The sequence below is a fragment of the Haematobia irritans genome, chromosome 2, assembly GCF_050003625.1.
Source record: "Haematobia irritans isolate KBUSLIRL chromosome 2, ASM5000362v1, whole genome shotgun sequence".
In the NCBI taxonomy this organism is placed as follows: domain Eukaryota; kingdom Metazoa; phylum Arthropoda; class Insecta; order Diptera; family Muscidae; genus Haematobia; species Haematobia irritans.
In genome coordinates this window covers 34,720,882-34,792,970 of record NC_134398.1, presented here as the reverse complement: position 1 = coordinate 34,792,970, position 72,089 = coordinate 34,720,882, and the positions used below count along the sequence as shown (strand labels likewise).

The 72,089-nt window shown below is 32.8% G+C and overlaps 1 protein-coding gene across 1 annotated transcript; it reads right to left on the bottom strand.

The window, feature by feature from the left end:
- Positions 1 to 38,184: 38,184 nt before the first annotated feature.
- On the bottom strand, positions 38,185 to 42,738 carry LOC142224521 (uncharacterized). Its single transcript, XM_075294302.1, has one exon. The coding sequence runs from the start codon at positions 42,736 to 42,738 to the stop codon at positions 38,185 to 38,187; it is 4,554 nt and encodes a 1,517-aa protein (XP_075150417.1).
- Between the last annotated feature and the right edge of the window lie 29,351 nt (positions 42,739 to 72,089).

The following is a 72,089-nucleotide window of genomic DNA, read 5'->3' as shown; positions in this document are numbered from 1 at the left end:
AAATCGGATAGAAAATACACTTTCTAGACGCCCAAGAAGCAAAGTCGGGAAATCGGTCCATATGGGGGCTATACCAAAACATGGACCGATAGGCACCATTTTCGGTACACTTTTTGATGGTCGTAGATCTAGATTTCCAATTTCGGGCAAATTGGATAAAAACTACAGTTTTTATAATCCCAAGACCCCAAATCGGGGAGTCGGTTTATATGGGGACTATATCAAAAATTGGACCGATATAGCCCATCTTCGAACTTGACCTGCCTGCAAACAAAAGACGACTCTGTGCCAAATTTCAGGACGATATCAAGAATAAACTTTATATAGTCGGAAATCGATATTTCGATGTGTTACAAACGGATTGACAAACTTATTATCATCACTCTATGGTGGTGGGTAAAAAGGTTATCCGCCCACATTCTGATCAATGCCCTATGACATCCCCCTTTACTTGCTACCAAGATATATTTGCAAAAAATGTTATAAATAAATCTCTTCTGGCATTTCACAATAAATGCCATTATAACAATAATTGAAAAAAAAAATATTTAAATGCTATCGGATATAATATCAAATCTAATGAAAAATTCATAATTTAGCATTCATAAATATAATTAATTACATGTATTTGCATTTGCATTTGATTTAACTCATTTTTATTTTATCAATTTCTAATATAATAACCACAAGCTCTTTGCCCCTATAATGGTGGCTGCCGCGTAAACAACAAATTGAGGTATTATCATAGTAAATGTCATTTGCACGTAAAGCCTTCTTTGTGACAAATAAACCATAATTATTTTTTCATGATGCAAATGTGTTTTTTTTTTCAAAATTTTAATACACTTGGAAAAATAAATCTCTTCAATACAAAAAAAAAAAGAAATAAAATAATATAAAAAATTAAAAAAAAAACAACAACAAAAAATAATTTATAATTTTATTTATAAAATTTATATTTTTCCATAAAATGCAAATATATTTTTTTTAATTTCATATAAAAAAATCCAAATTTTTCTGTGTATTCAATATGATATGGTTTATTGCTATATGAAAAACATTTCGTCACTCTTTCCTATTATTTTTAAATGCATAACTCACAAATGCTTAGTGTGTATAATCAACATTTAATCTCATTGTTTTATATATGTATATTTTCCCTTATTTATTTGTGCAAATTCCCCTTACACACTCTCTCACCATGTTTTCCATTTCCATAGATTTTTATATTAATTATTCTAATAAAATTTTGTAGCTGCCGGTTTCATACAAAGTTGTTTTTTTTTTGCTCTAATTTTTGGTTTATTTGTTGAGTTATGTTGTTGTATTTTTTTTTAATTATAAATTATATATAAAATTCAATTAGAATTAAAATAATAATAATAATAATAACAAGAGCTATTCATGAATAACACGCTTACAATCGACATCCAACATAGTCGCATAATAAATAAATAGCTTTAACATGCAAATGATTGTTACCCCTTCCTGTGCCATTGCCTGAGGCTGCCATTGACAATGTCCTGTCGTCATATCGTCCTGCTGGTTTTGGGCTAAAATAAACCATTTTTTTTTTGCAATGGTTAATGACACTCCCTGTAAAGGGTGTCTGCAGTAATTATCATTAACCTCTATATCTATAATTCCATAACCATCACCTTTGGCTCATACACGAAGCAATTGATGATCGAATTTGACAAATAAAATTAAAATGCAATATTCACTATATAAGTGCATGGTGGGCACAACTGCGGACATTGCAGAGTTGAAAAATTAGTACCACCAAGTTTGAGATATGGTAAGGCGGATACAATGACAAAATTTTCTATAGAAATAGAATTTTGACAAAATTATCAATAAAAAAAATTGGCAAACTTTTCTATAGAAAAAAAATTACAAAATTTTCTATAGAAATAAATTTTGACAAAATTTTACCAAAATTTTCTATAGAAATAAACTTTTGACAAAATTTTCTATAGCAATAAAATTTTACCAAAATTTGTTATAGAAATAAAATTTTGCAAAATTTGTCATGGAAATAAAATTTTAGCACAATTTTCAATAGTAATAAAAATTTCCCCAAATTTTTTATAGAAATAAAATTCTGACAAAATTTTCGATAGAAATAAGACTTTTGACAAAATTTTCTATAGAAATGAGATTTTGACAACATTTCATGTAGAAATAAAATTTAGACAAATTTTTTATAGAATAAAATGTCGACAACATTTTCTATAGAAAAACAAGTAAGGAAAGTCTAAAGTCGGGCGGGGCCGACTATATTATACCCTGCACCACTTTGTAGATCTAAATTTTCGATACCATATCACATCCGTCAAATGTGTTGGGTGCTATATATAAAGGTTTGTCCCAAATACATACATTTAAATATCACTCGATTTGGACAGAATTTGATAGTTTTACAAAATCTATAGACTCAAAATTTAAGTTAGGTTAGGTTAGGCTGCACTAGGGTGGAACACAATATTAGTAAAAAATATGGGAAACATTTAAATCTGAAGCAATTTTAAGGAAACTTCGCAAAAGTTTATTTATGATTTATCGCTCGATATATATGTATTAGAAATTTAGGAAAATTAGAGTCATTTTTACAACTTTTCGACTAAGCAGTGGCGATTTTACAAAGAAAATGTTGATATTTTGACCATTTTTTTCGAAATCAGAAAAACATATATATGGGAGCTATATCTAAATCTGAACCGATTTCAACCAAATTTGGCACACATATTCTACTCCCTGTGCAAAATTTCAAATAAATCGGAGTTAAAAATTGGCCTCTGTGGTCATATGAGTGTAAATCGGGCGAAAGCTATATATGGGAGATATATCTAAATCTGAACCGATTTTAACAAAATTTGGCACGCAATGCTAATTCTACTCCCTTGCAAAATTTCAACTAAATCGGAGCTAACAATTGGCCTCTGTGATCATATGAGTGTGAATCGGGCGAAAGCTATATATGGGACCTATATATAAATCTGTACCGATTTCAATCAAATTTTGCACGCATAGCTATAATGCTAATTCTACTCCCTGTGCAAAATTTCAACCAAATTGGGCCCAAAACTCTGGCTATTAGATCCATATTAGTCCATATCGGGCGAAAGATATATATGGGAGCTATATCTAAATCTGAACCGATTTCAATCAAATTTTATCACACTTAGCTACACAACTAATTGTACTGCTAGTGCAAAATTTCAAACAAATTGGGCCAAAACTCTGGCTTCTAGGACCAAATTAGTCCATATCGGGCAAAATATATATATGGGAGCTATATCTAAATCTGAACCGATTTCAACCAAATTTGGCACACTTGACTATACGCCTAAGTGTTATGTTTGTACAAAATTTCAAGCAAATCGGTATAAAACGCTGGCTGCTGGGTCCATATTAGTGCATATCGGGCGAAAGATATATATGGGAGCTATATCTAAATCTGAACCGATTTCTTCCAAAATCAATAGGGTTCTATTCTGACCCAAACTAGGAACATGTGCCAAATTTGAAGGCGATTGGACTTAAATTGCGTCCTAGACTTTGATCACAAAAATGTGTTCACAGACAGACGGACGGACGGACGGACAGACGGACATGGTTATATCGACTCAGGGACCCACCCTGAGCATTATTGCCAAAGACACCATGTGTCTATCTCGTCTCCTTCTGGGTGTTACAAACATATGCACTAACATATAATACCCTGTTCCACAGTGTGGCGCAGGGTATAAAAAAATTGACAAAATTTTCTATAGAAATAAAATGCTGACAAAATTTTCTATAGAAATAAAATTTTGACAAAATTTTCTGTGGAAATAAAATTTTGAAAAAATGTTTTAAGGAAATAAAATTTTGACAACATTTTCTAAAGAAATAAAATTTTGTCAAAATTTGCTATAGAAATAAAATTTTGTTAAAATTTGCTATAGAAATAAAATTTTGTCAAAATTTTCTAAAGAAATAAAAATTTGTCAAAATTTTCTATAGAAATAAAACTTGCTATAAACCAAAAATTTTGAGAAAAATTTCTATTGAAATAAAATTTTGACAAAAGTTTTCTAGAGAAATAAAATTTTGACAAATAACAGAAATAAAATTTTATCAAAATTATCTATAAAAAATTGATAAAAAAAATTTATTGAATTTATGGTTGGATGGATGCACGTTTCGGAATTACCACATTCCTCATCAGCATCATCTACTTGAAGCAAAACTATCAACCAATTATCAGAATAAACTCCGGTAGTTCACTAAATCCAAAGTGAACCACACCCATACATATGTATCGGGCGATTCATATATATGGGAGCTATATCAAAATCTGAATCGATTTCGATGAAATTTTGCAAATTCAGTAAGTACTATAGGGGACTGCATCTACTTTGAGTAAGATCGGTTAATAGATAAGGGTTTTATGACCAAATTTTGCAAAAATCGGGCGATACATATATATGGGAGCTATATCTAACCGATTTCAATGAAATTTTGCACATATAGTAAGTGCTATAGAAGATTAAATTTAGCGGTTGATAAATAAAACGATCGGTTGATAAATAAAGGTTTTACGGCCAAATTTGGCAAAATCGGGCGATACATATATATGACAGCTATTGCTAAATCTGAACCGATTTTGTTGATTTTTTGCACATATTGTTAGTACTACAGAAGATTAGGGTAAGCCACGTTTGAGTAAGATCGGTTGATAAATAAGGGCTTTATGGCTATATTTGGAAAAATCGGGCGATACATATGTATATATGAGAGCTATATCTAAATCTCAACCTATTTCGATGAAATTTTGCAGACTTGAAGGCTGATGAAAAATATTACTGTGTGCCCAATTTGACGACAATCGGTTAGGAAAAAAAAAAACGTAACGTGACCACATTTGTCGAAATCGGGCGATACATATATATGGGGGCTATATATAAATTTAATTTGGAAAAAATTCAATAGCGTTCGTCCTTGTGGCCACAAAACAAATTTCATTAAAATCGGTTAATAATTGTGACCGGAATCCTGCGAACAACAAATACATGGACAGACAACAAGCGCTAAATCGACTCAGGAGGTAACATAATTTTGAGTCGATCAGTATATATTTTATGGGGCCTAAAATCAATACTTCTGGAAAAAACTAAAATTTTCTAAATTATCTGAGATTTACAGAGAACATGCGGTGAGATTATGGAATTAATATGGGGTACCTGATGTGGACGGGGAGGTGGACCTCCCCCTTGCCCTAGTTTTTGAAACTTGGAACAAAATTATGCAATTTGCTTGAAATTTTCATTGAATGTTGGGGTTGGCATCTAGACAAAAATCCTCTACATTATTTTTCGATATTTGGTCGGAGAGGGGGACCACCCCTTTGCCCGACTTTTTTAAGTACAGTGAAAACAAAACTAAACTCCCCCGACTGAAATTTTACGGAACAAATGGGTGAGATTATGAAATTTATATCAGGTTCCTAATTTTTTAATAAAAATAAAAGGGCATAGGGAGACATACGATTCTCTTAAGTACATACAGAGAAACAATTAAACTTTACCGAGTTACTTAAAATTTACAGAGGACTGGGGAGAGGTTACGATATTAATAGTTGATACCTGATTTTGTGATATTTGGACGGAAGATAATCCGCCCCTTTAGGCTTATAACTTGCTTGACATTTTCTGGGACGTTTACAAAAGATACGCTACATCACATTTCGATATTTGGTCGGGGAGCAGGTCCTCCTCTAACACTGAAAAAAAAAAAAACAAAAACTCTTAAGTTTTCTTGAAATTTTCACACATTTTTACTGTAGTAATAAAATGTTGACAAAATTGTAATAAAATTTTATCAAATTTTTCTACAAAAATAAAATTTTGATAAAATTTACTATAGAAATAAAATTTTGACAACATTTTCTATAGAAATAAAATTTTGAGAAAAATTTCGTTAGAAATAATAATTTGACAAAATTTTCTATAGAAATAAAATTTTGACAAAGTTTTCTGTAGTAATAAAATTTTAACAAATTTTTTTTTATAGAAATTAAATTTTGATAACATTTAGAAGTGCAATTTTGCAGAAATGTAATTTAACAAAATGAGATTTTTCAGGTAAAATTTTCTACAAATGTCTCACACCGTGATAGAGACGTGGAACTCAGCGAGTGAATTGTCGATCGGAATATTCAAAGATCTCTGTGGGGGAACAGTTGGCCGGAAAAATCGAATATATCAGAAAAATTTGAAGAACCCGTTGCAGGAACTATAGGTGTGAAGATCTCGGTGAGAAATCTGTCGTCCAGAATATTCGAATATGTTTGTAGGGAACCGTAAACACTAAAAACTCCCTAAGTGGTTCGTTGATCCGAAAATCTCAGTGGGGGCAATATAGCTTAGAAGAACTCATTGGAAGACCCATCGATCTGTAGAACTAAGAGAGGGAACTATAGATCCGAAGAACTCATTGGGATAAATATAGAAGCGAAGATCTCAATGAGGGATCTGTCAGAATCAAATATTTCGGCTGAAAGCATCAAATATTTCAGAAGAACTCAGTAAGAAAATTTTTGATTCGGAGAACTTCGTTGGGAAACTATCCGTAGAATTTAGTGAGGGAACTATAGATCCGATGAACTATTGGGGAATCTATACATCCTAGGAACACAGTAAAGGAAATGCTGGCCTGAAGAATCCAATATCTCAGTGGGATAACTGCAGGCGCTCAATAAGAGAAACAGTGGAAGTCAGAGGAAAAACATAAAACTCAGTGAGAGAAATGCCAGCCGGAATATTCGAACATTTCTATAGAGGAATTAAAAAAAAAACAGAAGTCACTGAAAGAACTGTTGGTCGAAAGGTCTGAATATCTCATTGGCGGAATAGCAGAAGAACTCAATAAGGCAACTGTAGATCCGTAAAACTCAGTTAGGGATCTATAGATCACAGTGAGGAAGGATATCATTGGGAGAATTGCAGCAATAAACTATGTATGGAAAGTGTATATTCGCTGAACTCCGCGGGGGTTCTGTAGTTAATTACTATCAATTCTCATCCCAGGCAATTCTGTCAAGAGAATCCCTAATTTAACGAACTGAGTTTTTAATTTACAATCAATCATCTACGAAACCAATTTCCATCAACTACAGAACATCGACTAACTGAAGTTCTCACCGACAACCTATTCGCAAAGCACAGAGTTCCTAACATATGTGGGGGAACTATAGGTAATTACCATCAATTCTCATCCAACGCAATTCTGTCCAGAGAATCTCAAAATCAACGAAATGATCGAGCATCGACGAATCGAATTTCCATCAACTACAGATCATCGACAAACCGAAGTTCTAACCGATTACCGATCATCAACGAACCGAATTTCTAATCTATTACTGATCCTCAACGAACCGAAGTTCTCACCGATTACAAATCATCAACGAAGCTAGGTTCTAAACTATTACTGATCATCGACGAATAGAATTTCCATAAACTACCGATGATCAACGGATCGAATTTCTCGTCGACTACCGATCATGAACGAACCGAATTGCTCATTAACTTCCGTTCATCGATGAACAGAATTTCTCATCAACTACCGATTATCAATAAATCAAATTTCTCATTATCTTTCGTTCATCGAAGAACCGTTTTTCTCATCAACTACCGATTATCAGCGATCCAAATTTTTCATTAACTCTCGTTCATCGACGAATCGAATTTCTATCAACTATCGATGGTCAACTGAACGAACTTCTCATCGACAACCGATCATCAACGAATGGAATTTCTCATTAGCTTCCGTTTATCGACGAACAGAATTTCTCATCGACTACCGATTATCAATGAACCGAATTTCTCATCGACTACCGAACCGAGCCTCTAATCAATTACCTATCATTACGAACCGAATTCCCATCAACTTTCTATCATCAATTAACCGAATTTCTCATTAACGAACCGAATTTTTCATTATGTGATCATCCAGAAAATTTCGACCATCAATTTTCGTTTACCTTCGCCTCCGCGAAGTTATCAGTTTCCTATTTTCTACAAATAGATGATAACACGATTGCCCACTCCCATCAGATCTTGATTGTATTAGAGAGATTGCCATATAGCACACAGTTAGATTATAAAATAGTTTCAAGCAATAAAATCAAAAATTAATTAATACTTTAGGCGAGATAGTTAAAAACGTGTGCATTTATTCCGAAAGGTTTTGTGTGTTCCCTGGAAGCGACAAAGCCCGCTGACCCGAGAAAACCATGTTGCAAAACATTTTCAACTTTAACTTCCTGTCATCATTTTGTTCTACTTATGTGGGTTTATTTAGAAACCAAACTGACGTAAACTTCATGACATTATGCTAGTAGCGACATCTAGTGCTTCAGTTGTGCAATGACAAAGCAGTGAGTCATTGTGGGTGGTGGTTTCACGTAGGTCCTGCAAGAGTTGTCATGATGTTGGCAATTGAATAAAAGAGCAGTTTGTAAAAATATTGTACGGTGAAGCCTATTGCCTTCTGTATGATCCAATAAAGTGAAAATTTAAGCAATCAAATATCAAAAGAAATATATATTTTTCTAAATTCCATAACAGAGTGGGTCCAATGGTAAAAACTAGTCATTTACAGAAAAAAAGTCAGTCGTAAAACCAACTTACATTTATTGCCAAAAATTTATTTTCTTTTAGTTTATTTTTATACCCTCCACCATAGGATGAGGGTATATTAACTTTGTCATTCCGTTTGTAACACATCGAAATATTGCTCTAAGACCCCATAAAGTTTATATATATTCTGGGTCGTGGTGAAATTCTGAGTCGATCGGAGCATGTCCGTCCGTCTCTTGAAATCACGCTAACTTCCGAACGAAACAAGCTATCGACTTGAAACTTGGCACAAGTAGTTGTTATTGATGTAGGTCGGATGGTATTACAAATTGGCCATATCGGTCCACTTTTACGTATAGCCCCCATATAAACGGACAACCAAATTTGGCTTGCGATTGCTCTAAGAGAAGCAAATATCATCCGATCTGGCTGAAATTTGGTACATGATGTTAAAATATGATCTCTAACAACCATGCAAAAATTGGTCCACATCGGTCCATAATTACATATAGCCCCCATATAAACCGATCCCCCGATTTGGCTTGCGGAGCCTCTAAGAGAAGCAAATTTCATCCGATCCGGCTGAAATTTGGTATATGGTGTTAGTATATGGTCTCTAACAAGCATGTAGAAATTGGTCAACATTGTTACATAATTATATATAGCCCCCATATAAACCGATCCCCCGATTTGGCTTGCGGAGCCTCTAAGAGAAGCAAATTTCATCCGATCCGGCTGAAATTTGGTATATGGTCTCTAACAAGCATGTAGAAATTGGTCAACATCGATACATAATTATATATAGCCCCCATATAAACCGATCACCAGATTTGACATCCGGAACCTCTTGGAAGACCAAAATTCATCTGATTCAGTTGATATTATGTACGTGGTGTTTATATATGACCTCAAACACCCGTGCAAAAATTGGTCGAAATCGGTCCATAATTATATATAGCCCCCATATAAACCGATCCCCAGATTTGACCTCCGGTGCCTTTTGGAGAAGCAAAATTCATCTGATCTGGTTGATATTTGGTACGTGGTGGTATTATATGGTATCCAACAACCATGCAGGAATTGGTTCATATCAGTCCATAATTATATATAGCCCCCATGTAAACCGATCCCCAGATTTGACCTCCGGTGCCTTCTGGAGAAGCAAAATTCATCTGATCTGGTTGATATTTGGTACGTGGTGGTAGTATATGATATTTAACAACCATGCCATAAGTGGTCCATATCAGTCCATAATCATATATAGCCCAATTATAAACCGATCCCGAGATTTGGTTTTGGATCCTCTTGGAGAAGCAAATTTCATCCGAGTCAGTTGAAATTTGGTGCATTATGCTTGTATATGGCCGTTAACAACCATGCCTTACTAGGTCCATATCGGCTATAGTCTATAGCCCTCAGATAAATCGATCCCCAATCACACAAAAATTGGTCCATATCAAGTTCATAATTGTTTAAAGACCCCATATAAGCGACCCCCATGTTTCAATTCTGGCTCTATACGTATCGTGCCCATATCGATTCGTAATTATTTGTAGACTCACCTACACATACCTTTTTGGTCTGATATATACCACGTATGGACTAGCTCACAATTTAGAAAACGATGTTAAGAAGTTTTAAGATACCACAACCCAAGTAATTCGATTGTGGATGACAGTCTTTCGTAAAAGTTTCTACGCAATCCATGGTGGAGGGTACATAAGATTCGGCCTGGCCGAACTTACGGCCATATATACTTGTTTAAATTTTATACGAAATTTTCCCCAGCCCAACGATTTTTTCTTTATTCCAAGTATGTCTCAAGAAATTTTATGAACTAAATGGAAGTAAAATTTATTTTTTATATTTTAAATAAGTTCAATTCGAACTAAAATTTATATTTTATATTTTAAATAAGTCCAATTCGAACTAACCTTCTTCTGTGTTAGATTTCGTACGCTTCTCAAAAATAGTATGAATGAACTACAGCGTGTTTAAAATGAGAATGATCTGGCGCCTAAGATTTTTTCTTTATTTTTAGTTCATTTTTTTTTCTTTTCGAGAAGGAAGCATTTCGTAAATGGTAATTAAAAAACCAAAAATATCAGAATTTTTTCCTTAATTTAACGTATCTCAAAATTTGGAATATAATTTAGTTCAATTTTCGCACGAGATCGTTTCGTTTTTCCCATAATATAGTTTACTTGTTTTTTCTGTGTAGGTTTTTTTCGGTTACATTTTCTCTCTATGGACTTGTGGTATAATTGAGTCGAGCAACTTATCTTAATCGATGACAATTTTTTTTATGAACAAACCATTATGTTACAATTTCCTATAACGCCCAATGGCCCACTGTCATTTCAAAAACAATCAACCACTATGTGGTTACAGGATTTTTTTAACTGGAAATAGTCAACATTAAATTATTATAAATATTTAGTCAAAGCCTTACAACATTCGAAATAATCGCATTCATGAAAACTAAACATTAGCATATCTTTCGCTTCGACCAAACAAAAAAGGGCACATTTTGTCAAAAACAAACAAATAGAAATTATTAAATTCGAGTATTTGTTTATAAAAACCAAAAAACAACCACATACTATATATGCATCATCTAATACAATGTGAATACATTTGAATTTATGGTCTTTTTAATCATCTGGGTGTGTATGCTTGTGTGTGTGTAGAGTGTTTTGGAGAGAATGCATGTGTGAATATATATGTAGTAGTGGTTGTTGTTGTATTATATCAATAGTAATTATAATAAAATGCCTAAAATAAAATTTGAATTAATAACTATTTATGTGCATAAAAACGACAAATTTGTATATGTGTTTTTGTATGTATTCAATGGTTATCATTACACTAGTCTACAATTTCTTTATTACATCCCGAAAAAAAGACTCACCTGAAATTTCAACAAGTATATACAGCAGTAAATTCGGCCGGGCCGAATTTTAAATACCCACCACCATGAATCAAATATGATAGTTTTCTTTGAAAACTCTTCGTCGTAGTGGGTACCATTTGCTACTCACGTATTTGTTATCTTAAAATACCTCCAGAATTTCAAACAAATCGGCTAGAAAACATAGTCTCTAGACGCCCAAGAAGTAAAAATCGAGAGATCAGTTTATATGAGGGTTATACCAAAAAATGGACCGATATACCTAAATTTCGGCACACTTATTTGTGGTCTAAAAATACCTCTAGATTTCGAATTTCATGCAAATCGGGTAATAAATACAGTTTATAGAAGCTCAAGAAATTCAGGCAAAGCGGATGGTAAATATAGTTTCTAGAAGCCCAAGAAGCAAAATCGGGAGATCGGTCTATATGGGGGCTATACCAAAAAATTGACCAATGGGCACCATTTTCGGCACACCTTTTTATGGTCCCAAAAGAACTGTAGATTTTCAATTTCAGGAAAATCGTATAGAAAATATAGTTTCTAGAAGCCCAAGAAGCAAAATCGGGAGATCAGTCTCTATGGGGGCTATATCAAAACATGGACCGATGAGCACCATTTTCGGCACACCTTTTTATGGTCCTTAAATACCTCTAGATTTCCAATTTCAGGCAAATCGGATGGTAAATATAGTTTCTAGAAGCCCTAGAAGCAAAATCAGGATATCGGTCTATATGTGGGCTATACCAAAACATGGACCGATGGGCACCATTTTCGGCACACCTTTTTATGTTCCTCAAATACCTCTATATTTCCAATTTCAGGCAATTTGGATAAAAACTACGGTTTTTATAGGCCCAAGACTCCAAATCGGAAGGTTGGTTTATATGGGGGCTATATATACGGACCATTTTCGACTCACCTCTTTTGGTCCCAAAATACCTCTAGATTTTCAATTTCAGACAAATCGGCTAGAAAATACTGTTTCTAGACGCCTAAGAAGCAAAATCGGGAGATCGGTCTATATTGGGGCTATACCAAAAGATGGACCGATACGGACCATTTTCGACACATCTCTTTATGGTCCAAAAATACCTCTGGATTTCCAATTTCAGGCAAATCTGATAAAAACTACAGTTTTTATAGGCCCAAGACCCCAAATCGGGAGGTCGGTTTATATGGGGACTATATCAAAACTTGGACCGATATAGCCCATCTTCGAACTTGACCTGCCTGCAAACAAAAAACTAATCTGTGCCAAATTTGGGGACGATAGCGCCATTATTGAAGGCTGTAGCGTGATTACAACAGACAGACAGACAGGCAGACAGACAGACGGACAGACGGACATGCTTATATCGTCTTAGAATTTCACCCTGATCAAGAATATATATACTTTATATAGTCGGAAATCGATATTTCGATGTGTTACAAACGGAATGACAAACTTATTATACCCCCGTCACCATTTTATGGTGGTGGGTATAAAAACCAAATAAATTTTACTTTAGTTCATCAAAATTAAGTACTTGTAGTTAAATTGAATTTAAACCCCTTCGGTTGAAATATGGTAAATGATGTTAATATATATTTTTTACCGCTCATGAAAAAATTGTTACCTATCGGTTCATAATTATACCCTCCACCATTGGATGGGGGGTATACTAACTTTGTCCAATGAACTCAATATGAGACAATGGCACATTATTCTAACTACTTTATGAGATATTCTTTATTATTATGATGAGGGATCTTGAAAATAAATGTTTGTGGATCAACAACAAATTTTTTTGCTGGGTTATTTTGGGCTAAGGCTTGTTACGACGGTTGCCACTCGAGCCAAACTAGTCTACCAAAATATGCAGACTATTTCACCAAACAAACAAAACATATTTGGAAAATTTGTATTTCTATAGAAAATTTTGTCAAAATTTTATTTCTATAGAATTTTTTTTTTCAACGTTATATTTCTATAGAAAATTTTGTCCACATTTTTTTTCTATACAAAATTTTGTTTTTATAGAAAATCTTGTCAAAATTTTATTTCTATAGAAAATTTTGTCAAAATTTTAATTCTATAAAAAAATTTTTCAACGTTATATTTCTATAGAAATTTTTGTTAAAATTTTTATTTCTATAGAAAATTTAGGCACTATTTAATTCTATACAAAATTTTGTTTTTATAGAAAATTTTGTCAAAATTTTATTATTATAGAAAATGTTATTTCTATAGAAAATTTTACTAAATTTTATTTCTATAAAAATTTTTGCCAAATTTTATTTCTATAGAAAAATTTTACAAACATTTATTTCTACAGAAAATTTTGTCAAAATTTTATTTCTATAGATAATTTTGTCAAAATTTTATTCCTATAGAAAATTTTATCAAAACTTTTTTTCTATAGAAATTTTTTTTCAACAATTTTTTTCTATTTCTATTTTTTTTTCTATAGAAAATGTTCTCAAGTTTTTATTTCTATAGAAAATTTTGCCAAAATTTTAATTCTATAAAAAATTTTGTCAACGTTATATTTCTATAGAAATTTTATTACTATAGAAAATTTTGTTACTATTTAATTCTATACAAAATGTTGCTTTTATAGAAAATTTTGTCAAAATTTGTGTTTCTATAGAAAATTTTGTAAAAATTATATTTCTATACAAATTTTTTCTATTGAAAATTTTGTCAAAATTTTAATTTGATAGTTTTGCTGCAAGTAGAGGATGCTGATGAGGAATGTGGTAATTCCGAAACAGCTGTACATCCAACCATCTTGCAGTCTATAGGGCTTTGCCCAAATAAATTTGACAAGCATAATTTTCCTCTGTTGGTTATAAGCTGCATGGTTTTAAGCTGAAATCAGAAACAACAATAATGATTGAAGAGAAACCAACAATAACAAACAAAATGATATTTTATTTCAATAGAACATTTTGTCAAAATTTGATTTCTATAGATTTTTTTAATTATATTTCCATAGAAATTTTTGTCAAAATTTTATTTTTATATAAAAATTTGTTTTGATAGCAAATTTTGTCAGAATTTTATTATTATATAACATTTTGCCAAATTTTATTTCTATAGAAAATTTTTTTCAAAATTTTATTTCTATAGAATTCTTTATCAAAATTTTATTTCTATAGAAATTTTTGTCAAAGTTTTATTTCTAAAGAAAATTTTATCAAAATTTTATTTCTAAAGAAAATTTTCTCAAAATTTTATTGTTATAGAAAATTTTGTAAAAATTTTATTGTTAAGAAAATTTTGTAAAAATTTTGATGTTATAGAAAATTTTGTAAATTTTTTTATTATAGAAAATTTTGTAAAAATTTTATTATTATAGAAAATTTTGTCAAAATTTTATTTCTATAAAAAATTTTACCAAAATTTTATTTCTATACAAAATTTTGTCCAAATTTTATTTCTATAGAAGTTTTTCCTTAAAAATTTTTGTTAAAATGTTATCAAATTTTTTGTTCCTGTAGACAATTTTCTCAAATTTTTATTTCAATAGAAAATGTTTTTATTTTATTTTTATACAAAATTTTGTTTTTATAGAAAACTTTGTCAAAAATTTATTATTATAGAAAATTTTGTCAAAATTTCATTATTATAGAAAATGTTGTCAAAATTTTATTTCTATAAAAAATTTTGCAAACATTTTATTTGTATAGTTTTTCAACGTTATATTTCTATAGAAATTTTTGTTAAAATTTTATTTCTATAGAAAATTTATCAAAATTTGATTTATATAGATTTTTTTTATTATATTACCATAGAAATTTTTTTCAACATTGTATTTCTATAGAAATTTTTGTCAAAATTTTATTTTTATACAAAATTTTGTCAAAATTGTATTTCTGTACAAAATTTTGCCAAATTTTATTGATATAGAAAATGTTGTAAAAATTTTATTTCTGTAGAAAATTTTATCAAAACTTTATTTCTATAGAAAATTTTATCAAAAGTTTATTTCTAAAGAAAATTTTGTCAAAATTTTATTTCTATAGAAATTTTTGTCAAAATTTTATTTCTATAGAAAATTTTGTCAAAATTTTGCTTCCATACAAAATTTTGTTTTTATAGAAAATTTTGTGAAAATTTTTTTATTATACAAAATGTTGTCAAATTTTTATTATACCCTCCACAATAGGATGGGGGGTATATTAACTTTGTCATTCCGTTTGTAACACATCGAAATATTGCTCTAAGACCCCATAAAGTATATATATTCTGGGTCGTGGTGAAATTCTGAGTCGATCTGAGCATGTCCGTCCGTCCGTCCGTCCGTCCGTCCGTCTGTTGAAATCACGCTAACTTCCGAACGAAACAAGCTATCGACTTGAAACTTGGTACAAGTAGTTGTTATTGATGTAGGTCGGATGGTGTTGCAAATGGGCCATATCGGTCAACTTTTACGTATAGCCCCCATATAAACGGACCCCCAAATTTGGTTTGCGAGGCTTCTAAGAGAAGCAAATTTCATCCGATCCGGCTGAAATTTGGTACAGGGTGTTAGTATGTGGTATCTAACAACCATGCAAAAATTGGTCCAAATCGGTCCATAATTTTATATAGCCCCCATATAAACCGATCCCCCGATTTGGCTTGCGAGGCCTCTAAGAGAAGCAAATTTCATCCGATCCGGCTGAAATTTGGTACATGGTGTCAGTATATGGTCTCTAACAACCATGCGAAAAGTGGTCCACATTGGTTCATAATTATATATAGCCCCCATATAAACCCATCCCCCGATTTGGCTTGCGAGGCTTCTAAGAGAAGCAAATTTCATCCGATCCGGCTGAAATTTGGTACATGGTGTATGTATATGGTCACTAACAACCATGCGAAAATTGGTTGACGTCGGTCCATAATTATATATAGCCCCCATATAAACCGATCCCCCGATTTGGCTTGCAAGGCCTCTAAGAGAAGCAAATTTCATCCGATCCGGCTGAAATTTGGTACATGGTGTTAGTAAATGGTCTCTAACCACCACGCAAAAATTGGTCTATATCGGTCCATAATTATATATAGCCCCCATATAAACCGATCCCCAGATTTGACCTCCAGAGCCCCTTGGAAGAGCAAAAATCTTCCCATTCGGTTGAAATTTGGTACGTGATGTTAGTATGTGGTATCCAACAACCATGCAGGAATTGGTTCCTATCAACCCATAATTATATATAGCTCCCATATAAACCGATCCCCAGATTTGACCTCCGGTGCCTTTAGGAGAAGCAAAATTCATCCGATCTGCTTGAAATTTGGTACGTGGTGATCGTATATGATATTTAACAACCATGCCAAAAGTGGTCCATATCAGTCCATAATCATATATTGCCCCATATAAACCGATCCCGAGATTTGGTTTTGGAGCCTCTTGGAGGAGCAAATTTCATCCGAGTCAGTTGAAATTTGGTACATTGTGCTAGTATATGGTCGTTAACAACCATGCCATATCGGTCTATAGTTATATATAAAGTTCATAATTGTATATAGCCCCCATATAAGCGACCCCCATATTTCAATTCTGGCTCTCTACGTACCGTGCAAAAAATCCATATCGATTCGTAATTATTTGTAGACTTAACTATACATAACTTTTTTTTCTAATATATACCACGTATGGACTAACTCACAATTTAGAAAACGATGTTAAGAAGTTTTAAGATACGACAACCCAAGCATTTCGATTGTAGATGACAGTCTTTCGTAGAAGTTTCTACGCAATCCATGGTGTAGGGTACATAAGATTCGGCTTGGGCGAACTTACGGCCTTATATACTTATAATTTAATTATATTGCCATAGCAATTTTTATCAAAATTTTATTTTTATACAAAATTTTGTTTTTAGAATTTCAGAATGTCCGAATTTAATTACTATAGAAACTTTTGCCAAATTTCATTTCTATAGAAAATTTTGTCAAAATTTTATTTCTATAGAATTCTTTATCAAAAATTTATTTCTATAGATATTTTAGTCAAAATTTTATTTTTAAAGAAAATTTTCTCAAAATTTTATTTTTATAGAAAATTTTGTAAAAATTTTATTTTTATAGAAAATTTTGTAAAAATTTTATTGATATAGAAAATTTTGTCAATTTTTTTTATTATAGAAAATTTTGTCAAAATTTTATTATTATAGAAAATTTTGTCAAAATTTTATTTCTATAAAAATTTTTACCAAACTTTTATTTCTATACAAAATTTTGTCCAAATTCTATTTCTATATAACTTTCTATACCCTTCACCACTACTGTGGTACAGGTTATAATAAGTGTGTGCATTTGTATGTAACGCCACGAAATAGTGGTCCGATCGTCCTCAAATTTGACATAGGGCCGTTTCTTGGGACAGAGACAAAGGCTTTTGGTTTTGGAAAAAATCGGTTCAGATTTAGATATAGCTGCCATATATATTTATCCCCGATTTGGTCATAGTTAGCGTGTTTATCAACCGATTTTCTTGAAATACCTTACATCAAAATATTTTATGAATCTCGAAAATCTTGCAAAATATCAGCCAAATCGGTTCAGATTTAGATATAGCTCCCATATATATATATATCGTCCGATTTAGACTCATATGACCACAGAGGCCAAAGTTTACTACCGATCTTCGTGAAATTTTGCACAGAGGGTAGAATTGACATTCTACCAATGCTTGGTAAATTTGATTGAAATCGGTTCAAATTTAGATATAGCTCCCATATATATCTTTCGTCCGATTTGAACTTATATGGCCACAAAAGCCAGAGTTTTGCCCTGACTTACTTCAAATTTTGCACAAGCCGTGATTTGCTTCAAATTTCGCACAAGGAGTACGTTTGGTAGTATCGGTAATTGTTCCAAATTTGGTTGAAATCAGTTCAGATTTAGATATGGCTCCCATATATATCTTCCGTCCGATTTGCACTCATATGACCAAGGGGCCAAAGTTATACAGCCATTTACGTGAAATTTCGCATAGATAGCCGAATTATTATTCCAACTATACATGTCAAATTTAGTCAAAATCGGTTTAGATTATATATAGCTCCCATATATACGTACACCAGAGTTGTGGAAATATGGTAGACTGTTACACATTTTAAACCCATTTTCAATGGAAGTGTCCTCCAATTAGCTGGATAGCGTTAGCCGATTTAAATTGTAATTATAGAGATTTTGTAGAAGTAAAAAAATTGTCTCCTCTATGTTATATAGCTTCCAGCAAATGTGAAGTAGTTGAGATGGTAACACAAATTTTGGCCTACATAGGGGTGAAGGGTATAATATAGTCGGCACCGCCCGACTTTAGACTTGCTTTATTATACAAAATTTTGTCAAATTTTTATTTATATAGAAACTTTTATCAACATTTTATTTCTATAGAAAATTTTATCAAAATTTTATTTCTATAGAAAATTTTGTCAAAATTTTAATTCTGTAGAAGTTTTTGTCAAAATTTTATTTCTAAAGAAAATTTTCTCAAAAATTTTATTTCTATAGAAAATTTTTATTTCTATATATTTTTAACAATCTACCAAAAAATAAAAAATCTACCATTTAGAAACATACCAGCTATGGCAATCGTAAACTACATCCCTCTTGCCTACAGCATCAGAGGTATGTGACTTACCGTAAGAGATTAGGTTAGTTGTGGCTCAGTTAAGTTCAACTCCGCAGGTGGCATACGAGATTTACTCAACTCTCTAGCAAATCACACTTGAAGTAACGTACCCCACTCTCAAATTGTATCGATTATTCGTCCCCGAAGCCGGCATGGAACACATCCTATCAAACTGCTCTTTCACTATTTTATTTCTATAGAAAATTTTGTCAAACATTTATTTCTATAGAAAATTTTGTAAAAATGCATTTCTATACAAAAATTATGGTCAAATTTTTATTTCTATATATTTTACAAAATCTACCAAAACGTCAAAATTTCTATCTATCTACCAAACAAAAAAAAATACCATTTTTGGTAGAATTCTACCAACTGTGGCAACCGTGCTTGCAATACGGTGTAATCAATTCCATTATATCTCACACCTTCAACAAGAGTGTTCCCAATACAGAAATAAATACACCTACACCTATTCTGTATTATTTCTGTATGTAAATGCGAGAATAACAAAAAAAAAACAAAACGATTATAATATTGTAATAAAAATAAATAAAAATAAATTGTAAAAAAATAGCAACAACTCATAAATCAACAAATAATATGCAAATAGAATTAGTTTAAATAATGGACAATGACGATGACAACAATAGCAAGCGGCCAACCAATCGTATGACCGACGCAGCGACCGACCAACCGACAGATGCATAAAGCTCCTCCTCTTTTAGCCAATAACAACAAAATTCATTATTTAATTTTATTTCATTTATTTATTATTAAGGCCATACAATTAGTGAGATTATCTGTCGAAACAATGTTAGAATTGTGAATAGAATGGTTAATGGAAATGGTTCAAATGTTTGAGTGGTAGTGTAGCAAATGGGAGGTATGTGTGTATTACATGCTATAAATCCTGTGTGTTTTAAATTTAGCAAATTAGAATAATTCGATTTGCAAATACACCTATAATACCAATGGGCTACACTTCGTTGATCTCTTGGATATTGCTAAAATTATCAAAAAATTAATTAGAAAAATAAATAAATAAAATAATTATATTAATAAAACAGAATCCCTGGTCTCTTAAGGGAACATAGACAAACATAACATACGTAAAGTTGATAAGTTTGTTTTAACAAAAATCCAAAGCTAAATTATTTTTATTGTTTAGTAGATATCTTGATGTTTTGGTAGATTAAAAAAATACAAAATTTTCTATACAAAAAAATTTGGAAAAAAATTTTCTATACAAAAAGTTTGGAAAATTTGTTCTATATTAATAAATTTTGGAAAAATTTTCTATATAAATAAAATTTTGACAAAATTTTCAATAGAAATAATATTCTGACAAAAATTTCTATAGAAATAAAACGCTGACAAAGATTTCTATAGAAATAAAATGTTGACAAAAGTATCTATAGAAATAAAATTTTGACACAAAATTTTATACACATAAAATTTCGACACCACTTTTTGTAGAACTAAAATTTTGACAAAATTTTCTATAGAAATGAAATGTTGACAACATTTTCTATAGAAATAAAGTTTGACAAAAATTTCTATAAAAATAAAATGTTGACAAAACTTTCTATAGAAATAAAATTTTGAGAACATTTTCTATAGAAATAAAATTTTGAATAAATTTTATACAGAAATAAAATTTTGAGAAAATTTTATACAGAAATAAAATTTTGACAATTTTCACAAAATTTTCTAAAGAAACAAAATTTTGAAGAAATACAATTTTGAAGAAATTTTCTATAGAAATAATATTTTTACAAAATTTTGTAAAAAAAAATTGACCCAATTTTCTATAGAAATAAAATTTTAACAAAATTTGCTATAGACATAAAATTTTGACAAAATTTTCTATAAAAATAAAATTTTGACAAACACTTTTATAGAAATACAATTTTCACCAAATTTTCTACAGGAATAAAATATTGAAAAAATTTTGTGCAGGAAAAAAATTTACCCAATTTTCTATAGAAATAAAATTATGACAAAATTTTCTATGGAAATAAAATTTTGACAAAATTTTCTATAGAAATAAAATTTTGACAAAATTTTCTATGGAAATAAAATTTTGACAAAACTTTCTATAGAAAAAAAGTTTTGACAAAATTTTCTATAGAAATAAAGTTTTGACAACTTTTCTATAGAAAAAAATTTTGACAAAATTTTCTATAGGAATAAAATTTTCACAAAATTTTCTATAGAAAAAAATTGACAACATTTTTTTTAGAAATAAAATTTTGACAAAATTTTCTATGGAAATAAAATTTTGACAAAACTTTCTGTAGAAAAAAATTTTCCACAAAAAAATTTTTGACAAAATTATTAAAAGAAATAAAATTTTGACAAAATTTTATACACAAATTAAATTTTGACAAAATTTTCTAAAGAGATAAAATGTTTACAAAATTTTCTATAGAAATAAAATCATGACGAAATTTTTATAGAAATAAAATTTGGAACTAAAATTTTGACAAAATTTTCTATTGTAATAAAATTTTGACACAATTTTCTTTAGAAATAAATTTTTGCTAAATTTTTCTATAGAAATAAAAGTTTGACAAAACGTTCTATAGAAATAAGATTTTGACAAAATTTTTTGTTGAAATAAAATTTTGATGAAATTTTGATAAAATTTTCTAAAGAAATTAAATTTTGACCAAATTTTCTATAGAAATTAAAATTTGACAAAATTTTCTATAGAAATAAAATTTTTACAAAATTTTCTATAGAAATAAAATATTGACAAAATTTTCAATGGAAATAAAATTTTGACAAAATTTTTTATAGAAATAAAATTTTGACAAAATTTTCTATAGAAATAAAATTTTGACAAAATTTTCTACAGAAATTAAATTTTGACAAAATTGTACACAGAGATAAAATTTTCATTAAATTTTCTATAGAAATAAAATTTTGACGAAACTTTCTATAGAACAAAAATTTTACAAAATTTTCTATGGAAATAAAATTTTGACAAAATTTTCTATAGAAATAAAATTTTGACAACTTTTCCTATATAAATAAAACTTTGACAAAATTTGTTATAGAAAAAAAATTTTGAGAAAATTTTCTGTTGAAAAAATAGTTTTTAGAAAATTTTCTACAGAAATGAAATTTTGACCAAATTTCCTACAGAAATAAAATTTTTACAAAATTTTCTATTGAAATAAAATTTTGATAAAATTTCCTATAGAAACAATATTTTGGTAAAATTTTCTAAAAAAAATGAAAAAAAATATATAAATTCCATTAAAATTCGACACATGTGCAATTATTGTAATATTTATACACTATATTATATAGCAAATACGGAAATAAACTTCTAAAATAAAATAACAAAACATTTCTTTAGATGAAACAAGTATATACAAGTATATACCAAATATTAGGGTTTCCTTTGAAATTTCAGGAGCGCTTGAGGACACTTCCCGAAGATAAATTTAAAGATTTCACCTATGAGGACTATATCAGATTCTGGGTTTATAAGAACCATTTTTGTTTGATTTTTAGAGGAATCATTAACATCTCTTGTAAGTGTGCAAGAAAATTATAAAATAACGTCCTGATTTGAAATCTTAAATCTGTAGAAGTAAAATCTGGAAATTTTACATTGAGTTTCAAGCAATTTTCATGATCAGTGCGCCATCTACACCCTCAAGAAGTGAAGTCGGTCTATATGGAGGCATTACCAAATGGACCGATAAAAACTTAATCCGATACACGTTTTTGTGAGCCTAAAATACCAGAATATTTACAATTTCAGGCAAATCAGATAACAACTACGGTTTCTAGAAACCCAAGGAGTTAAATTGGGAAATCAGTCTATATGGGGCTATACCAAAATATGGACCGATACTCCCAATTTTCGGCACACCTCTTTATGGTCCTAAAATACCTCTAGATTTCCAATTTCAGACAAATTGGATAAAAACTACGATTTCTATAAGCCCAAGACCCCAAATCGGGAGGTCGGTTTATATGGGGATTATATCAAAACCTGGACCGATATAGCCCATCTTCGAACTTGACCTGCCTGCAGACAAAAGACGAGTTTGTGCAAAATTTCAGCACGATTGCTTCATTATTGAAGACTGTAGCGTGATTACAACAGACAGACAGACGGACAGACGGACATCGTTATATCGTCTTAGAATTTCTCCCTGATCAAGAATATATATACTTTATATAGTCGGAAATCGATATTTTGATGTGTTACAAACGGAATGACAAACTTATTATACCCCCGTCACCATTCTATGGTGGTGGGTATAAAAAGAAAAATTTTTCATACTAACCACAAAATTTTGATCAAACACTTCATAATAATATTTTTTAAATTTGGTAATCTACCAAGTGGAAAAATTTGTTAAAATTTTGGTAGATTATATTTGAGTGGCAACCGTGTTTACAAATGGGCGTGATGGGCTTAGTGAACTGATTGTAGAGATTGATAAGAAAGTCGACTAATTCATGACGGGGGCTCGGTGAACGTGGATACGCTCACCCGAAGTGGGGGTGACTCTAGATCCTGCTGGTGTTATTGCTGCGGTACAATTAGTTTTTTTTTTTTTTAACGTAGATCAGACAGTATTACAAATGTACCATATCGGATCACTTTTAGGTATTGCTCCCATATAAAACGGCTCCCAGATGTGGTTTACAGATATCCTTGGGGAGTAAATTTCATCTGATCAGGTTAAAATTTGGTATGTGATGTTAGTATATGGCCTCTACCAACCATGCAAAATTTGGTATATATCGGTTCATAATTCTATATAGCCCCCATATAAACCGATCCTCAGATTTGCCTCTGGGATGGATGAATTTCATCCGATACGGCTTAAAGTTGGTACGTGCTGTCAGTATATGACCTCTAAGCAACACACAAAACGTTCCATAATTATATATATATAGACTCCATATAAACCGATCCCCAGATTTGGTCTTCGGGACCTATGGAAGGAGTAAATTCCATTCGATTCGGTTTGAATTCGGTACGTGATGTAAACGTATGCCCTCCACCAATCATGTAAAACTTGGTCCATATCGATCCATAAGTATATATAGGCCCCATATAAACCGATCCGGAACATCTGCAAGGATTAAATTCAATTAGATCCGGTAGAGATTCGGTACGTGATGTTAGTATATGCCCTCTAACAGCCATGGAAAAATTGGTCCATATCGGTCCATAGTTATATATAGCCCCCATATAAAACGATCTTCAGTTTTGACCTCCGGGAACTCTTGGAAGACTAAAATCCAGCCAGTACGGTCTCCGGCTCCTATTCGTCCTACACATCACGCTTGGCCTTCTGATAGGCTTTACTAAAAATCATTTTCTTTAATGTTTCCCCTTTTTCCACCTTGTCCAAGCTTATGAATATGTTAGTTCACCATACTCCTACATTCAAATAGTGTTCAGCGTAATCTGTCCAGCACATTTGTTGTCATATATTTAAGTTTAAGAGAATAAAATATTTAACAGCTCTTTTATATAATATTTTCACGACCATTTAAATATTTTATAATAATAATCTAGAACATCATACATTTGGGAATTAATTTCATGCTACATTTTATGATAATAAGGAGTCTAAATGGCCATGTTGTTAATCGGCCATAATTTTATTTAAAATCATCATATTAATAAATACTCTCTATTATCTTAGCATCCAGTATGAACACTCTAATGAGAGCAGCAATATCTTTGTCTATAAAATAATTAAAATTATTTAAATAGATTGTACAATTTTATCATTGGCAGACATTGTATCTCAATTGAAACGATTATAGGGGCCCTCAGGAGCTTTTGTACTAACCATGACACCACCCACCATCACTCTATTCTATTTGTCTATCAAATGTCCAAGAAATAATGTTAACATTTTGAATACTATAACACACTTAATACAATTGAAAATTTTTGGCCAAAAATTATGTTAAACTAAGGCCGGCCATAGCATCAATAAGGGGAGAATCTAAAGGTGTTTGCTATGATTGTATACGAATTTGAATATTAACGACACGCATATCTCAAATTAACACAAACACATTCCAGTATTTCGCACTTTTCTATACTCTCAAATTGAATTTTAGAGTAGACGAGAGTACTGAGACTTCGTTATTTACCATACTCTAGGTAAAGTTTGAGAGTAGCAAGAGTGGTAAGTTCACTCATTCGTAGTGGTGTTGGTAGTAATTACACAGTAATACCCAATTTACATAATTGTCTCGAATATAACAATAAAATAACATATTAAATAAACAACATACCAACTACCAACACCAACAACACCATGACTAACCAGCAGCAAGCTCAATTGTAACTGAATGTTGAAGGCAATTTTATGTCGTTATTTGTTGTTGCCATTTTAAGGCTGATGTACTCCCGTCTGCCAGTTGTGGGTGGGTGTTGATAGCTTGTTCTGTGTGTGTGTGTGTGAGGTTATGTGTTTGTGAGAGAGTGTTGTTGGGCCGTGTTTAATATGTATGCATGAGGTCATTAGCAATTTCATTTATTATGCTGCATGACGATTTAAGAATTAACGCTATATTTTATGTTATTACGTACAGTGGCTCAAAGGGCAATGATTGGTGAAATTTCTATTTACATGCAACAAAGAAAGTGCATTATTGTAGATATAATAAATATAAGAAAGTCAGAAAACCCACATTTTTATACACTGCGCCACAATGTGAAACAGGGTATTATAAGTTAGTGCATATGTTTGCAAACATTCAGAAGGAGACGAGATTATCTTTGGCAATATTGCTCAGGGCCGCCCCCTGCGTCTATCTAGCCATGTCCGTCCGTCCGTCGGTTTGTCAGTGAACACATTTTTGTAATCAATGTCTAGGTCGTACAGTGGCTCAAAGGGCAATGATTGGCGAAATTTCTATTTATATGTAACAAAGAAAGTGCATTACAGTAGATGTAATGCATATAAGAAAATCAGAAAACTCACACTGCGCCACACTGCCTCCACCATGGATTGCGTAGAAACTTCTACCAAAGACTGTTATCCACAATCGAATTACTTGGGTTGTGGTAATACTTACCGATGGCAAGGTATCTTAATTCTTCTTGACATCGTCTTATAAATTACGAACGTATATGAACTTTTGCGCGGTAATTAGAGAGTCAGAATTGAAATATGGGGGTCGATTTATATGGGGGCTATATACAATTATGAACCGATATGGATCAATTTTTGTGTGAATGCACAAAAAAAATTTCACGAAAATTTTTCCAATTAAAATTTTAATTGAGTTTTAAAAAATTTCAATTAAAAATTTAATTGATTCAACAAATTTTTTATTTGAAACAAAAATCAATTACTAAAATTAATAGTATTAATTAATTTTTTAATTGATACTATAATTTCTGTGAGCCACCGTGGTGCAATGGTTAGCATGCCCGCCTTGCATACACAAGGTCGTGGGTTCGATTCCTGCTACGACCGAACACCAAAAAGTTTTTCAGCGATGGATTATCCCACCTCAGTAATGCTGGTGACATTTCTGAAGGTTTCAAAGCTTCTCTAAGTGGTTTCACTGGAATGTGGAATGCCGTTCGGACTCGGCTATAAAAAGGAGGTCCCTTGTCATTGAGCTTAACATGGAATCGGGCAGCACTCAGTGATAAGAGAGAAGTTCACCACTGTGGTATCGCAATGGACTGAATAGTCTAAGTGAGCCTGATACATCGGACTGCCACATAACCTAACCTAACCTATCATTTCTGTGATTGAAGACATTTCAATTAAAAAAATTATTGAATCAATTAATTTCGTGATTTAATCAGAAAAAAATTTTTGGTGTGTGGGGATCGGTTTATCTGAGGGCTGTAAATAACTATAGACCGAGCGGCCATATACTACCACAATATACCAAATTTTAACAGAATCTGATGAAATTTGCTCCTCCAAAGGGTTCCAAAACCCAAATCTGGGAATCGGTTTATATGGGGGCTATATATGATTATGGACTAATATGGACTAATTTTTGCATGGTTGTTTAAGACCATATACTACCACCACGTACCAAATTTCAACCGCATCTGATGAAGTTTCCTTCTCCAAAAGGCTCCGGAGTTCAAATCTAAGGACCGGTTTATATGGGGGCTATATATAATTATGAACCGATATGGACCACTTTTTGCATGGCCATTAGAGACTATACACTGATAGAAAATGTTTCGTTATTTTAACGAAATGTGTCATTAGGTTAGGTTAGGTTAGGTGGCAGCCCGATGTATCAGGCTCACTTAGACTATTCAGTCCATTGTGATACCACATTGGTGAACTTCTCTCTTATCACTGAGTGCTGCCCAATTCCATGTTAAGCTCAATGACAAGGGACCTCCTTTTTATAGCCGAGTCCGAACGGCGCTCCACATTGCATTCAAACCACTTAGAGAAGCTTTGAAACCCTCATTACTGAGGTGGGATAATCCACCGCTGAAAAACATGCTAACCACGGTGGCTCCCAAATGTGCCATTAAAAGTGAGCCAATGAAACAAATTCGTTGATACAACGAAATTTTTCGTTATTATAACGAACTTTCTGCTAATAAATGTAACGTTTCGTACTATCAATGAATATTTTCATTGTATTAATGAAAATGATTCGTTATGTCAATGAAAATTGTTCGTTGGCCCAATTTTAGTGAAATTTTATTTGTGTGGATACTTCTATCACGCACTAAATTTCAACCGGATCGGATGAAGTTTGCTTCTCCAAAAGTCTCTGGAGGTCAAATCTTGTGACCGGTTTAAATGGTGGCTATATATACACTAATAGAAAAAGTTTTATTATATTAACGAAATGTGTCGTTAAAAGTCAGCTAACGAAACAAATTCGTTAATACAACGAAATTTTTCGTTATTACAACGAATTTTCTGTTAATTAACGTAACGTTTCGTACTATTAACGAATACTGTCATTGCATTAATGAAAATGTTTTGTTATATCAATGAAAATTTTTCGTTGGCTGAGTTTTAATGAAATTTTCTTTGTGTGTAATTATGAACCGATATGGACCACTTTTCGCATGGTCATTAGGAATATATACTTCTATCACGCACCAAATTTCAACCGGATCGGATGAAGTTTGCTTCTCCAAAAGGCTCTGGAGGTCAAATCTGGGGACCGGTTTAAATGGGGGCTATATATAATTACGAACCGATATGGACCAATTTTTGCAGGATTGTTAGAGACCATATTCTAACACCACGTACCAAATTCGAACTGGATCGGATGAAATTTGCCCTTTCAAGAGGCTCCAGAGTTCAAATCTGGGGATCGGTTTATATGGGGGCTGTATATAATTATGGACCGATGTAGAGCACTTTTCGCATGGTCATTAGAGACTATATACTTCTATCACGCACCAAATTTCAACCGGATCGGATGAAGTTTGCTTCTCCAAAAGGCTCTGGAGGTCAAATCTGGGAACCGGTTTAAATGGGGGCTATATATATTTATGAACCGATATGGACCATTTTTTGCATGGTTGTGAGAGACCATATACATACACCACCTCCCAAATTTCAATCGGATCGGATGAAATTTGCGCTTCCCAGAGGCTCCGGAGTTCAAATATGGGGATCGGTTTATATGGGGGCTATATATAATTATGAACCGATATGGACCAATTTTTGCATGGTTGTGAGAGACCATATGCTTACACCACGTACCAAAGTTTAACCGGATCGGATGAAATTTGCCCTTTCAAGAGGCTCCAGAGTTCAAATCTGGGGATCGGTTTAAATGGGCGCTATGAATATTTATGAACCGATATGGACCATTTTTTGAATGGTTGTGAGAGACCGTATACATACACCACCTACCAAATTTCAATCGGATCGGATGAAATTTGCGCTTCCCAGAGGCTCCGGTGTTCAAATATGGGGATCGGTTTATATGGGGGCTATATATAATTATGAACCGATATGGACCAATTTTTGCATGGTTGTGAGAGACCATATGCTTACACCACGTACCAAAGTTTAACCGGATCGGATGAACTTTTCTTCTGCAAGAGGCTCCGCAAACCAAAATGTGGGGGTAGGTTTATATGGGGGCTATACGTAAAAGTGGTCCAATATGGCCGATTTGCAATACCATCCGACCTAAATCAATAACAACTACTTGTACAAAGTTTCAAGTCGATAGCTGGTTTCGCTCGGAAGTTAGCTTGAACAGACGGAGGGGCATGCTTAAATCGACTTAGAATTTCACCACTATACAAGTTTCGACGTAGCAGTGGCGATTTTACATGGACAAAGTTGATATTTCAAGTTGATATGAAGTCAACGTGAAGATATAAATGTCCCGATAAGTTACCATTTATTGTAAACGAGCCCTTATTATACCCTCCACCATAGGACTTTGGTAACTTTGGTATTTCATATGTAACACATCGAAATATTGCCCTAAGACCCCATAAAGTATATATATATATATATATATATATATATATATATATATATATATATATATATATATATATATATATATATATATATATATATATATATATATATATATATATATATATATATATATATATATATATATATATATATATATATATATATATATATATATATATATATATATATATATATATATATATATATATATATATATATATATATATCGATGTGTTACATATGAAATACCAAAGTTACCAAAGTCCTATGGTGGAGGGTATAATAAGGGCTCGTTTACAATAAATGGTAACTTATCGGGACATTTATATCTTGACGTTGACTTCATATCAACTTGAAATATCAACTTTGTCCATGTAAAATCGCCACTGCTACGTCGAAACTTGTAAAAATGTCTACAATTTCCTTATACTTCTAATACATATCTACACCCTCAAACACATTTTGCTTAAAGCATATATATTTTCAGGATTGGTGCAAACAAAATACAGTCGAAGCTCGGTTTAACGAACGATATATTGTCAGGCCCTTTCGTTATTTAGAAAAATTCGTTAAATCGAACGGGAATATTAAATATTAACTTTTATTGAAAATCGTAGTTTTTTTTACCAGATGAGTAAAAATTCATAATCATTTGAAAAAATTCAAGCACAGAGACACTTAAAAAATAATACTTTAAATAATCCTGATGAACTTGATATATCTAGGTTATTTTACACCCATGTCATAATTTGTGTGATGTTAACTTCTTAGACGAATTGCCTAATTTGTTTCCAGTCCCCGGTTTCAAGATGGGCCAGGCATAGGTAGTGTTCATAGTAACATCTTCCTAAAACGTCCTACATACACCATTACTCTGCTGCTCCTGCCGGCATAGATGTACTCTCAACGCTAGATTGCCGTTTCGACCGAGCACCAAAAAAGTTTTTCAGCGGTAGTTTATCCCTCTCACTAATGATGTTGACATTCCTGTGTATTTTATAGTTTCTATTCAGCTATAAGACGAAGGTTCCTTGTTATTGGGCTAAATATAGAATCGGGTAGCTTCCATTATTAAGAGAATAATTCACCACTTGTCCACAGGACTAGTACCAGTGCTCGAGTTTGCGTAGTTTTTAAATTTGCACATATTTTATTGATTTCTATACTCTCTTTATTTTAAAATTTGATTTGATCTAAAAGTTTTTCTTTCTGGTGCAATTTGGATGATCAAAATAATACCGGTACCTAAGGGCTTGCCCCAGGTCATGTAGTTTGGAATGAGTCCAATCCGTGGCCTGCAGTGTAAATTTATCCACGTCAATGACAAACCCGTGTGACCGGTCCCTTCCATACGTTTCGGCCAGAACTGGGACTGGTCTATTCACACCAGGGAGTAGTCCTGTACCGGCTCTGTTGTAGATCCATTTCCCGTAGCGAAGCTGCGCCACTCTATCTAACCTAACTTTACCAGTTACCCGACCATTGAATATGTGTTTTCAAACATTTTAATGGAATCTAAATATCTTGGGAATGCCGTACTTTATGGACATTTCCTAAGGACTTAAGCCATTCTCACAATCGTCAAATATTGCTGATTTTTTGTTGTTTATTTTCTTAAGATTAAAAGCCTTTTCGTTAAATCGAACGTAAATTTTGTTCAATTGTTCGTTATTTAGAATACTCAATGTTAAGAATTTTGACGTTCGTTAAATTGGATTTTCGCTAAATGGGATATTCGTTAAACAGAGCTTCGACTGTATTGTGTTTCACCTTATTATGTTTCACCTTGGCAGTAAAAAATTTTGATGGAATTTTTATTGTGTGGATATATTTTAAAGGTGCCAATTGGTTACCTCCATTATTTTACTTGCAGCATACTCTCTAGATCTCTCTTTGTAAACACATATATGTTTATAGGCTATTTCCAAATTAATATATGATTGCATCTTAGCATATTATATTTACAAACATTTTATGTCACAAACATAATATGTTCTAACATATTGACATATATATCCCAAACATGTTATGCTAGTTTATGAACATTATATGCTTGCACTCAAAAATATTGTGTTAAAAAATTTGAGTTCCAAACATATAATTTTTACACCCAAACATATGAAAAACAGTCTTTTTCGTCCGTGTATCGACCGATAAATCATAGATACACTTTTGCAAAGTTGCATAAAAATTACTTCAGATTTAAATGTTTCCCATATTTATTTACTAACAGTGTGTTCAAATGGTTTTGTTGCAGTAAAAATAATTAATTAATTTAACTACGGATTTTTTCCGGTGTTATCAGTGAGCTAGATAATAAATCGTACACCACTCAGTCAGTTAGAGAATTTCACCGTAATGGAGTGAATATCCAAAGTGGTGGCGGATGGTAGAGGTGCAAATGGCCATATCGCGAAACTTTTAGATATAGCGCCAATCCCCAGTTTTGATTTCCGGAACCTCCTGGTAGAGGAACTTTAAACCTATCCTGTTGTATAACAATGGAAATTTTCAAAAGATTTAGAGCGAATGTGGGCTGTAAATGCCGTTTGACTTTAGTAAATACTGTTCAATTTCTATTATTCAATGTGTGATCCATACTAATTCTATTCTCCCTACATGATTGAGTTGATTTATACAAGTCAGCTGTGTTCTCAAACAGTTCACACCACTGTTCTGCATTCTGTCAATTTGAGTTAAATTTAATGCGATATTGTGGTCACTTCAACGATATCAAGGACATGTTATGCGTCGATTTGTCCACCTTAAGTGTGATCCATAAAATAGCCTCTGACCATGGTATAAGTCTCTGCCAAAAGGGTTATAAAGGATATCACCCACACACATACATGCCAGGCAAATATCATTGCTACACGCATACACACACATGCACATCTACGTATATGCAAAAAAGCAAAATATTATCAAATGCTTGTCAGTTGTGGATGATTATTGGCGAAGAAGAATATTTACGCAAAGCTGCAAGTCAATAAGCAGCAACAGTGAATGGAGGATATGGCAGTCCCTACATACTCCTCTTTTGAGGCACCCTTTTCCCATTATGCGGTTTGATTGTCGTAGCACAAGAGGTTACGACGGATAGGGCGGGTGGCAACTATTTTGTTGCATTTGGTGTGTGTATGTGAAATTGGCATATATGTGTGATTGTATGAATGCGATTGCAATGAATGAATGAAGGTTTTAATGGTTTTTGATATGATGATGACGATGATGGCATATTACTGTCATTCATCGTCATTTGCAATTGTCATAAATTTCATGTCACAAAAGTACAGTTTGACAAATAATTTTAAACCTGATATGACAATGTAATTTATGACAGGGATTTAAATGTGACAGCAGCAAAAGTGAACGACGACCCAACGCAATAATGACACGCACAACATTCCACTATGCAGAAAGGAATTTCAATAGTGTCAAAATACCGAGTGAGCTGGTTGACATTTGCAATTGTGTAGGCCAACAATGGATTATAACAGGCATATCCATTTTGTCATAACATTTGTAACGGGATAATACTAAGGCCTACAGAAGTTCATTATATCCTGCGACACATTGTGGAACAGTGTCACACAGAAGATGACGATACAGAAAATTTTGTAAAAATTTTATTTCTATAGAAAATTTTGTCAAAATTTTATTGATATAGAATATTGTCAAATTTGTATACCCACCACCATAGAATGGAGATGGAGGTATAATAAGTTTGTCATTCCGTGTGTAACATATAGAAACATCGATTTGCGACTATATAAGGAATATATATTCTTGATCAGGGAGAAATTCTAAGACGATATTAGCATGCCCGTCTGTCTGTCTGTTGTAATCGCGCTACAGCCTTCAATAATGGCGCTATCGTCCTGAAATTTGGCACAGATTCGTGTTTTGTTTGCAGGCAGGTCAAGTTCGAAGATGGGCTACAGTCCCCATATAAACCGACTTACCGATTTGGGGTCTTGGGCTTATAAAAACCGTAGTTTTTATCCAATTCGCTGAAATCTAGAGGTACTTGATGACCATAAAAAGGTCTGTGTTTTGGTATAGCCCCCTTATAGACCGATCTCCCGCTTTTGCTTCTTGGGCGTCTAGAAACAGAATTTGCTATCCGATTTGCCTGAAATGGAAAATCTAGAGGTATTTTAGGACCATAAAGAGGTGTGTCGAAAATGGTCCGTATCGGTCCATTTTTTGGTATAGCCCCCATATAGACCGATCTCCCGATTTTACTTCTTGGGCGTCTAGAGACTATATCTTCTAGCCGATCACACATAGGTGTTTCGCAAATGGTGCCTATTGGTCCATGTTTTGGTATAGCCCCATATATTTAATTTCTTGGGCTTCACCGTGCTTGGGAGCCACAGTGGTGCAATGGTTAGCATGCCCGCCTTGCATACACAAGGTCGTGGGTTCGATTCCTGCTTCGACCGAACACCAAAACATTTTTCAGCGGTGGATTATCCCACCGCAGTAATGCTGGTGACATTTCTGAGGGTTTCAAAGCTTCTCTAAGTGGTATCACTGCAATGTGGAACGCCGTTCGGACTCGGCTATAAAAAGGAGGTCCCTTGTCATTGAGCTTAACATGGAATCGGGCAGCACTCAGTGATAAGAGAGAAGTTCACCAATGTGGTATCACAATGGACTGAATAGTCTAAGTGAGCCTGATACATCGGGGTGCCACCTAACCTAACCTAACCTTGGGCTTCTAGAATCCGTACTTTTTATCCAATTTGCCGGAAATTAGAAATCTAGAGGTATCTTAGGACCATACATAGGTGTGTCAAAAATCGTCCGTATCGGTCCATGTTACGGTATTGGCCCTATATAGACTGATCTCCCGATTTTTCTTCTTGGGCTTCTAAAATTCGTAGTTTTCACCCAATTTGTTTGAAAGTGGAATTCTAGAGGTATTTGAGGAACATTAAGAGGTGGTGAGTATTGGTTCATGTTTTGGTATAGCCCCCATACAGACCTTCCTCCCGAATTTATTTCTAGGACTTCTAGAATCCGGCTGACCACAAATAGGTAAGCCGAATATAATAATATTGCAAGATATATTTTCAACAAGGGTCGCCAAGATAGGATCTCAGAATCAGCATACAGAATTTTTAATATAACGTTTGAAAATTTACTGAGAGTGAAATGCCTCATATTACTCCACAAAATAATTTATACGAAGCAGCCGTCTAATATATACAGCTATACACAGTTACCGTATTTGGAACTCATTACCACCTCGGATACAAACTATTAGCAATATTAAAATATTTAAAAACGAAATTTTCACATTTCTATCTTAATATTATTTTGATATATGTCCTTAAATTAATTAATATTTTTTTTTATTACTTTATTAAAATACTTTGTATTAGAATATTATTTTCTGATATTAATATTGAATTGATTTATCAAAATTAAGCTAGTACTGTAAATTATAAGATATAAAATCTTCACCCAGAGAAGGAATATGATCACCTCAAACATGTTTCAAGAGCAAAATGTTATTTTTGGATGGTGACCATGTAACATGTTCGCTGCAACCATGTTATTTTCTCGGAAATTATATATCTGCTTTCGGAAAGTATGTTATGTTTGGCGAGAAAACAACATTTTTGCTACAAACATGGTACATGGTCACCATCCAAAAATAACATTTTGCTCTTGAAACATGTTTGAGATGATCATATTCCTTCACTGGGTGTTGTTGTACTAGCGCCACAAAAAAAGCAATAAATAAATAAATATGGTGTGTGTCGACCCAAAAATCTGTATCGCATTTATTATTACCAGTCCATTTGGTAAGGCATAATATAGACCGATTTAACTTCTTGAGGGTACACCCAAAGAAAAAATATTTTCCTCCGGGATGAAATTTTAGACAAATGAAATTCTCCAACGCTTGTCTCTAAAATTTGCGTCAAAAGAAAACTTTGGTTGTCTAAAATTTCGTTCCTCGGAAAGGAAAACACTTCTTTCAGAGTATAGCAGTCGCACTGATCATGAAAATTGCTTGAAACTAAAAGTAAAATTTCCAGATTTTACTCATCACATTCATTTAAATAATGGCGGAAAAAAACCTACAGACTTAAGATTTTAAATCAAGGTGATATTTCATCATATACACGATATGTTTATGATTTTCTAAAACTCAAACAAAATTGGTTCTCATAAATCCAGAACTGATCTAGTCTTCATTGGAAGAATCTTTAATTTTTTTCTTCGGGAAGCGTACTGGTTGAATTGATTTACCTGTTAGAAAATTTGTCATCAAACCCCCTAAAATTCTATATATATTAACAAGTAAACCGCTACGACGAAGAGTTTTCAAAGTAAACTATTATATTTGATTCTTGGTGGTGGGTATCTAAGATTCGGCCCGGTCGATCTTACTGCTGTATATACTTGTTATTTCTGTAGAATATTCTGCCAAAAAGTTATTTCTATAAAAAATTTTGTCAAGAAGTTATTTCTATAGAAAACTTTGTCAAAATATTATTTCCCAAAAATAATTTTTCAAAATACAATTGTCAAAATAAAAAAATTTAATTTCTCTAGAAAATTTTGCCAAATTTTTTTTTCTACAGAAAATATTGTCAAAATTTTATTTCTATAGAAAATTTTGTCAAATTTTTATTTCTATAGAAAATTTTGCAAAATGTTATTTCCATAAAAACTTTTGTCAAAATTTTATTTCTATAGAAAATTTTGCAAATTTTATTTCTATAGAAAATGTTGTTAACATTTTATTTCTCAAAAAAATTTTGTCAATATTTAATTCCTCCAGAAACATTAATTTCTCTAGAAAATTTGTCGAAAGTTTATTTCTATAAAAATTTTATCAACATTTTATTTCGCTAGAAAATTTTGTCAACATTTTATTTCTAAAGAAATTTTTGTCAAAGTTTTATTTTCTGAACAAACGTGGGAGTAATTTCTAAAAGTGGACTGTAGTTAATAATGGTAAACTCCCAGAGTTGTTAAAGCAGAAGCCAAGATCAGTAACCAAAAAATAAAGGAACAGAAAAAAAACCAAGTTTCAGATTCAATATTCAGATTTATTGCTGGTGCTCACGATTATGCTTCTTACCGTCTTCGATGAAGATGTACAAGTGAAGTATAAAAGGTTCGCGCGCAGGCGTTGTTGTAAAATTGAGTGAAAAGCTACTTAATTCAAATATGGTGACAATCTACACAGTCTTACACAAGTTTACATACCGTTTAAGAAATTGTATTTTCTTTAATTAATAAAATATAATAAAATATGCATATATATGATTTACATTTTGTAAACTAATTTGAAAAACAAAGTATTTGTCATTTTTCAAGAAGATTTTTTTAGTCTTGATTATAAACAACAACAAGAAATATGTTTAGTTATAAGGTAAAAACCTCAAGGGTATGTAAACTTATGTGAGACTGTGTATATCTCGTTAGAGCAGTTATCGATAGTTGATAAGAATAAATGTTTGATATATGGAAACAATTCAAATTCAAAGGATATTCAAGTTATTCTTATGGATATTCATAATAAATAGAAAAGATAATTCATAATATTTTAGTTCATAATTCATTAAGTAATTCATTATTTTTAATAAAAAATAGTAAAATTGTTGAACTAGATTCAACATTCCGGCCGCCTTGCAGGAGTGCAACTTTAATACTGATGAGCCCCAGAAATCGTCCATCCAAAGATGGTGCTTTGTGCTATCGGCATATTGGACGAGGTCTGAATAAGTCCAGCTCGCAAAATTTTAGGGAGCTGGTCATTGCCGACTAGTATTTCTATATCCGTGGGCTGATAGTAGTGAGGGTCTGCCAGATCGGTGAGGTGAGTATATATGTTGCGTAGCTTTGGTTCATTAGTACACTTCGGTAGAGCGGTGGGGAAACTCGATTGAATTCGGCAAGTCATTTGTATTTTTATTAACGGATCATGGTAAGATTCTAGATTCACGGTACAGTAATCTTGGTGGTTACGCTTTGTGGTGTGAAGCCGTAGTCGATCGACCAATGACGGAAGAGCCAAAGTTTCAGCCAGACCTGAGCTTAAAAGTAAACGGACCTTTGCCGGACCCTTCGAGGTAACAGCACGCGCCAACGCCGTTGGCAAGAAAACATGCGTTCTCCGTCGCTGACTTAGCCGTTCGTTGAAATGAGAACGTTGGCGGCGATTGACAATTGTTTCTTTATGTCGGGATTGGCGGTCGTTGCGTCGAGTGGAGTTTCCGGAAGCTTTTGGTTTGTTATATTGGTGGCGTTTATGTGAAGACGCTGGAGTCGGTTGTTGGTCCACGTGTACCAATGTGTGATGGCCTTTCTGGCATACAAGACACCTTCCTCTTGACCTACACCATTCACGAGTATGACCGGTGCACAGGCAATTGTAACAAAATCCTCTAGTACGAATCACTTCACGTCTCTCGGGGACTGGCATTCCTAGGAATCTGGGACAAAACTTCAAGAAGTGCCTCTCTTGGCAAATGCGACATTTTGGTGAGGTAGATGTGTGGCTAAAATATGTAAGACTTATTTAATGTGTGAACGGATAGAACTGAAAACTAAGCAGGCAGTATACACAGTTTAACTAGTGGACGGACTACAGTACCATTTTTTGTTCGAATTTCCGCAACACGAATTTTAGAATCAGTACCAGAAAAAACTTTTATCACTCTACCTAGACACCATTCAGTTGGTGGAAGATTATCTTCTTTCACAATAACAAAGTCATTTTCTTTCAGATTTTTCTGCACAGTCTTCCATTTGTATCGTCTTTGCAGTTCAAGAAGATATTCTGATTTCCAACGCTTCGCAAATTGCATTTGCAAAGTTTTCAGACGTTGCCAGCGATTTAAAAGATTCAAATTGTCAGAATATTCCTCAGGTACTGCGATTATAGCAGATCCTCGCAATAAATGACCAGGTGTGAGTGGGTTCAGTTCAAAGGGATCCTCACTGATAGGTGAAAGAGGTCGAGAATTCAAGATGCTCTCAATGCGAACAAGTAATGTGGAGAATTCTTCGAAAGTAAATTTCAAATTACAAGCTACTTTACGCAAATGACTCTTCATGCTCTTCACTGCCGACTCCCACAATCCTCCCATGTGTGGTGCGTGCGGTGGAATGAAGTGCCAAGAAAACCCATGCAGATTATACTTTTCAGATATCGACTTCTGTGCATTTTTCAAAAATATCTTATATTCTGTGGCCAGTGCTCTACTTGCACCAACGAAATTGGTGCCATTATCAGAAAACATTTTGCTTGGAAATCCTCTACGCCCTGTAAATCGATTAAAAGTAGAAAGGAAAGCCTCCGTTGTAAGTTCTGAACAGGCTTCCAGGTGAACAGCGCGAGTTGACATACATACGAAGATGGCCGCATATCCCTTTTGTAATTTGGCGTTTCTAAGACGCGAGGTTTTTATTTCAAAAGGGCCTGCGAAATCAACGCCAGTATGTGTAAAGGGCAAAGAAAAGGTGCATCTTTCAGTTGGCAATGAAGACATTATTTGTGTGCGAATTTTACTTTTATATATAGTGCAGGTGCGACAGTTTCTTATACAGTGTCTTATAATACTTTTCAAACGTATGATGTAAAATTCTTGGCGAATGGCTCGTAACATCACTTGATGCTCAGAATGCAGTAACAGTTTATGAGTATATTCGACAAATAGTTTGCAAAATCTGGATTTTTCAGGTAAGATTATCGGAAATCGTTCGTTATAACTTAGATCAGATTTAGATAGTCGACCATTCACTCGTAATAATCCGTTTTCATCAAGTTTCGGATTCAGTGCAAGTAATCTACTTTTAGAATTAATGGGCATGTGAGTTTCAATAGCATTATATTCAGTTGAATAATATTTGCGTTGAGCTTGTCGTATCAGATTAAATTTTACAAATTTTATTTCTTCCTTGGTAATAGAATCAGTATTCATTTCTGGAATCCTTATCTTCCTACATTTGCTTACAAATCTATACATGTAGCATAACACGCGTAGCGCTCGATCAAAAGATGAAAATCGATCTAGAATATTTCCAATCTGAGTGTCAGTATGAAAAGTTACGATTTTCCGTTCAAGACTAGGTTCTTTAAATGTAATAGATTTAGGCCATAATTCAGAGGGACTGGTCAGCCATTTTGGACCATGCCACCATAATGAGTTATCATTCAGTTCTGATGCTGTGCAACCCCGAGTACCAATGTCCGCAGGATTTTCGTTAGACGAGACATGTCTCCAGGTAGCATTTCCAACATTTTCAAGAATTTCAGAAACTTTATTGGCAACAAAAGTCTTCCAGTGAAACGGTGGTTTGTCCAGCCATGCCAAAGTAATAGTAGAATCAGTCCACAGAAAAATATCAGAAACAGTGAGGCTCAAATTTTTACAGACAGTTCTCAAAAGTTTAGATAACAGTGCGGCTCCACATAGCTCCAATCTAGGCAAGCTTACAGTTTTCAATGGAGCCACTTTGCTTTTTGATACAAGTAAATTTGATGTAACAGTATTATCAGTTGATTTGGTACAGATATAAAGACATGCGCAGTACGCCTTTTCTGAGGCGTCGCAAAATCCGTGAATTTGTATTTGATTTCCAAGTGAATAATTTAACCAGCGCGGAATCTTGATATTTTCAATGTTTGGGAGATTTGATATAAAGAAATTATATTTTTCGAAAGAATGTGGTTTAACTTCTTCGTCCCAATCAGTCCCATCAATCCAAAGTTGTTGCATAAGTACTTTAGCTACGACAATTATCGGTGCCAACCAGCCAGCTGGGTCAAATATCTTTGCAATTATCGACAAAATTTTTCTTTTCGTTAAAGGAGGGGATGGTACAGAAATATTGGACACCTGATAGTGGAATGAGTCAGTCATAGCATTCCATCTAATGCCTAATGTTTTCGTATCGCTAGCGTCTTCAAGTTTCAAAAAATCTTCTCTTAGGAGATCTTCGGGGGCCATTTGTTCAAGAATTTCTGGATGGTTCGCTGTAAGTTTTTTTAATGGAAATCCAGCTGAATCAAGTAAATCAATCAGTTGACGCAGATGATATTTTGTTTCAGTAATAGTGTGACTTCCAGACAATATATCGTCAACATAAATCTGATTTTGTAAAATAGACGATGCTGTAGGATGCGTTGCTTTTCCATCTTCACTCAGTTGTAGTAAAGTCCTGATTGCTAGGTATGGAGCACAGTTTACCCCAAAGGTTACAGTTTTCAAGCAATAGTCTTGAACCAATTCAGTTTCAGAATTTCGGAAAAGAATTCGCTGATATTGCCTATCATTTTCATGAACATAAATTTGGCGATACATTTTTTGAATGTCGCCATTAAAAACATATCGAAAGAAACGCCAACGTAGTATTACACTCATCAGATCATTTTGCAGTATTGGCCCAGTATGCAAGATATCATTTAAAGAAAATCCAGACGACGATTTTTTCGAGGCATTAAAAACAACTCTGACTTTTGTAGAAGTGCGTTCTGGTTTCACTACAGCGTGATGAGGAAGATAATAGGAACTATAACCTGCGTTGTTGCAGACTTCCAAGGAGCTACAAGGCTCCATGTGGTCAAGATCCAAGTATTCAGAGAGAACTTTTGAATATTCAGTTTCAAGATCAGGCGATTTCCTTAAAGTTTTTTCCAGATGAAGAAATTGACCCATAGCTGCTCTTCTTGACGAGCCAAGAGCTATGTTGGGAGGAAGATCATGTCGAAATGGTAAGCGAACGACATATTTTCCATCAGATTGCCGAACAGTATTCTCTTTATAGAAATTTTCGCACCAAACGTCATTGTCAGATAGAGGTTTCATTGAAGTAACTTCTTCAAGTTCCCAGAACTTTTTCAACTCCTCATTCAAAGTGTCAGAACTAGTCACAAAATTTGCAAATGTTGAAACCGACCGAGCTCTTGGCGGACCACTCAAAATCCATCCAAACTCAGTTTCTTGTGCTAAGAGATTCCCAGACACATTTTGGCGAACACCAGACTTCAAAATAAATGGAAGAATATCACTTCCCAGTAACATATCAATTTGTCCAGGTCGGTAGAAGTATGGATCAGCTAATTCCATAGTTTTCAATTTTGACCAATCAGAAATGCAAGTAGGAGAAGTCGGCATTAAATGATTCATACTTGATATAACAATTGCCGTCGCCTTCAATTTAAACTCAGACTTTCGAGATTTCAAAATTATATCGCAAATTTTTGACGAGTTTTCTAAAACTGTACCTCCAAGGCCTGAGATCGTCGTAAACGCCTTTCTTGTCGGTATTGAATATCTATTTGCAACTCTGCTCGAGATGAACGATTCCTGGGATCCCTGGTCAATGAAAACCCTAATTGTAAAGTTTGTTCCCAAATGTTCCAAATCGATAAGGGCTGTCGGTAAAACAGTACAATCACCAGAAGTAACAAAGTTCGATTGAACGTGTGAAATAGAATTATCATATGCAGCAGCCGAAGTAGATGGCTGATCAGTATATTGTGCATCAATATGATAAGTTGAAACTTGTTGATCAATTTGAGCTAAATCCCGATTTCTAGCGTTACTAGAATCATAATGTAGTAAAGTATGATGGGATTGTTGACATTTTTGGCAGTGTCTGTCACTTTGACAGTTTTGAGCAATATGTCCGTAAGACAAACAGTTTTCACATATTTTATTCGTATTAACAAATTTTCGTCGTTCAGAAATAGTCCAAGACTTGAATTTAATACATGCTCGTAAAGCATGATTTTGCCTGCAGATCTTACAAGGTTTGAAACTATTTTCGGTCTTCGTATAGTAGTTTTGGGTTTTTTGAGAATTTTGCGCTGAACCATAAGGTTTCCTAATATCTGAAATGGATTCCAACATGTTCAGCCTTCTAGATATAAATTCATCTAATTGTTCCCAAGATGGCATTTGTTTGTGATCTTCAAGAGAATTTTCCCAAGCAGACAAAGTCTCGTCAGGTAATTTCGAAGACACCCAAAATACCAGAATAGGATCCCAGGAAATCACAGAAATGTTGTAAGTCTTGAGAACTGAAAGACAATTATTTACAGTGTATTGTAAGTTTCTTAACGCCTTCCCCTTTTCAGTACCTACTCGCTCCATTTCAAAAATTTTCTTTAACTGATGATTGACAAGTATGCGCTTATTTTCATATCTTTGCCTCAATGCCTCCCACGCTAGTCCAAAATTGTCATCAGTGAGAGAAAATTGTTTAACTATTTGACTTGCTTCTCCCCTAGTCTTGGCCCTCAAGTGAAAATTTTGTCAAAATTTCATTCTATAGAACATTTTGTCTAAAATTTTGTCAAAATCTTATTTCTGTAAACAATTTTGTCAAAATTTTATATCTAGAGAAAATTTTGCAAAATTATTATTTCTATAAAAACTTTTGTCAAAATTTTTTTCTGTAAAATAATTTTCAAAAGGTTAGTTCTATAGACAATTTTGTTAAAATTGTATTTCTCAAAATTTAATTCCTCTAGAAACAATGCTTTCTCTAGAAAATTTAGCCGAAATTTTATTTCTATAAAAATTTTATCAAAATTTTATTTCTCTAGAAAATTTGTCAACAACAAAAGTTTTATTTTCATAGAAAGTTTTGTCAACATTTTATTTCTATAGAAAACTTTATCAAAATTTGATTTCTATAGAAAATTTTTAAAAAATTTTATTTCTATAGAAAATTTTGTCATTATTTTAGTTCTATAGAATATTTTGTCGAAATTTTATTTTTGTACAAAATTTTGTCAAAATTTTATTTCTGTAAAAAATTTTGTCAAAATTTTATCTTTGTAAAAAAAATTTTATCTTCTTTGGAAAATTTTGTCAAAATTTTATTTCTATAGAAAATGTTGTCAAAACTTGGTTGCTACAGAAAATTTTTTCAAAATTTTATTTCTATAGAAAACTTTGTCAAAATTTTATTTCTATTGAGAATTTTGTCAAAATTTTATTTCTATAGAAAAGTTTGTCAAATTTTTTTCTATAGAATATTTTGTCAAATTTTTATTTCTGTAGAATACTTTGTCGAAAATTTATTTGTATAGAAAATGTTGTCAAAATTTTATTTCTGTAAAAAAATTTTTCAAAATGTTTTTTGTATAGTTTTGTCAAAATTTTATTTTGTAAAAATTTTTGTCAAAATGTTATGTTAATTTTGTGAAAATTTTATTTCATTCAATTTGTTTGTTATTGTTGGTTTCTCTTCAATCATTATTGTTGTTTTTTGATCTCAGCTTAAAACCATGCATTGACTAAACTACAAGTGTAGCCAACAGAGGAAAAGTATGTTTGTCAAATTTATTTGGGCAAAGCCCTATAAACTGCAAGATGGTCGGATGTACAGCTGTTTCGGAATTACCACATTCCTCATCAGAATCCTCTACTTGCAGCAAAACTATCAACCAATTATCGGAATAAATTCGGAATAAATAAACCCAAAGTGAACTACACTTGAACCTTCCGAAAAAAGGTTTGATAGTCGGCTACTGCCTAAACAAATTTGCAAGCATGTCTCTTTTCCTTTGCCAAACTTAAATCATCGATTTGAATGTAACTAGTTGGACGGGTTTGTTTTTGAGCGTGCTTCCTCTATCTTCATTCGTTTTGTTTGTTATTGTTGGTTTCTCTTCAATCATTATTGTTGTTTTTTGATCTCAGCTTAAAACCATGCATTGACTAAACTACAAGTGTAGCTTTAAGCTGAGATCAAAAAACAACAATAAAAATTTTTTCTATAAAAAATTTTGTCAAAATTTTATTTCCCAAAAAAAATTTTTGTCAAAATGTATAGAAAATATAGTTAATTTTATTTCTAAACAAAATGTTGCCAAAATTTTATTTCTAAACAAAATTTTGCCAACATTTTATTTCTATAGAAAATTTTGCCAAAAGTTTCTTTCCATAGAAAATTTAAAAAAAAAAATTATTTCTATAGAGAATTTTCTCAAAATTTTATTTCTGTAGAAAATTTTTTCAAAACTTTATTTCTATAGAAAATTTTTTCAAAATTTTATTTTGTCAAAATTTTCTTTCTATAGAAAATGTTTGTCAACATATTATTTTTATAGAAAATTTTTACAAAATTTTATTTCTATAGAAAGTTTTGTCAAATTTTTATTTTTGTAAAAAGTGTGTTATTTGCGTAAAAAAATTGTCAAAATTTTATTTCTATACAAACATTTGTCAAAATTTTATTTTGTGAAAAATGTTCTCAAAATTTTATATCTTAAAAAAATTTTGTCAAAATGTTATTTCTCACAAAAATTTTGTCAAAATTTTATTTTTCAAAAAAATGTTGTCAAAATTTAATTCCTCTAGAAAATTTTGTCAAAATTTTATTTCTAAACAAAAGTTTGTCAAAATTTTATTTCTAAACAAAATTTTGTCAAAATTTTATTTCTATAGAAAATTTTCTCAAAATTTTATTTCTATAGAAAATTTTCTCAAAATTTTATTTCTGTAGAAAATTTTTTCAAAACTTTATTTCTATAGAAAATTTTGTCAAAATTTTATTTCTATAGAAATTTTTATTTCTATAGAAAAATTTGTCAAAATTTTGTAACTATAAACTATAAAATATATATAAAATTCAATCTATGTTTGTTTATTTGTTTGTTTGTTTGTATGTACCGAGTTGGCTCCGAAACGGCTGAACCGATTTACTTGAAACTTTCAGAGATCGTAGGGGGCGTTCATGTGGTGCAAATAGGGTACCTCATTTTTGGACACCTGGTCGCGGAGGGGGACCTCCCCTTTGTCCGACTTTTTGAAAATTGAACCAAAGTTGACCGATTTGCTTGAAATTTTCATTGAAGGTTGGGGTTGGCATCTAGATAAAGATCCGCTACTTTATATTTCGATATTTGGTGGCGGAGGGGGATCTCCCCTTTGTTCGATTTTTTTTAATGTCCAGTGAAAAAACTAAAATTCTCTAAATTATTTGAGATTTACAGAGAACATGCGGTGAGGTCATGGAATTAATATGGGGTACCTGATGATTTCATATGTGGTCGGGGAGGGGGACCTCCCCCTTGCCCTACTTTTTTAAACTTGGAACAAAATTATGCGATTTGCTTGAAATTTTCATTGAATGTTGGGGTTGGCATCTAGACAAAAATCAGCTACATTATTTTTCGATATTTGGTCGGGGAGGGGGACCACCCCTTTGCCCGACTTTTTTTAAAGTACAGTGAAAACAAAACTAAACTCCCCCGACTGAAATTTTACGGAAAAAATGGGTGAGCTTATGAAATTTATATCAGGTTCCTGATTTTTTAATAAAAATAAAAGGGCATAGGGAGACATCCGCTTCTCTTAAGTACATACAGAGAAACAATTTAACTTTACCGAGTTACTTGAAATTTACACGGGACTGGGGAGAGGTTACGATATTAATAGTTGATACCTGATTTTGTGATATTTGGACGAAAGAGTGGCCGCCCCTTTAGGCTTATAATTTGCTTGACATTTTCTGAGACGTTTACAAAAGGTACCCTACATCACTTTTCGACATTTGGTCGAGGGGGAAATTCTTAAGTTTTCTTGAAATTTACAAAGACGGTGGGGGAAGGTTATGAACGAAGGGGCAACCTTCCTTGCCCCACACTTGAAGGAAAGTTTCAAGAATTCTCAGGGAAGGTTAGGGGTGCTATTCACTACGGTGTTTGTCGATATTGTATCGGGGAAAGTGACGTCCCTTTAAAACAATAGAGCAAAATTTAAACATAATTTAATGATTTTTGCACAGACTTCTGCCAGACTTCTTTTTAGTAAAGAACTTAAATTTACATGAAATTGGCCGCCAACGTAGAGGGTGCATCATTTTCCCACATTTTATCAAATGTTAATGTGGTAAAATTTTTTACTACTTTTGCTTTTTCCGATTTATTGAATTGGAAACAGTAATTCTGTGTATGTTATGTTATTATAATATAATTTTCAGATATGTTGAGGAGAAGGATACATTTCCACACTTAAAATTCACAAGAAATATAGAAGATTTTCCAACTACTTGAATACAGAACATTATTTAAAAAATTTTGAGGAAAGGGTACACCCTCTCCCCGACATTTTTTAAGACGAACCGTTTTATATATGCATATTAGAGCATTGCATCGGTCATATATTTTTGTGTTCGAGAACATCTCGAAGCCCAACAAGTAAGGTAGAGATTTTTAGTCGTTCCCGTTTGGACCGATGTTTGTAAGTTCGAATACAACCATAACTCGTTCTCGTTTGTGTTGTATGAAACGATCAATCAAACAACTTCAGTCTTCGGGATCAAACACAACGAGTCAAATTGTTTTCGAAAACAAAGTGAATGAATCGAGGATTTCGAATCTTTTTTTGCCCTCACGTAGTAACAATAACAACAACTTTTATATGTATTGTACGTTTGTTTAGTTGTAAGTTGATGGAAAGGCGCTTGTGTATGAAGTAAAAAAAAATAACATAAAGTGGACAAAACCTTCTGCATTTCTATGTAAAAAGGTATTAACAGCAAAACTAAATATTGCTCTACTTTTTAGGAGAAACATTTGGGATGATATTTTTGGGCATTATAGTAAGTAATCGTTAAAATCCAATTCACTTTTTCGTATAAAAAATAAAGGGCATTCGTATTTAAAGGAAATAAAATATTTTTCCCTTTTCTATAGAAATAAAATTTTGACAAAATTTTCCATAGAAATAAAATGTCGACAAAATTTTCTATTGAAATAAAATGTTCACAAAATTTTTTATAGAAATAAAATGTTGATAAAATTTTCTATGTATTGCAAACGGAATGACAAACTTAATATACCCCCTTCCTATGGTGGATGGTATAAAAAACAGACAAAAAATACAAAAATAAATTTACTTTTGCTAGTTACATATAAAAACATAACAAATTTAAACATTTACCTTGTTAGAATTACTCATTTTATCGTCAATAAGCTTAACTATTAATTACACACTTATATCTAAAGAAACACAAACTGTATGACTTCTTTTCTCATTAAGCATGATTCCATTTTTTGTCATAACATACTCGAGAACTTTGCAAATTCCCGAAACTCCCGCTAAATGTTCGAGTATTCTCGATTATCCCGTTTCACCAAATGCAATAGAATGTTTGCTTGCGATCGAGAATGGAAACAAATGCACAACTTCAATGATGTGACGTCACAACAACATTCACTCGATACTGAATTATTGGGTGTGATTCAAACCATGTCTCATTCATACATTTACATTCATTCGAACCGATTCGACCAAGCCAGTGTTCTCATTCTATTCATTCGATCAATGAAGATTATTCAGTCTTCTCGAACCGTTTCATGAGTGCAGTTGTGTGCGCTATGAATGAATGTTCTCATGCACTGCTCTAATGCATATCCGCCGTATTTGTATCTATAAATGAAAAAGCAAGCAGTCCGATTTGTTTGAAAGAATTCAAATCTTTTCGAATTTGTTTTCAGCACGAAGGATATGGTTGACTAAGTTAATGCAAAATGTTCCTACAAAAACACTTCGGAAGGCGCAGCGAAGCGGGCCGGGTTACGCTAGTAAACTATAAAATTTGTGAAGTACCTTTTAGTTGGAGAGGGACATTTTGCAAATTCTACCAAATCATCAGGAATTCTACCAATCTACCAAACAGTAAAAAAGCTACCATTTTTGGTAAAATTCTACCAAATGTGGCAACCGTGTTTCCAAAGCCACAGCTGAGAAACCCTCAAAAGGGTAGATAAAAATCGTTGTGGCCATTGGTTTCAAGTCGATTTTGTTTTTTTTTACATATCGTGCTCATTTTGTCATTTGCAATTTCAATAATGACATCTACGATGAACAAACGGAGCTACATCAGCTCAGTTCAGCTCAACGCCAACAATGTTGGGTGCAAATGTTCAATGCATTACATTTTCACAAATTAATTCATTTTCTCAACTGACAGCTGTCATTTTTCGAAAGCTTCAACTATTTGTGAATTTTGATGGTTTGCGTTTAATTAACGTAATCAACGCACGTATGTAAGCATATTCATTAAAAGACAAAGGCTATTCGAAAATGAATTCAAACAAGTATATATTGCTGAACGTCCGATCAGGCCGAATCTTATGTTCCCTCCACTATGAACAGTTTAGTTTTAGTTTTTTTTTTATTGTGGAAACGGATTTAAGAGATCTCCTTGAATTTGTATTACATGCTCATAACTAAGGCACCAGTTAAGAATTTTGCTATACTCTTCCCATGGAACCAAATTAAAGAATGGTAACCCTGCTCTATATATTGAAGCTCTTGTAATAACGCCCATCTTCACTGACACAGATATATTTCTATGATTCGCCCCCATTCGCCAGCCAGCCCCACCATGTTATGCTGGTAGCATTAGAGTATCAGTCAGTAACGAACAACCATGAGATTGACACCAAAATCAAGGATTCGTAGATGTGAACAAAGTTTAAGACGTTAGCAATGTTGAAGGAGTTTTAGTTGCGTGCATCTTGGAAATGCAACTCATTCTTGACACATTTTGAAAGCTTTAGCAAGAACAACGAGACTGGAAGCCATCATGTACATCACTTGCAGAATGACAATGACAAGAGAAGTAGTTCAGTACTGCTACTACTACTACTACTACTGAATTGCGTCTTTGTAGGTTTCATGGCATTGCATTAGAAACGCGTTCGTTGAGTTGAAATTGCTAGTCTGCAATGTAGCATGTATTTGTCGTCTTCTGAAGTTGTCAGTCATTGTGTCGGGTTGTTGGTGCCTTTCCATCTGTTTGTCATTTGCACATCTATGTGACACCATACTGTTGGCAACAAAATGAATATGTAGGAAAGAGTAGTAATAATGTCTTTAATATAATAAATTGTTTCAAATATTTATAAGGTTTTTGTTTTTCTTTTGTATGGATAGACAAAAATGAACTATACCCCATGTTCCGAAATTCAGAATCGCACATCGGAAAATTTTCGTTTGGCCATAATTTCTTTACACTGAAACTTTACTACTTAAATCTTGGTAATATAGTTCTCTTTAATGAAAAGTTAAAATTTAAATTGTGTTGGAGTACAGTGGGAGAAAAGATGATTCAATTTGTAAGAGGAAAATTCCCAAATGTTTTCTCCATAAGGAGTTAGCATAAAGGGCCCAAAATTGAGTTATCTCTCCCAGCCAGATCTATACTAAAGACTGTGGAAAGGTTCATTCGCCCGTTTGGCGTTTTCTTTTCAATGGCTCTATTAACCATGTTCCTTAATCTATATCTGTCCATAAAGCTCGAAAAATAATTGTATAATTAGATATAATGCATTTGGACGTCAATTGCCTGTTTCGGTATCAGGCTAACATGAAATATAAGTCCGAGAGTATGTATTATTTTTCGTTAGAAGAAAAATAAATTCTAGCGATTTGCGATTCCGAATTTCGGAACATTGGGGAAAATGTGAGACTTGAGACTTGACCAATACCTAGAGTCCGATGGAAACTATAAAAGCTGTAGTGTGATAGGTAGGGTCTTATGATTAATAACACTAGCCAACAGCCATTTTGTGAATTGTTTCTAGCATATTTTTTCTTATTGATTATGACCTACTAAACACGAAAATGATTTTTAAAAAATTTTCTGTCGATTGGTTTTCGAGATACAATTTTTTTTTAAATTTTTGGAGGTACACTTCCAATTTTGAGCATATCTTTCGTTTTCTTTAACCTTTTGGATCTTAATACTACTCAAATTAAAGAAAAGTGAGTCGTATACAACTCATTCTCAGAAAATTTTCAAATCGGGTAAGTAGTTTGGATGTTGGCGGCTTAAAAAGGTTAAAAAACGGCGTTTTTTTAGTAAAAATGTGGCAGAAAAAACCATATAAAGATTCATATAAAATATAAAAAAATTGCTAACAGCAATTTTGGTTTTTTTACGTATAGCTGAAATTTTTACAAAGAAAATAAGCCCTTACTTAACAAAATCGAACAACAAATAGCGGACTTATAATTTTTTGGTAAAAGACCGAAAAGACCAAATCAACGCATCAACGCTGTTTTCCCCATGGCATAAAATGTACAGTTATACTTTTGTTTCTACTCATTTGTTTTTTTTTTTTGGGTTGATTTGGCCTTTTCTGTCTTTTACCAAAATTATAACTCCGCTATTTGTTGTTCGATTTTGTTAAGTAAGGGCTTATTTTCTTTGTAAAAATTTCAGCTATACGTAAAATTTTATATTTTATATGAATCTTTATATGGTTTTTTCTGCCACATTTTTACTAAAAAACGCCGTTTTTTAACCTTTTTAAGCCGCCAACATCCAAACTACTTACCCGATTAGAAAATTTTCTGAGAATGAGTTGTATACGACTCACTTTTCTTTAATTTGAGTAGTATTAAGATCAAAAAGGTTAAAGAAAACGAAAGATATGCTCAAAATTGGAAGTGTACCTCCAAAAATTTAAAAAAAAAATTGTATCTCGAAAACCAATCGACAGAAAATTTTTTAAAAATCATTTTCGTGTTTAGTAGGTCATAATCAATAAGAAAAAATATGCTAGAAACAATTCACAGAGAAAAGTTTGTTATTTGTTGCCTAGTGTAATTAATTTAATTTAATGCCCCATGTTCCGATATTCAGAATCGCAAGAATTTAGTTTAGTTATAAAGAATCAAGTATATACGGCAGTAAGTTCGGCCAGGCGAATCTTAACGGTTGGATGATAAGTCCCCGGTCTGACACATAGATGGCGTCGCTAGTATTAAATGAAATTTGACGTCTGTAAGTCAATTAGTTTGTGAGATAGAGCGTCTTTTGTGAAGCAACTTTTGTTATTGTAAAAAAAATGGAAAAAAAGGAATTTCGTGTTTTGATAAAATACTGTTTTCTGAAGGGGAAAAATACGGTGGAAGCAAAAACTTGGCTTGATAATTAGTTTCCGGACTCTGCCCTAGACAAATCAACAATAATTGCTTGGTATTCAAAATTCAAGCGTGGTGAAATGAGCACGAAGGACGGTGAACGCAGTGGACGCCCGAAAGAGGTGGTTATCGACGAAAACATCACAAAAATCCACAAAATGATTTTTAAAGACCGTAAAATGAAGTTGATCGAGATAGCAGAGGCCTTAAAGATATCAAAGGAACGTGTTGGTCATATCATTCATCAATATTTGGATATGCGGAAGCTCTGTGCAAAATGGGTGCCGCGCGAGCTCACCTTTGACCAAAAACAACAACGTGTTGATGATTCTGAGCGGTGTTTGCAGCTGTTAACTCGTAATACACCCGAGTTTATCCGTTGATATGTGACAATGGATGAAACATGGCTCCATCACTACACTCCTGAACCCAATCGGCAGTCGACTGAGTGGACAGCGACCGGTGAACCGTCTCCGAAGCGTGGAAAGACTCAAAAGTCCGCTGGTAAAGTAATGGCCTCTGTTTTTTGGATAGACTGTCTATAGAAATAAAATGTTGACATTTTCTATAGAACAACAAGTAAGGAAAGTCTAAAGTCGGGCGGGGCCGACTATATTATACCCTGCACCACTTTGTAGATCTAAATTTTCGATACCATATCACATCCGTCAAATGTGTTGGGGGCTATATATAAATGTTTGTCCCAAATACATACATTTAAATATCACTCGATTTGGACAGAATTTGATAGACTTCTACAAAATCTATAGACTCAAAATTTAAGTTGGCTAATGCACTAGGGTGGAACACAATTTTAGTAAAAATATATGGGAAACATTTAAATCTGAAGCAATTTTAAGGAAACTTCGCAAAAGTTTATTTATGATTTATCGCTCGATATATATGTATTAGAAGTTTAGGAAAATTAGAGTCATTTTTACAACTTTTCGGCTAAGCAGTGGCGATTTTACAAGGAAAATGTTGGTCGAAATCAGAAAAACATATATATGGGAGCTAAATCTAAATCTGAACCGATGTCAACCAAATTTGGGACGCATAGCTACAATGCTAATTATACTCCCTGTGCAAAATTTCAACTAAATCGGAGCAAAAAATTGGCCTCTGTGGGCAAATGAGTTTAAATCGGGCGAAAGCTATATATGGGAGCTATATCTAAATCTGAACCGATTTGGCTGATATTTTGCAAGTTTTTCGAGACTCATAAAATATTCGGATGAACGGAATTTGAGGAAGATCGGTTGATATACACGCCAATTATGAACAGATCGGTGAAAAATATATATGGCAGCTATATCTAAATCTGAACCGATTTTTTTCAAAATCAATAGGGATCGTCTTTGAGCCGAAACAGGACCCTATACCAAATTTTAGGACAATCGGACTAAAACTGCGAGCTGTACTTTGCACACAAAAATACATCAACAGACAGACAGACAGACGGACAGACAGACAGACAGACAGATAGACAGACAGACAGACGGACATCGCTAAATCGACTCAGAATTTAATTCTAAGACGATCGGTATACTAAACGATGGGTCTCAGACTTTTCCTTCTTGGCGTTACATACAAATGCACAAACTTATTATACCCTGTACCACAGTAGTGGTGAAGGGTATAAATATGGGAAACGTTTAAATCTGAAGCAATTTTAAGGAAACTTCGAAAAAGTTTATTTATGATTTATCGCTCGATATATATGTATTAGAAGTTTAGGAAAATTAGAGTCATTTTTACAACTTTTCGACTAAGCAGTGGCGATTTTACAAGGAAAATGTTGGTATTTTGACCATTTTTGTCGAAATCAGAAAAACATATATATGGGAGATATATCTAAATCTGAACCGATTTCAACCAAATTTGGCACGCATAGCTACAATGCTAATTCTACTCCCAGTGCAAAATTTCAACTAAATCGGAGTTAAAAATTGGCCTCTGTGGTCATATGAGTGTAAATCGGGCGAAAGCTATATATGGGAGCTATATCTAAATCTGAACCGATTTCAACCAAATTTGGCACGCATAGCTACAATGCTAATTCTACTCCCTGTGCAAAATTTCAACTAAATCGGAGCTAAAAATTGGCCTCTGTGGTCATATGAGTGTAAATCGGGCGAAAGCTATATATGGGAGATATATCTAAATCTGAACCGATTTCAACCAAATTTGGCACGCATAGCTACAATGCTAATTCTACTCCCTGTGCAAAATTTCAACTAAATCAGAGTTAAAAATTGGCCTCTGTGATCATATGAGTGTAAATCGGGCGAAAGCTATATATGGGAGATATATCTAAATCTGAACCGATTTCAACCAAATTTGGCACACATAGCTACAATGCTAATTCTACTCCCTGTGCAAAATTTCAACTAAATCGGAGTTAAAAATTGGCCTCTGTGGGCAAATGAGTGGAAATCGGGCGAAAGTTATATATGGGAGCTATATCTAAATCTGAACCGATTTGGCTGATATTTTGCAAGTTTTTCGAGACCCATAAAATATTCGGATGTACGGAATTTGAGGAAGATCGGTTAATATACACGCCAATTATGACCAGATCGGTGAAAAATATATATGGCAGCTATATCTAAATCTGAACCGATTTTTTCCAAAATCAATAGGGATCGTCTTTGAGCCGAAACAGGACACTATACCAAATTTTAGGACAATCGGACTTAAACTGCGAGCTGTACTTTGCACACAAAACTACTTCAACAGACAGACAGACGGACAGACAGACAGACAGACAGACAGACAGACAGACAGACAGACAGACAGACGGACATCGCTAAATCGACTCAGAATTTAATTCTAAGCCGATCCGTATGCTAAAAGGTTGGTCTATGATTACTCCTTCTTGGCGTTACATACAAATGCACAAACTTATTATACCCTGTACCACAGTAGTGGTGAAGGGTATAAAAATGTTGACGAAATTTTCTATAGATATAAAATTTTGGCAAACTCTTCCACCTTCTATCTTCTTCTATATATATAAAATTCAATCTATGTTTATTTGTTTGTTTGTATGTTCCGAGTTGGCTCCGAAACGGCTGAACCGATTTACTTGAAACTTTCAGAGATCGTAGGGGGCGTTCATGTGGTGAAAATAAGGTACCTCATTTTTTGACACCTGGTCGCGGAGGGGGACCTCCCCTTTGTCGGACTTTTTGAAAATTGGACCAAAGTTGAACGATTTGCTTGAAATTTTCATTGAAGGTTGGGTTTGGTATCTAGACAAAGATCCGCTACTTTATATTTCGATATTTGGTGGCAGAGGGGGACCTCCCCTTTGTTCGACTTTTTTTAAAGTACAGTGAAAAAACTAAAATTCTCTAAATTATCTGAGATTTACAGAGAACATGCGGTGAGGTTAATTAATATGGGGTACCTGATGGTTTCATATGTGGACGGGGAGGGGGACCTCCCCCTTGCCCTACTTTTTTAAACTTGGAACAAAATTATGCGATTTGCTTGAAATTTTCATTGAATGTTGGGGTTGGCATCTAGACAAAAATCCGCTCAATTATTTTTTGATATTTGGTCGGGGAGGAGGACCACCCCTTTGCCCGACTTTTATTTTGAAGTACAGTGAAAACAAAACTAAACTACCACGACTGAAATTTTACGGAAAAATGGGTGAGGTTATGAAATTTATATCAGCTTCCTGATTTTTTAATAAAAATAAAAGGGCATAGGGAGACATCCGCTTCTCTTAAGTACATACAGAGAAACAATTAAACTTTACCGAGTTACTTGAAATTTACAGAGGACTGGGGAGAGGTTACGATATTAATAGTTGATACCTGATTTTGTGATATTTGGACGGAATAGAGGCCGCCCGTTTAGGCTTATAATTTGCTTGACATTTTCTGGGACGTTTACAAAAGATACGCTACATCACTTTTCGATATTTCGTCGGAGAGGATGTTCTCCTCTAAAACTGCAACACAATTCTTAAGTTTTCTTGAAATTTACAAAGGTAGTTGGGGAAGGTTATGAACGAAGAGGCAACCTTCCTTGCCCCACACTTGGAGGAAACTTTCAAGAATTTTCAGGGAAGGTTAGGGGTGCTATTCACTACACTGGTAGAAAAAGTTTCGTTATATTAATGAAATGTGTCATAAAAATTGAGCCAATGAAACAAATTCATTAATATAACGAAATTGTTCGTTATTATAACGAATTTTCTGTTAGTCAACGAAACGTTTCGTACTATTAACGAACATTTTCATTGTCTTAATGAAAATGTTTCGTTGTATCAATGAAAAATTTTCGTTGGCTCAATTTTAATGAAATTTTCTTTGTGTGTACGGTGTTTGTCGATATTGTATCGGAGAAAGTGACGTCCCTTTAAAACAATTGATGGAAAATTTAAACATCTCCGCTCTACTTGAAATTTACCGGGAACGTGGGAGGAGGTGATTAAATTTATACATGATTTTTAAATTAGTATATGATTTTTCGATATCTGGTTGGGGAAGGGGAAAATTGAAATAAACTTTGTCGATTTACTTCGATAGAATTTATAGTCCGATATCAGGTCGGGGGGAGGGTTCCCTTTTGCCCGTTTTTTATTTCTTAAATTGAAAGTAGAGGGTTGTCCGTAAATGGGAACTCGGTACATAATTTTATGATTTTTTCACAGGCTTCTGCCAGACTTCTTTTTAGTAAAGAACTTAAATTTACATGAAATTGGCTGCCAACGTAGAGGGTGCATCATTTTCCAATATTATACACACAAAGAAAATTTCATTAAAAGTCAGCCAACGAAAAATTTTCATTGATATAACGAAACATTTTCATTAATACAATGAAAATATTTGTTAATAGTACGAAACGTTACGTTCAATGACAGAAAATTCGTTATGTTAACGAAAAAATTCGTTGTATTAACGAATTTGTTTCATTGGCTGACTTTTAACGACACATTTCGTTAATATAACGAAACTATTTCTATTAATGTAGCAAATGTTAATGTGGTAAAATTTTTTACTACTTTTGATTTTTCCGATTTATTGGATGGGAAACAGTAATTCTTTGTATGTTATTATAATATAGTGCTTAATTTTCAGATATGTTGAGGAGAAGGATACCTATCCTTGACAAACCAAACTTAAAATTCACAAGAAATATAGAAGATTGTCCAACTACTTGAATTCAGAAAATTATTTAAAACCAGTAAGGAAAGTCTAAAGTCGGGCGGGGCCGACTATATTATACCCTGCACCACTTTGTAGATCTAAATTTTCGATACCATATCCCATCCGTCAAATGTGTTGGGGGCTATATATAAAGGTTTGTCCCAAATACATAAATTTAAATATCACTCGATCTGGAAGAATTTGATAGAATTCTACAAAATCTATAGACTCAAAATTTAAGTCGGCTAATGCACTAGGGTGGAACACAATGTTAGTAAAAAAAATATGGGAAACGTTTAAATCTGAAGCAATTTTAAGGAAACTTCAAAAAAGTTTATATATGATTTATCGCTCGATATATATGTATTAGAAGTTTAGGAAAATTAGAGTCATTTTTACAACCTTTCGACTAAGCAGTGGCGATTTTACAAGGAAAATGTTGGTATTTTGACCATTTTTGTCGATATCAGAAAAACATATATATGGGAGCTATATCTAAATCTGAACCGATTTCAACCAAATTTGGCACGCATAGCAACAATGCTTATTCTCCTCTCTGTGCCGAATTTCAACTACATCGGAGTTAAAAATTGGCCTCTGTGGACATATGAGTGTAAATCGGGCGAAAGCTATATATGGGAGATATATCTAAATCTAAACCGATTTCAACCAAATTTGGCACGCATAGCAACAATGCTAATTATACTCACTGTACAAAATTTCAACGAAATCGGAGTTAAAAATTGGCCTCTGTGGTCATATGAGTTTAAATCGGGCGAAAGCTATATATGGGAGATATATCTAAATCTGAACCGATTTCAACCAAATTTGGCACGCATAGTAACAATGCTAATTCTACTCCCTGTGCAAAATTTCAACTAAATCGGAGTTAAAAATTGGCCTCTGTGGTCATATGAGTGTAAATCGGGCGAAGGCTATATATGGGAGCTATATCTAAATCTGAACCGATTTTGCTGATATTTTGGAAGTTTTTCGAGACTCATAAAATATTCGGATGTACGGAATTTGAGGAAGATCGGTTGATATACACGCCAATTATGACCAGATCGGTGAAAAATATATATGGCAGCTATATCTAAATCTGAACCGATTTTTTCCAAAATCAATAAGAATCGTCTTTGAGCCGAAACAGGACCCTATACCAAATTTTAGTGCAATCGGACTAAAACTGCGAGCTGTACTTTGCACACAAAAATACATCAACAGACAGACAGACAGACGGACAGACAGACGGACAGACAGACGGACATCGCTAAATCGACTCAGAATTTAATTCTAAGCCGATCCGTATACTAAAAGGTTTGTCTATGATTACTCCTTCTTGGCGTTACATACAAATGCACAAACTTATTATACCCTGTACCACAGTAGTGGTGAAGGGTATAAATATGACAAAAGACTAAATATTTCAATAAAAAATTCATCCCAGAAGAAGTTGGAAATCACTAACGAAACGTCGGATGTAAATATGAAATAAAGTCTTTTTATTTGCATATTGAGAGACCTTGACAGCCCATTGAAAACAGATCTAAAAATAACAAAAAAAAAATAATTTTTATATGAAAAACTTCTTCTGGCCATATCTCCTTAAATATGCGTCCTAGAGCGAAAAGGACTTTAATTCGTGACCAAAAAAATTTAAAAATGGATCCAAATCCTAAAAAAAATTAAATTTTTATATGAAAAACTTCTTTTGCTCATATCTCCTTAAATATGCGTACTAGAGCGAAAAGGACGTCAATTTGTGACCACCCCCCAAAAAATTGAAAAATTCACCCAAAACCTAAAAAAAAACTTGAATTTTTATATGAAAAACTTCTTTTGCTCATTTCTCCTTAAATATGCGTCCTATAGCGAAAAGGGCTTTAATTTGTAACCACCCCCAAAAAAATGAAAAATTCACCCAAAACTTAAAAAATTGAAATTTTTATATGAAAAACTACTTTTGTCCTTATCTCCTAAACTATGCGTCCCAGAGCGAAAAGGACTTTAATTCGTGACCATTTTAGTTTTATAGAAAACTTTTGCAAAAATCTTATTCCTATTGAAAGTTTTGTCAGCATTTCAATATATTTTTATTTCTCTCGATAATTTGTGCAAAATTTTATATTTATAGAAAATATTTGCAGAATTTTATTTCTACACACAAAAAAATAAAATATGAATTCGCCCTCGCGATTCGAAGAATATTTATTGCTGAAAAAGGTTGACGAAACAAACCCATTTTATTAGTTAACTGGAAGTATTGGTGCTCATATTTATAAGTAATAAAAAATATTTATAAGTAATAAAAAATATGCGGTTTTTAATAAATGGGTTCATACATTTTGACCAATTAAGAATTAGGGGAAAATCGAAAAGAAAAACCAGTAAGGAAAGTCTAAAGTCGGGCGGGGCCGACTATATTATACCCTGCACCACTTTGTAGATCTAAATTTTCGATACCATATCCCATCCGTCAAATGTGTTGGGGGCTATATATAAAGGTTTGTCCCAAATACATAAATTTAAATATCACTCGATCTGGAAGAATTTGATAGAATTCTACAAAATCTATAGACTCAAAATTTAAGTCGGCTAATGCACTAGGGTGGAACACAATGTTAGTAAAAAAAACATGGGAAACGTTTAAATCTGAAGCAATTTTAAGGAAACTTCAAAAAAGTTTATATATGATTTATGGCTAGATATATATGTATTAGAAGTTTAGGAAAATTAGAGTCATTTTTACAACCTTTCGACTAAGCAGTGGCGATTTTACAAGGAAAATGTTGGTATTTTGACCATTTTTGTCGATATCAGAAAAACATATATATGGGAGCTATATCTAAATCTGAACCGATTTCAACCAAATTTGGCACGCATAGCACCAATGCTTATTCTCCTCTCTGTGCCGAATTTCAACTAAATCGGAGTTAAAAATTGGCCTCTGTGGACATATGAGTGTAAATCGGGCGAAAGCTATATATGGGAGATATATCTAAATCTAAACCGATTTCAACCAAATTTGGCACGCATAGCAACAATGCTAATTATACTCCCTGTACAAAATTTCAACTAAATCGGAGTTAAAAATTGGCCTCTGTGGTCATATGAGTTTAAATCGGGCGAAAGCTATATATGGGAGATATATCCAAATATGAACCGATTTCAACCAAATTTGGCACGCATAGTAACAATGCTAATTCTACTCCCTGTGCAAAATTTCAACTAAATCGGAGCAAAATATTGGCCTCTGTGGACATATGAGTGTAAATCGGGCGAATGGTATATATGGGAGATATATCTAAATCTGAACCGATTTCAACCAAATTTGGCACGCATGGCTACAATGCTAATTCTATTCCCTGTGCAAAATTTCAACTAAATCGGAGTTAAAAATTGGCCTCTGTGGTCATATGAGTGTAAATCGGGCGAAAGCTATATATGGGAGCTATATCTAAATCTGAACCGATTTTGCTGATATTTTGGAAGTTTTTCGAGACTCATAAAATATTCGGATGTACGAAATTTGAGGAAGATCGGTTAATATACACGCCAATTATGACCAGATCGGTGAAAAATATATATGGCAGCTATATCTAAATCTGAACCGATTTTTTCCAAAATCAATAGGGATCGTCTTTGAGCCGAAACAGGACCCTATACCAAATTTTAGGACAATCGGACTAAAACTGCGAGCTGTACTTTGCACACAAAAATACATCAACAGACAGACAGACGGACAGACAGACGGACAGACAGACAGACGGACATCGCTAAATCGACTCAGAATTTAATTCTAAGCCGATCCGTATACTAAAAGGTTTGTCTATGATTACTCCTTCTTGGCGTTACATACAAATGCACAAACTTATTATACCCTGTACCACAGTAGTGGTGAAGGGTATAAAAATTGTAGGAAAGGGTACACCCTCTCCCCGACATTTTTTAAGACGAGCCGTTTGACATATGCATATCCCCCGTATTTGTACCTATAAACGAAAAAGCAAGTAGTCCGATTTCTTTGAAAGAATTCAAATCTGTTCGAATTTGTTTTCAGCACGAAGGATATGGTTGACTAAGCTACCGCAAAATGTTCCTACAACTACGCTTCGGAAGGCGCAGCGAAGCAGGCCGGTTTAGGCTAGTACAATTATGAAAACGAATCTACCAAAAATTATAGATTTTTTACTGTTTGGTAGATTGGTAGAATTCTTGATGTTTTGGAAGATTTTGCGAAATATTCCTCTCCAATTAAGTGGTGCTTCATAATTTTTCTACAGAAATAACATATTGACAAAATTTTCTTTGGAAATAAAATTCTGACAAAATTTTCTATAGAAATAAATTATTGACAAAATTTTCTATAGAAATAAATTTACTAAAGAAATAAAATGTTGACAAAACTTTCTATAGAAATATAAAATTTTGACAAAATTTTCTATGGAATTTTTGACGAAATAAAATTTTTCTATAGAAAATTGGTCCACATCGGACCATAATTATATATAGCCCCCATATAAACCGATCCCCCGATTTGGTTTACCGAGCCTCTAAAAGAAGCAAATTTCATCCGAACCGGCTGAAATTTGGTACATGGTGTTGGTATATGGTCTCTAACAGCCATGCTAAAATTGGTCCACATCGGTCCATAATTATATATATCCCCCATATAAACCGATCTCCAGATTTGGCTTTCGGAGCCTCTAAGAGAAGCAAATTTAATCCGATCCGTCTGAACTTTGGTACATGGTGTTGGTATATGGTCTCTAACAATCATGCAAAAATTGGTCCACATCGGTCAATTATTATATATAGCCCCCATATAAACCGATCCCCAGATTTGGCTTGCAGAGCCTCAAAGAGGAGCAAATTTCATCCGATCCGGCTGAACTTTTGTACATGATGTTGATATATGGTCTCTAACAACCATGCAAAAATTGGTCCACATCGGTCCATAATTATATATAGACCCCATATAAACCGATCTCCAGATTTGGCTTGCGAAGCCTCAAAGAGAAGCAAATTGCATTCGATCCGGCTGAAATTTGGTACATGGTATTGGTTATGGTCTCTAACAACCGTGCAAAAATTGGTCCACATCGGTCCATAATTATATATAGCGCCCATATAAACCGATCCCCAGATTTGGGTTGCGGAGCCTCAAAGAGAAGCAAATTTCATCCGATCTGCCCGAAATTTGGTACATGATATATGTATATGGTCTCTAACATCCATGCAAAAATTGGTCCACATCGGTTCATAATTATGTATAGCCCCCATATAAACCGATCCCCAGATTTGGCTTGCGAAATCTCCAATAGAAGCAAATTTCATCCAATCCGGTTGTAATTTGGAACATGGTGTTAGTATATGATATTTAACAGCCGTGCCAGAATTGGTCCATATCGGTCCATAATTATATATAGCCCCCATATAAAACGTTCTCCAGATTTGACCTCCGGAGCCTCTTGGAGGGGCAAAATTCATCCGATCCGGTTCAAATTAGGAACGTGGTGTTAGTATATGGTCGCTAACAACCATACCAAAATTGGTCCAATCACACAAAAATTGGTCCATATCGGTTCATAATCATGGTTGCCACTAGAGCCAAAATTAATCTACCAAAATTTTATTTCTATAGAAAATTTTGTCAAAATTTTATTTCTAGAGAACATTTTGTTAAAATTTTATTCGGTTCGTAATAAAATTTTCATCATTGTCAAAATTTTATTTCTTAAGACAATTTTGTCAAAATTTTATTGCTATAGAAAATTTTGTTCAAATTATATTTGGTTCTTAATCATGGTTGCCACTCGAGCCAAAAATAATCTACCAAGATTTTATTTCTATAGAAAATTTTGTCAAAAGTTTATTTCTATAGAAAATGTTGTTAAAATTTTATTTCTGTAGAAATTTTTGTCAAAATTTTCTTTCTATAGAAAATTTTGTCAACATTTTTATTTCTATAGAAAATTTTTGCGGAAATTTTATTTCTATAGAAAATTTTGTTAAAATTTTTTTCTGTAGAAAATTTTGTCAAAATTTTATGTCTACTTTGTCAAACTGAATTATATACGTATTGGATCGACCTTTTTTGATTTAATATATACCACGTATGGACTTACATACAATTAAGAAGATGGTGTTAGGAGGTTTTAAGATACATTGCCATCGGCAAGCGTTACCGCAACTTAAGTAATTCGATTCTGGATGGCAGTGTTTAGAAGAAGTTTCTACGCAATCCATGATGGAGGGTACATAAGCTTCGGCCTGGCCGAACTTACGGCCGTATATACTTGTTGGAATTAATTTATAATTTATAATTAATAATAAACATTTTTTACTCTGAAGTATCTGTTATAATTTGGATTTTTAAACTGGCATTTGTTTGTACGTGTACCTTTATCAATAAACAGCGAAAAGAGAATGAAAATTTGATAAATGAGATCTGTATCTTAAATTTAATTTTGATTGGTCCTAGATTTAAAGCCATATAGGTCGCCAAAAAAATTCTTTATTTTAAGGGAAGGTCAAAATCTTAGGATCCAAGAAAACTTGTTTTTTAGTGAGGGGGCTATACGTCAGTGTTGCCAGGTGATTTTTGGTTCTTCTCTCCAAATCTTAAGAAAAAACCCCCTAAATTGGTCTAAGCTTTTTTTTCAAAAATCCTCAAAAAAATTCAGAATATAAAAAGTACAAAAAGTGGCACCAAAATTTCGTGAAAAAAATCCTGTAGTGATACACTTTAAAAATTAAATTTAACACAAATATATATCCTGAAAGAAGAGTTCTTTCCTGAGAAACGAAATTTTAGACAAACTAAGTTTTCTTTTGATGCAATTTTTTTTTCGTTTGAAGTAAATAAAAAATAAAATTTGCTTTTTAAGAAAATACTTTGAAACAAAGGAGATTTTCGTTTGTTTAAAATTTCATCCCTGAGGAAATTATTTTTGCTTTGGATGTAATAATACAATATGTACATCAATATAAAAAGCGGGCTTACTCTTAAAAAGCTTTCAGCTGCTAAGTTAAGATACGACTGTCTTTAAATTTGTTAAATATTAAAAATACTTGTTTGTATTTAGGATCTTCTTGTTGACTTCCCGCATCTTTTTTCTCATAACTAATGCTAGAATTGTTCCGAATTTGCTTGAAAATTGCTCCACTTTATGAGGTCTGAAATAATTTTTACCCCCAAAATTCCCCCCAAATAAATTTTACCCCTAAAAATCCCCCTAAACATGAAAAACCCCCCTAAATTTGGGGGAACCCCTAACCTGGCAACACTGCTATACGTAAAAGTGGTCCGATATGGCCAATTTGCAATACCATCTGACCAACATCAATAACAACTACTTGTGCCAAGTTTCAAGTCGATAGCTTGTTTCGTTCAGAAGTTAGCGTTATTTCCACAGACCGACTCAGAATTTCACCACGACCCAGAATATATATACTTTATGGGGTCTTAGAGCAATATTTCGATGTTTTACAAACGAAATGACAAAGTTATTATACCTCCATCCTATGGTGGAGGGTATAATAAAATAGGTAAACCACATAAACTAAACATTATTTTCAAAGACATTTTAAGAATTTTTCTTAGAAAATTGCTCGGTCATAACGGCACAGCTAAAACAATTCCATATACTTTTAGAGAAATAATTTTAAAAATAAACCAGTTTTGTTACATATTTTTTTTTCAATCAAACGACACAATCATGATTTACTTAGATCTACGTATCACCATTGCCCTCCCTCCGTTAGAGCTACAATTTATATAAAGCTATGGAAAAATATAGATAACCAAGCAACATATTGCATACTTCCTTTCTTTGATGCCTGCAAACATAACCCACATAAGGCAAGGATTTATTCACTCACACATTGATGACCATATTGGCGATTGATATGTCAACGTCAAAATCTTGAGGTTGTCTAAAAAGAAAAATATCTTCTATAACAAGAAAAATTATAGTTTATACTGTAAATGTGTGCAAACAAAAAAATGTATAAGAAAGACTGAAAGCTAACGATTTCCCCTATTCTGGATGGGGTTTCAGAGGGTCGAAGGATTTATCCGATATCTTTTGTACAGATGCCGCCGTTTACAGTTGATGTTATTGTTGTCCCTCACAGGGAAGAGGACTGCATGAATATGAATGCATTTTCTAAACATGCAGGACATTGAAAGATAGATTACTTGTGCGCTCGAAGAAACTTTGTGCCGCTCTTTGTTAAAGTTTGAACTCACCAACACCAGCATGAGCCCCCATGCCCTCGTAAGTCATCATCAACATCGCAGGCAACACCACGACCATCATCACATCAACAGCCAAAGCAAACGGAAACAGGAGCACGAATAATCGAACACACACACACTCTCTCTCTCTCACCCTCTCTGAGCCAACCAAATGTGTCAAGGCTTTTTCATATGTGTGGATTGTATGTGCAAGCAGCTAGTATTTCTTGGCGAAGAGATAGATGGATAGACAGGCGGACATATACAAGACGGACATGTAACACAAATGCATTCTCACTTCTATGCAACCAATACACATGCACATCACATCCATTCAGATTCTTTGATAGATCTTCTTTTATGGATTTGAAAGCTGTTTGTTTTTTTTTCTTTTTGTCGTTTTCTTGAATTTGTAAGACTCTTTTGTTGTATTATACAAGATATTAGGTGTATTAGGTTTGTTCCCTTTCATTTAGAGTATACTGATAAATTAATCGCAGATGGATGGAGGCTATTAAAATATACCATTCCGAAATATTAACTTCCGTCTATATAATGTATATACAGGGTGGCTGATATGTATTCTACCCAACTTCAGGCTGACATATTTATTCCAGTGACAGTCCATTGCATGGTTTACAATCTTTCAAAAACATCTAGAACTATTGCATTCAGAAATAGAGTTATTAATGAAATCTCGATTGCCACTCGTACCAGAAATAATCTACCAACATTTGAAGAAAACTTTATCAAAACAAGTATATACGACAGTAAGTTTGGCCAGGCCGAATCTTATGTACCCTCCACCATGGATTGCGTAGAAACTTCTACGAAAGACTGTCATCCACAATCGAATTACTTGGGTTGTGGTATCTTAAAACTTCTTAACATCGTTTTCTAACTTGTGAGTTAGTCTATACGTGGTATATATTAGACAAAAATGTTATGTGTAGGTAAGTCTACAAATAATTACGAATCGACATGGAAATTTAAATATTGGTGTCGGTTATATGGGGGCTATATAGAATTATGAACTTAATATGGACCAATTTTTGTGTGATTGGCGATCGATTTATCTGAGGGCTATATATAACTATAGACCGATATGGATCTAGTTAGGCATGGTTGTTAATGGCCATATACTAGCACAATGTACCACATTTCAACTCGGATGAAATTTGCACCTCCAAGAGGTTCCAAAACCAAATCTCGGGATCGGTTTATATGGGGGCTATATATGATTATGGACTGATATGGACCACTTTTGGCATGGTTGTTAAATATCATATACTACCACCACGTACCAAATTTCAACCAGATCGGATGAATTTTGCTTCTCCAAAAGGCATAGGAGGTAAAATCTGGGGATCGGTTTATATGGGGGGCTATATATAATTATGGAATGATATGAAACAATTCCTGCATGGTTGGTGGATACCATATACTAACATCACGTACCAAATTTTAACCGTATCGGATGAATTTTGATCTTCCAAGGGGCTCCGGAGGTCAAATCTGGGGATCGGTTTATATGGGGCCTATATATAATTATTGACCGATTTCTATCAATTTTTGAATGGGTGTTTGAGGCCATATATTAACACCACGTTCCAAATATCAACTGAATCAAATCAATTTTGGTCTTCCAAGAGGCTCCGGAGGTCAAATCTGGTGATCGGTTTATATGGGGGCTATATATAATTATGGACCGATGTGGACCAATTTTTGCATGGTCATTAGAGACCACATACTAACACTATATACCAAATTTCAGCCAGATCGGTTGAAATTTGCTTCTCTTAGAGGCTCCGCAAGCCAAATCGGGGGATCGGTTTATATGGGGGCTATATATAATTATGAACCGATGTGGACCAATTTTTGCGTGGTTGTTAGAGACCATATACTAACACAATGTACCAATTTTCAGATGAAATGTGCTTCTCTTAGAGGCTCCGAAAGCCAAATCGGGGGATCGGTTTATATGAGGGCTATATGTAACTATCGACCGATGTGGACCAATTTTTGCACGATTGTTACAGACCATATACTAACACCATGAACCAAATTTCAGCCGGATCGGACGAAATTTGCTTCTCTTAGAGCAATCGCAAGCCAAATTTGGGGGTCCGTTTATATGAGGGCTATACGTAAAAGTGGACCGATATGGCCCATTTGCAATACCATCCGATCTACATCAATAACAACTACTTGTGCCAAGTTTCAAGTCGATAGCTTGTTTTGTTCTGTAGTTGGGGTGATTTCAACAGACGGACGGACGGACATGCTCAGATCGACTCAGAATTTCACCACGACCCAGAATATATATACTTTGTGGGGTCTTAGAGCAATATTTCGATGTGTTACAAACGGAATGACAAATTTAATATACCCCCTTCCTATGGTGGAGGGTATAAAAAATTTTGCCAAATTGTATTTCTATAGAAAATTTTTGTAAAATTTATTTATATAGAATATTTTTGTAAAATTTATTTCTATGGAAATTTTTTGTAAAATTTTATTTCTATAGGAAATTTGGTCAAACTTTTATTTCTATAAAAAATGTTTGCAAAATTTTAATTCTTTAGAAAATTTTTGCCAAAATTGTCAAAATGTATTTCTATAGTAAATTATTTCCATATTTATTTCTGTACAATATTTTTGCAAAATTTTATTTCTGTAGAAAATTTTTGTTAAATTTCATTGCTATAGAAAATTTTAGCAAAATTTTAATAAAAAAAAATTTGCCAAATTGTATTTCTATAGAAACTTTTGTCAAAATTTTATTTCTATAGAAAACTTTTGCAAAATTTTATTTTTATAGAAAATTTTGTCATAGAAAACTTCTATAGAAAATTTTGTAAAAATTTTATTTCTAAAGAAAATGTTGTCTAACTTTTATTTCTACAGAAAATTTTGTCAAAATTTATTTTCTATAGAAAATTTTGTAAAAATTTTATTTCTAAAGAAAATGTTGTCTAACTTTTATTTCTACAGAAAATTTTGTCCAAATTTATTTTCTATAGAAAATTTTGTCAACATTTTATTTCTATAGGAAATTTAGTCAAACGTTTATTTCTATAAAAAATTTTTGCAAAATTTTAATTCTTTAGAAAATCTTTGCAAAATTTGCCAAATTGTATTTGTATAGAAAATTATTTCTATATTTATTTCTACAGAATATTTTTTCAAAATTATTATAACTATTTCTGTAGAAAATTTTTGCTAAATTTTATTGCTATAGAAAATTTTACCAACAGTTTATTTGTCCAGAAAATTTTGCCAAATTGTATTTCTATAGAAACTATTGTCAAAATTTTATTTCTATAGATAATTGTATTTCTACAGAAAATTTGCTAAAATTTTATTTCTATTTAAATTTTTGCAATAGTTTATTTTTATATAGAAAATTTTGCCAAAAATTTTATTCGTATTGAAAATTTCGTCAACATTTCATTTCTGTAGAATATTTTTCCAAAATTTTATTTCTGTAGAAAATTATTACTAAATTTTATTGCTATAGAAAATTTTACCACAATTTTATTTGTACAGAAAATTTTGCCAAATTGTATTTCTATAGAATCTTTTGCCAATATTTGATTTCTATAGAAAAATTTGCCAAAAATGCAGTCCAATAGAAAATTTCGTCAACATTTCATTTCTATAGAATATTTTAGCAAAATTTTAGTTCTGTAGAAAATTTGCCAAATTGTATTTCTATAGAAACTTTTGCCAAAATGTTATTTCTATAGAAAACTTTTGCAAAACTTTATTTCTATAGAACATATGTGCAAAATTTTATTTCTATAGAAAATTTTGTAAAATTTTATTTCTATAGAAAATTTTGTAAAATTTTATTTCTATAGAAAATTTTTGCAAAAATTAATTTCCATAGAAAACTTTTGCAAAATTTTATTTCTCTAGAAAATATTTGTTAAAATTTATTTCTACAGAAAATTTTTGTAAAATTTTATTTCTATACACCCAGAAAAAAAGGGGCTCTAATGCCAACTGAACTTTATTTTAGTTCATGAAGATTAGTTGATTTTAGTTAAATTTTGCATTATACGAGTAAATATTCCTTATTTGAATAATTTTTTGCTAACTTTAATGACGTGAACGAAAAATAAGAAGAAAAGTTGTATACAAATATAGTGCACAATTTTACTACAAAATAAAATAGTTCATATTTTCCTAAAATGGCAGAAGTTTTCTTAAATTGAGTTCATAAGTCTCTCAAATGAGTAAATTTTACTAAAGTTGTACCTGTCTTGAACTTCGTACAGCGCTAAAGACATTTTAACAATTTTTAAATCCAATTTTTTCTTTCAACATATGAAATTTTCTTAAACAACAGAAAAAAAAAATAATTCTATTTAAAAAAATTTCTTCAGTTTAACAAAAAGTATTAACTTATTTATAACATGTTGCAATTAGAAAATTATTTTAGTTAAAATTTTCTAAAATAAACCTACATTCCTTCCACGGTGGGTTCACTTTTTTTTTTTTGGGTGTAGAAAATTTTGACATTCCTATAGAAAATTCCACCCAAAACCTAAAAAAAATTACGTCCAATCTTCTATGATCGTAGTCATAAGGAAAAACATCTGTGATATTTTTATTTAGTTTTGTAATTATTTTTGAAATTATTTTAAATATTTGTTTAATGTCGTGGTGTTCCTGTGCCGTTGCTTTTTACAATTTAAAATTAATTTTAAAAAATATGACAAAAGACTAAATATTTCATCCCAGAAGAAGTTGGAAATCACCAACGAAACGTCGGATGTAAATATGAAATAAAGTCTTTTTATTTGCATATTGAGAGACCTTGAAAGCCCATTTTAGAACAGGTCAAAAAATAACCAAAAAAAATTAAATTTTTATATGAAAAACTTCTTTTGGCCATATCTCCTTAAATATGCGTCCTATAGCGAAAATGACTTTAATTCGTGACCACCCCCAAAAAATTTAAAAATGGACCCAAATCCTACCAAAACTGAAATTTTTATATGAAAAACTTCTTTTGCCCATTTCTCCTTAAATATGCGTACTAGAGCGAAAAGGACTTCAATTTGTGACCACCCCCAAAAAATTTAAAAATGGACCCAAATCCTACAAAAATTCAAATTTTTATATGAAAAAATTCTTTTGCCCATTTCTCCTTAAACATGCGTCCTAACGCGAAAAGGACTTTAATTTGTAACCACCCCAAAAAAAAATGAAAAATTCACCCAAAACTTAAAAAATTGAAATTTTTATATGAAAAACTACTTTTGTCCTTATCTCCTAAACTATGCGTCCCAGAGCGAAAAGGACTTTAATTCGTGACCATTTTAGTTTTATAGAAAACTTTTGCAAAAATCTTATTCCTATTGAAAGTTTTGTCAGCATTTCAATATATTTTTATTTCTCTCGATAATTTGTGCAAAATTTTATATTTATAGAAAATATTTGCAGAATTTTATTTCTACAAACAAAAAAATAAAATATGAATTCGCCCTCGCGATTCGAAGAATATTTATTGCTGAAAAAGGTTGACGAAAAAACCCCATTTTATTAGTTAACTGGAAGTATTGGTGCTCATATTTATAAGTAATAAAAAATATTTATAAGTAATAAAAAATATGCGGTTTTTAATAAATGGGTTCATACATTTTGACCAATTAAGAATTAGGGGAAAATCGAAAAGAAAAAAGAAAAGAAGAGCTATATTTAATGCATGACATTTTTAATATAAATTATGTAAAAATACATATTTTTCAATATCGAAAATTATGTATACTTCATTTATAATATTACAAATTTCATTAATATTATGTATACATTCGTAGTCACTGAGAACCTGTATTTTTTAATTTATGAACTTTTTTCATACAATTTATGAATTCCGTGTTTGGGAAAATTTTTGGGAACACTATTCATAAAATAAATGAATTATTTTTTTGTGTGTATAGAAAATTTTTCCAAAGCTGTATTTCAATAGAAAGTTAGGTTAAATGGCAGCACGATTTGATTCAGGCTCACTTAGACTATTCTGTCCATGGTGATACCACATTAACTAAAAGTACCTATTACATATGACCACTTTTAGTTTTAACCGCTGAACATTCCCGATTATTTTCTTTTGTTTCCATAGAAGATTTTGTCTAAATTTTATTTCTTTAGAAGATTTTGTAAAAATTTTATTTCCATATGAAATTGGAGTCAAAATTGCATTTCTATAAAATTGAAAAACTACCAAAACGTCAAGAATTCCACCAATCTACCAAACTGTAAAAAATCTAAAATTTTTTGATAAAATTCTTCCAACTGCGAGGACCGTGAATGGAATTCAAACGTGATAGTGTGATCGCCTTATATTTGGCTGGAAACTCCCAAGGGGCTATCGTTGCTCGTAATCGTGATGAGCCGAAAGTAAAAGCCTGGTTTGATTGGAAGCCATATCGCAGTGCCAGAAAAATTGCTTGTGCGCTGAAAATATCGCGAGAACCGATGTTAAAAACTGTCACAAAATTAATCATTAATTCTATATATGCCCCATGTAAAGCGATCATTTGATTCGCTTTACATTTTTAAACAGAAATTTATTTGTACGTGAATAGAAAATGGAAATTCGAAATTCCTTTGTCTCGGAATCAATACCAAAATAGGGAAAGGTAAAATTCTTTGGATCCAAGTAATATTTTTTTACGAATATACTACATTTCGGTTTTCTGGAATAGGTCACTAACGATTCGGTTTAGTATGACTTCACATTTACTACTGTCCTTTATATTTAAGCCAACATTGAGTAGTTTCTTATCCAAAAGTTTTGTTGTTATCCTATTGTGTCCTTTGTGCAACTTAGGCAATTTCTCCCCATATTGGCCTGCAAAAAAAAAAAAAAAAAAACAAAAAAAAAACAAGAAATGAAAAAAATGATGATGAAAAGTCCAGTATACGATGGTGATGCAATGTAACAGACATTGCACATCAATATTATAACAAATGTCACCCATGGCGTCTTCAGAGCTTTCTTCAATGAGATTTCGTTTTTTTTTTTTTGGTATATGGTCTTCTTGCACCAGATAACTACGGAAGAGATGTTGGTTGATTGAGCTGCAAAAGATGGATCAACAAACGAGACAGCAGAAAAACAAAATAGA

Bases quoted from the DNA above. Each gene is read 5' to 3' on its own strand.
- LOC142224521 (XM_075294302.1), bottom strand. From the start codon at position 42,738: ATGGAGCGAGTAGGTACTGAAAAGGGGAAGGCGTTAAGAAACTTACAA.